We start from the raw sequence: 72,089 nt of genomic DNA on the forward strand, positions 1-72,089 counted from the left end.
TTGTTACAGGTGTGTTCACACAGTGGTATGAGCCATGGAAAGGATGTGAAAAAGTCTCACCAGTGCCTGCAATGATGTACTACAGGGTGGAGATTTATTTGAAAGAAGTCAGAATGGTTAAAAATGGAAGGATCCTGGAAATCTGATAATCACTTGAGCGATTCTGTGAGATGAGTTTGTCTGTCATGATGTGGGGAGATGGACCGAGTGTCACGGAGCCAGACTCGGTGTTCTAGGTGTGTCACTTGCTGGCTATAGGGTGCGTTAGCTCTCTGGGCCTCAGATTCTTCATCAGTAAAATGGGAAGGAAATAGAGCCCACCACACTGGGTTATTATTCTATTAAGTGAGTCAGCAGTTAATCATCTGCCTGTGCCTGGAACATGGTGCTATCTAAGTGTCTACTGAATATATTAAAATTCAGAAATGGAATGCCCAGTCGATCATAAACCTTAAGTGGTCTGTGTTTAAGACACAAAACAAGCAAACAAAAGAATCATCTTACCTGGGAAAAAAGTATAATCAGAACTGCCAGGTTATTAGAATGTCGGATTGAATAAATGTCATAAACCACTTGACCTCCTTGCAGAGAAGCCTGGAGTGAAGATGAAGGTGGGGATGAGGAGAGCCCCAGAGACAGCAACTACTCATCGCGCTGGTCTCTGACACTGGGGAGAGTCAAGGGTTACGTATTGACTGACAGTGGTTGGGGCTACACATTAGCCCAGAGGCTCCCCCACCTCCTGGAGTAAATTACAAAACTTGAATCTGGTTGCGAGCATTTGGCATGTCATAGGAAATAGGACTGTTCCAATGTAGCAGTAACTGCCTGGGTTCTGGTAAAATAAAATAGGTTAGCTACAAACTCAGGACCCGGGAGCACTGGAATAACTTCAGGCAAAAAAAAAAAGAAAGGTAGGAAAGAAGAAGAGAAAGAAAGACAAGGAAAGAAAAGAAGAAAAGACAAGACAAACAAAAGAGCAAAGGGAAAAAAAAGGAGAAAACAACCAAATACAAATCACTCAGGGAGGAAAAGGTTATTGTTTTATTAGTTGGTTCATCAGAGTCTATTAGGAAAATCACATTCAGAAAGGCTATTTTTGTCTTTAAAAATCATTTTTCCGGGCATGGAGGCAAAGGGCTTCACATGGCTTTCCTGGGCTGAGATGTTTCTTATTTCCAGTTGCTGTGAAGAGTTAACTCTGAAAAGAGGCAGAAGGGACAAGTGGGGACAACTGAGTGTGGGTTTTGTTTCTGACATGCAGAGTTAAGAGGGAAGCCAGACAGGTAGGGGCGGTGGCTTAGCCTCTGGTACAATTTTGAGGCCATAGAACCATAAAATGTGATTGTTCCCAGAAACAGAATCTGCAGTTTCTAACCAGCAAACAAACTATAAACAAGACCTGGGAAAGCAAAGACGCCAACCCTGGAGGCCGTCTTGGTGGCCGTGTCTACACCAGAATGAGGAAGTGATTGCGTCTGCGCTGAAAAGGAGATTGGATGAGATGATCATCCTCGGTTCTTCTGAAAAGGAGTAATTTATAAATAAAAGTATTAGAACCAGTTATTGGAATTGTAGGCTGTCGTTGCCTTTAAAAAGTTTTGAGCGTGTTTATGTAGCTAAAGATCTTTTCAAGAATTTTGGAAATTAGCATATACTGTTAACATATCATCTCTGGATACCTTTGTCTTTGTCTTGTTTTACAAAGAAGCTGTATGGAGGCATCATATAATATATTTTTTAAGGTTTGGAGATAAAATATCAGAGGCCCAGTTAAACTAGGGTTTCTGATGAACAACAAATAATTTTTTAGACTGAGTATGTCCAAATATTGTATGAGATACACTAAAACATTATCCATTATTGATCTGTAATTTAAATGTAGCTGCCTGCCCTGTATTTTTATTTGCTAAATCTGGCAAACCTGTTCTGGAAAAGTCAAGTAGGATATTAGTTATTTAGTCCTTTGGAGATTACTTTGTTTTAATTTTCTGTGCTCCCACCTCTTCCATTAACCCTGTTTTTGCAAGTTAACCAATAATAATAACTTCCTTTAGCCTCCTAACCATCCCTGCCTGAGCAGCTCACTTGCATATGAAACTGCTTCTCAGATATTTTGATGTGCCTGCAAATCACTCAGGTATCTTGTTAAAACCCAAATTCCAGTTCAGCAGGTCTGGGGTGGGGCCTGAGTTTCTGCATTTTAACAACTCCCAGGTAAAGCTGGGGCTGATCTTTGATCAGACTTTGAGTACAAAGTGTCCAGACCTGAGTCCTCATTTTCAATTAAACATAAGTCAAATTATCATTAAAATGTTTTCCTTACATGTATTTCTTCCATTTTTGTGGATTCCTTATTCTGTTGTATTTTTTTTAAGCCAGAAAATGCTCAATGTTATGCATTTTGTTAATGGAAGAAAACTGTATTAGGCTGTGAGAAAGTTCTGGAAATGCACATGTTCCGGGAATTGGTCATTAGTTGTTCATCCGTTCATATTTCTGGAAGGATCAGAAGTGTCATTAGAAAATCACATGATTGTACTTGGTTAACAGGTCATTCCAGGAGCCAAGTCCCAAAACATATCTGTTACTAAGCATGAAAACCCTGCTCGAAGGAATGTTTTTTATAACACTGAACTCTGTTAGGGAAAAACATGTTGAAATGATTTCAACATCTGCATATAAAGGCTCAAACATCCTTTTAAAATGAAAACCCAGATTAACAGCTGAAGATTTTTGTTGCCAGGTATTTTGAGCCTTAGAATGGCACAACCCAGATTCAGGAGGGATGATGTTTGTCAATCAGGAAGCATTTATTAGCAGTGCTCATGCCCACTTCCCACCTGGCCTTTGAGCAGGGGGCTTTGTGCCTTGGCTAGATGCAAAGGGTGCGGGATTAAGTCACCACAGTGTGCGACAGGTCTTGTCTGCTCCTGACCCCTGCAACCACTGTGTGGAGAGTCAGGCAGCAAAAAATGTGTTGACAGGCTGTGTGTCTGCTTCTTCTCTCTGTGTCTGATGTGGCTTCTGTGTCAGACACTGGGCAGACAGGGAGCAGGAGGAAGTTGGCTGGGTGGGAGGGGTAGGGGACGAGAAAAACTTCTAGAAAAACTTTTCTGGCAGGAGCTTAACTGTTTAAACTTTTGCTGTCAGAGGGAATTTTAAAAAATGGAGTTGGCTAAAGAATTAGTTGAGAATGTTTCCTTTGAGAGAGGTGAATGTTATCTCATTAGACTCTTTAGACTATAGGCTTAATTTAATTCTCTCTTTTAAGAATTCCCCAAAAACTTAAGAATGAGGGTTTTGTATCCTTCTGAATGCACAGAGACCCATAGAATAGGTGGAAATGTGCAAAAGGAGAAGTTAAATGTCATCTCCAAAGTTAGATAACAGTATTGCATCAGTGATCGGCTTCTGATTTTGACGATTGTACTCATGTTGTGTAAGAGAATATCTTTCTTCTCAGGAAAGACACACTGAGGTATTTGATAAAGACGTATCTTGTCTGCAATTTACTCTCCAATGATTCATGAGACAGAAAATGACAAAGCAGAAATGATAAAAATGTTAATAGTTGGGAAATCTGGTTACAGTAGAAAGGCATCTTTATACTACTTTTGTAATTTTCTCTGTATGTTTGAAATTATTTCAAAATAAAAACTTATAATAAGAAAAGTAATGATCTTTAGTAAGATCGTTCATAACAAAAGTAACTTAGGCTGGTGTTCACTGGCCCCTATCTCTGTTCTTTGCCCTGTGTCCTCCCTTGAATCCTGCAGATCTTGTGCTTCTTGTCTTCACAGTTAATGCTGAGGCTGGTTGTCTGGTAGGGACATCCCTAGGGGTTTTGTCATTGTTCCCTTGCTGGCTTCTAAGACCCACGGTTAGGGGCTTTCTCTTGGAGTCTCAGAACTGGACACAAAGAAAGCAGTCAATAAACATCCATTGCTTGAATGATGTTCACCAACGTTTTTTATAGTTGTGATTTGTTTATAGAAAAGGGAAACCTCTAGGCAGCATACTGCTCATGGAATTACATAAATTCACGCAAGCATGTGCGCTGCAGGCCAGCATCCTCCATTGTAGAGTAGGGTTAATCTGCGTAACTGAGGGGGGGCTCACTGCTAGAACGTACACAATCTTCCTGCACTGAGAATCCAGCATTTCAAAGCAGTTGAAATACAAACCACAGAGGAGACAGCGACTTGTTGATTTGAAGCATAAGGGAGCAGAAAAGGAATTAGCATTCAATTTTTACCAGTTTGATGCCTTTTTGTGAGTCTAAGCAAGATACTTCAAATCTCCTTCTCTCAGTATAAGAAAATTCTAAAAAATTATTGGTTTCAGCATACCAGAGAGCATATTAATTTTTTTCCTTTAAATGCTAAGAAGAAACTTAAAGTTTTTAAAATCTGTAATATTAATTACTAAAGATAGTCTTTGAAGGGATTTTAGTGCCAGAAAATACAATCCAAGCCCATGCACTTGGATACCCTAAGCAATAAAGAAAGTCTTCCCTTCTCATCAAAATTGAGTTGAAAGAAATCAGTCATTTTTGGGAATCTTTAGCCTCCAAGATCTCTAAAAGCATGTAAACTCTCTGAAATTAATGGCCATCCATTAATCAAAAAAAATGAAAATTTTAATTCATTTTAGAAGTGATTATTTATTTATTTATTTTAGCTGGAGAATCTGCTCAGAGATTTCACTTTTTTTCTTTAAAACTTTTTTCCTTAAGAATAGTGGCTCATACTTCTGGTTTAGAGCTTAATAACTTTCTGCCACTCCTATCTGTATTGAATTATTGTGGGCCGATAGTTTTTTCAGGTTATTTGCCTCCACGTCCAGAGATTTGCCACAAAGTCTTGGTCCATCTTGTTTCCCATTAGGAAAGAGCCATTTGTTGCTCAGAGCCCCATCTGCAGTTCCACATCCCCATTTGGGAGATGGGAGGGTAGGGATGCTTTTTACTGCTGCCTGCTGCCGAGCCTTCCTATTAGAAGGCAAGATGGACACTGGAAGGCAGGGGAGGGGCGGCGCAGAGGATCTGGGAGCACTAAATAGCTCTCTAAGTGAGAACAATTAGTGACGTAAGTGTATTCTTGAAAATGAACTGCTTTGGGGCAAGATTACTTACAAGCGCCATCATCTCAGCTAAAATCTCCATAAAGAGTTCTGCAGTTCTGAGAAGTCATCTTCGGAGACAGTGCTTATTGGAATTCATAGATAGTGTTTCATTTCATGCTCTCTGAAATTAGCTAATGTTCTGGTCACTCCAGAGCCTTTAAAAATGGCCCCAGTCCCCAGGGCTTTAGACAGAGGGGAAGTCTGGCCATGCATGGGCTACGAGTGTGTGGCTACCTGCCGTTATTTCTTTATTTTAAGTCAGCATCCCCATCAGACTCTTTCCTTTTCTTTCCATGCCAAACATAACATTTGCCTTCCTTTCATTGTTAAGAAATAGCAATACTTTCAACATACCAAAAGTACTCACATAGACAACACAATTGTTTAGTCCTGACTTTAAAATACATAATTTATATCTTTTACAAAAGCATTTTTCTCCCCATCTGATTTATTGAATTCATCAAATTTCATTGAATGAGCGTGTGAGGGTAGAAAGAGACAGGTGTTTTGTAATTGCATATTGACACAGCAGTCACCCCGGCCGGTATCAATATTACTTTTACTTATCAATATTACTTTTACTTGCTTACATTCAGAATATGTACCAGATAGTCCAAGGACAAGAAATTGAGAGGGACAGATTCTGGGGTTTTGAAAAAAAAATTGCAGAAATACTGACACCTGTAGCTTTAATGTAGTTTTGACATTTTATTTTAATTATATTTAAATTAGGTATTTTATAAAATAAAATGAAGCTTGACACATTGTTCAAAATAATATGATCTAGAAAGTGCTTCCAGGGATTTCAGTAATTAGAGGTGCATGACTGTTGATTCTATCTACTCACTTTTCAGTGCCCTTTCAAAAGAGCTGAAGTAGCTCTATGATTCATGCGGTGCTTCAGTAAATATACTGGATCTCCAATCTGTATAAATCAGTTTATAAGGTTCTACATTCAAAGCATTTGTAAAATTCTGTTTTAAACCCTTCCAAGTCACCGATACAATATTTTTGAATATCACTATATTCATTTCATTTTTAATATCATTACATTAATTCATATTTATGGGTAATTCAATACTTCATTATAAACTGACTGGCAGATGAAGAGGGCATTTGAATGCCCTGAACAGCATTGCATCTTCCAAAAAAAGTTTTGGCTCCATATAGACAAAACTAGGCCAGTTCTTAAACCCGTCATTGTGTCCTAAGGCACGGAATACCCTGCCAGGCTGCTGTCAGGGGCCGGCGTGAGGGCCAGGTTGAGTGGGGTGAGTCTCAGCCAACGTGCTCTGTCTGGGAGTGGGGAAGAGACGGCTTCTAAAGGAAAATAGGTGCATTATAACAGCCACAGGGAAATGGATGCTCCTATGGAGTGAAAGTTTGTGTCTCTCTAAAATTCATATGGTGCAGCCCTAATCCCCAGTGTGATGGCATTAGGAGGTGGGGCCCTTGGGAGATGCCAGGTCATGAGGGTGGAGCTCTTATAAATGCGCATAGTAGTGTCTTACGGAAGAAACATGAGGGAGATGAGCTCTCTCTCCCTCCACCACGTGAGGATACCGCAAGAAAACGGCCATCTGCGAAGCAGGAAGAGGCCTCCCACCAGACACTGGATCTGCCTGCAGTTTGATGTACTTCTCAGCCTCCAGAACAGTGAACAATAAATGTTGTGAAGGCCCCCAGCCTAGGGGATTTGTTATGGCAGCCTGAGCAGACTAAGCAAGCGCTGAGTAGGCAAAGCCACCTGACCACTCGGTCAGGAAACGTTTTGTCATGATTTACCTAACATTTGCTGACCACCAAATAAATGCACTTGTTTTAAAGATTTTTTTGTGCATTTCTCATGAGGGCACTTTGGAATATCAATGGCATTTTCTCTTTGCTGAACTAGAAACCCAACATGGAAAGGAGTTGTCTGAGGCAAACTGAATCTGCAGCCAAAACAAGACTAGTTGGGAAGGTCACTTTGGGGTCTCCGTCTCCAAGGATCGTACACTTCCTTTGAGCTCTTAGTCTTAGAAAATTCAACAGCTTGCCTTATTCAGCCATTATTGCTTCTTGCCTTAACATGTTGCCCTGCTTATCAAGAAACACGGAAACCACATATTGAGTTTCTTTATCCCCCACTACACATTGCTTGGTGTACAAAAGACACCAAATAAATTCTTGGTTACATAATTTTTGAAAATTGCAATAACATTCTTTAATATACTATGAAAGCTACACTGCAAGAGATGGGACTGTACAATTTTCTCACGTATCTAAAAGGAGCCCAAACCAATGTTGTCAGGCCGGCAAGTGTTCCAGTGACAAGTTTAAAACTTTTCATTTTTTAATTTGTATAAGACATTTTAAATATCTTGTGTCTGCTTACAAATACTATACTGGTCTCTGGATATAAATTTTATGAATGAGTTTGGAAGATGGATAAGGAGACAAGAGCAACTTCCAGTGGAAGATGTCAGGGCTCCACCTACCTTCCACAGTGAAATGCCGATGATTGAAGAAATGGCTTATTTCTATCATCACTGTGATTACTCTCATCATCTCATCACCATCCTTAATAATACATCATTTTGAGTGCCTACCATGTACTGAGTTTATAAAGAGGTGTAAATCTGTGATTGAGAAGCTGGCGATCTAAGGGAGAAAAGGGACAGGCCAAGGGGCACTGGTTGTGTCCAAAGTTTGAAGAATGAGAATTTCTTCCTTGGTTGTGAAAAATGTGAGTCCCCAGGGGAAAGAACCAGTTTAACAGGAAAATCCCAGGTCTTCAAAATTGGATTATATTACTGCTCATAGAAGTAGCCTTCTTGCTTTGGTGAAACAGAAAACTGTTATTCCTATTCCTGGCAGGATACTCAGCTGACTACTTGTTATTTGTATTGTGATCAGTCTCGGGAGATGAGATTAGGATCTTGGATTTCCAAGGTAGACTTAGAACTGCAGATGCTGGTTGATTCAGGCCGCATCAGCCTGTGTGTACCCATGATGCTGTGTCATAGTTGTGTGAGTTTCCTGGCACTGCTGTAACGAAATCCCAGAAACTGCGCAGCTTAAAGAAACAAAATTTACTGAGGCCAGAAGCCCAAGATCAAGATGTTGGTAGAGCTGATTCCTACTGCGGCTGTGAGGAAGACTGCTCCAGGCCCCTCCCCTAACGTCTGGTGTTTGATGGCAGTCTCTGATGTTCCTAACTTTGTAGAAGTGTCACTTCAGTCTCTTACACATTCTCCCCATATGTATGTTTGTGTCTGAATTTCCCCCTTTTATAATGACACCAGTCATATTGGATCGGGGCTCCCCTTACTCTAATGACCTCATCTTAGCTGATTACATCTGCAATGACTCTATTTCTAAATAAGGTCACATTCTGAAGTCCTGGGGGTTAGGACTTCAACATATGGAATTTGGGGGACACAGTTCAACTCATAACAATGGCAGAACCCCTTATTTTGCCATCACCAAACCCCACCATAGGTGAGATTTTCTGGTGCCCTTGTCTCTGGGCACCTGCTAAAACACCTCCAAGTACTTCCAAGTGGATGGTGGTGTTCTCAGATACACCTGTCAAGATGCTTATTCTCTGCTGTCATCATCCACATGTCTCCCAATTGCCCTGGGCACAGCTGACTCTCTGGGCACCAGCACCTGTACCGCGCCTCCCTCAGTCCACACTGCTTGGCACGTGGAACACTACAGCAGCACGGGTCTCACGATGGTGAGGCTGCTGTGAGTTTTCTGGAACCCTCTCCACCCACAGAGCCTTCAGAAGTGCAGACAAGCTCCTCTCCCCTTGGTCATTACATTTGCTTGGTGTACAAAAGACACTAAATGAACTCTTGGTTACATTATTTTTTAAAATGTCAGTAACATTCTTTAATACACTATAGAGGTTACACTGCAAAAGATGGGACTGTACAGTTTACATGCCATAAGAGGGCCACTGAAGCAGACAGAGAGCACGCCCATTAGCTCACAAAGCCTTTAGGGAAAATAGATACCATGCTACATGCTGTGGCTGCTGACTGAGGCTCTGGGTCAAGCCAGCCTTGTCTGCTTGATTTGGTGTCCCCTGCACATGTCCCCAGGTCCTGCATGCAGATCCACTTTAGGCAGCCCCCCTAGCCCACCGTGGTGCTAGAATCCTCAGACAAGTCTGCACACTGCAGAAAGTGGTAAGATTTGTCTTTGCAGCTTCCTCTGCTGCTCCATTTGTCTCTCAGCAGCCTCCCGCCTGTGCTCACCAAGCACCTTTAGGTGCCTTCTTCTTGACAAAACTGACAGCTGAGCTTGAATCTCATCATCTTTTTCTTAGAAACCGGATAAACTTATCATCGCTTTACCCCGACAAGGTGGGGTACTTGTGTTTTAAAAGAAGAAAAAGCAACACTGACCAGAACTGAATCTCTAAGGGAGGGCTCGGGATGGCCTGGCAGTCGGTGTGGGGAGAATGTGTGTGCCCATGTGCACGTGTGGGTGCAAGTGTGTACAGCACACTCACAGTGTTTTCTTGGCGCTTTTCCTCAAATTCCTTGTCTGATGGTGTTACTTCTGGCCTCACATAATATAGTAGTTTTCATATATTTTTGGCCATTGAATTCTTTCTTCGGATGAAATCTTCTTCCACTGTGAGTGGACAGCTGAAGACGAGCTCTGGGGCAAACCATCGAGGTTTCAATTCTGCCTTCTCCATTTATCAGCTGTGTGAACACGTTCAATCTGTCTATACCTCAGCTTCCTCATCTCTAAAATGGGGGAAACATATGACCTCACCGTGTTGTTGTAAGGGCTAGTAGGTTAGTGCATGTGGGGTGTCTTGGACAATGACTGTCACATGGAGCTTCTGGCTGGCGGGTTGGTGACTGATCACTTCCCAGCTCTTCAGACAGGTTCCCTTCCTCCTTCAGAGATGCCCAAGCTTCTACTTCTAGAAACCCCACAGGCTCAGCAAAGTTCAGTCCGGAATCTACCAAGAAGTGAGTAATTCCATGCCTACTTCCAGCTAAACAAAAAATGTAGCAAATATTCTCCATATTCATCTATTTCAAAAATAGGAACAATGATAATATATTTGGCTTCAATCAGATAATTAAATGCACTGTTTGGACTTCAGGAAGCTTTGAAAGTTGTGCAAACCCTGTTCCTATTTGATTTCATACTGATCAAAGGATTCCTGAAGCAAATATCAACCTTCCAGTCCCTAGTAGGGGGACGATGATGTACTGTAGCCAGGAGTTCTCACTTTGTGGGCGTCCGAATTCCTTGGGGGTTTGTTAAAGCACAGATTGCTGTTCCTGTGTCTGCAGGTCTGAGGTGGAGCCTGAGAACTTGATTTCTAACAATTCTCAGGGGATGAAGATGCTGTTGGTCCAGGGGGCTCACTTGGGGGATGACTGTCGTGTGCCTTTCGGAGATCATTTTGTCCTTTAGAATATCCCCCGGATCTTGGGCGGATGAGTGGCTGGGTGTTCAGCCATGAACCACGGGCGTTTTGAATTTTTCTTGATTCTGAGGTACTTGGAGATGGCAGGTGAGAGTGAAGTTTTCTGTTTTAAACCAGGTATTTAGATAAGAAATGTATGTATGAATCAAGAAATAAGTTCCCTTTAGGTTTATATTCTTCTAGGCCAGCTTGTTGACCTTTCTGTTATTAGTATTAGCTGAAAACTTCAGCATTACCAAGACAAAATATTCAGTACCCATGGGACCAAGCATCAAGACACAAGTGGCCTTCCATGCAACTCTGCGTAGTGCCATTTGAGTGGCTGCTTTAATAATTATTTGGATTACTAAGTACTAAATTTAGAGATACTGACATTCAAATATCATGAGTGCCTATGATTTAAACAATTCATGAAGACTTCAAATAAAGAATAAGATCAGATATTCTCTTCTTTGAAGAATGGTTAGAACTCCTTGGTCAGAAGGAAAAGCATGTCCACATTATTTCTATAATATCATGCAGGCCCAGGAGGCAGTTAGAGGTAAGGTTTCAAGGTTAGGTAACTTTCCTGCTTTCGAAACCATCTTTACCTCAACCTTGAAGATGTTTCAGATAGGTGTGATGAGATGGACACATCGCTAAGACGAAACCAAGGTAATCTCTCTCTTCAATGCAGAAATATGGTTTGATAAAAAAGAAGGAACAAACAGGAAAGGTGACCTGGGGCACTCAGAGTCACAGAGATGTCTATGAGGACAACAAGAGCTTCTGGTGGGGTTGGTTTATTTACTCGTGAAGCACTGAAGTTAGGATCATAGCTCAGATTTGATTCCAGGAGAGTTAGGAGCCGAGGTGGAATGGACATGATGTGTGTGGTAATCTGGAAGACAGTTGCAGCAGGAGGGCTGGGGTAGAGATGCTAATAATAAGGTGTCCTGGACTCGCATCCTACCTGGCCACGTTGGATGTGCTGTGGATATGCCGTTGGCAGCCCCTGGCAGAGGGATGGTCTTTAGGAAGGAACAGGCAGAGCATGAATGTGAGGGACTGACTCCATTGAGTTACTATTTCACGAACACAAACACATGGATACAATTTTTAAGAAAATGTTGCTCATAAATGCACACATGCATGGAGGCTTCTTTTTTCAGTATTTGAAAAACAGAGATTCCTTGGCTCATGTCAGACCTTCTAGTTAAGACTTTTTGGGGGTGGATCCTTGGAATTTGCAATATTTACAAGCATCCCAGGGAATTCTGATGCAGCCCATTAGAAGGCAGCGTTTGGATATCAAAGCTCTGATGGAACTAAAATGTGTCCTGAAACATCAGAAATAATATATTAATATACAAGTTTTTATTAATAAGGGTTTTCAGCAACTTGCTGGGCTGTTTCATTATAGCTGTTTACAGATACACTCAAACTACACAAGAATTATTTTCAAACTTTTTTGAAAATCATTTCAATCTTGAAGACAAGTTGCAGAAATGAAAACAATACAAAAAGACCATACAGCATACTGCACAAATTTTCACCATTTGCTTTATGATTTGCATTTCTTTGTCTTTCTCCACACACATACACATGCACACACATGCATGCATGTGGTCACATACACTCAAACATTTTTTCTGAACTATCTGAGGGTAAGTTGCATGCATCATGACTTCACTGAACTTCTGCACCATGTATATCTTAACAATAAGAATATTCTCTTATATAACCATCCCACAGTCACTAACTTCAGTAATTTAAACATTGATAAAAGGGTTTATCTAATCTATCATTTATGTTCCATTTTGTCAGTTGACCCAATAATGTCCTTAAGAGCACTTCCCCTCCAGCAAGCGCCCCTCTAGAGTCAGGTACTGCCCTTAGCTGACTTGTCTCTTTAGCCTCCTGATTGAGTCTGGAATATTTCTGAAGGCTTTTGTGTGTGTTTTAGGACATTAACATTTTAAAGAATATGATCTCCCTGTACCCACACTTCTTTTAATAGAATGTTTCTTATGTGGGGCTTCTCCTGGATTTTCTTGTGATAAGAATTCATGTCATTCATTCCATGTGGAAATACTGCTTGGGGACGTTGTGTCCTTCTTGGATTACCATATCTGGGGACACTCAATGGCCATCTAGCTTCATTGGTGATATTAATTTTGCTTACCTGGTTAAAGTGTGGTTTGATATCTTCACAATTCAATTACTATCTTTTTCTCCCTCCAACTAATAAGCAGTCATAGTATGATGTTTGAAGACTACACAAATTATCATGTTCAGTGCCAAAAATTCTCCCAAATTTAGCATCCACTGATGACTCTAGCTGTATTCAATCTTTACTATGATGGTTGCCAAATGCTGATTTCTCATCTCCTGTATTTCCTTTGCACCCACCAGTCAATCTACTGGGAGCAATGCCCATCCATTCTCCCCATTTTTTATTATCTATTTACGATTAGCATGCATCATGAATTCCTAATTTATCAACAGTGCATTACTCTACACCATTATTTTGGTGTCCAAACTGTCCCAGATTTGGCCAGTAGGAACCCCTATAGATGACTCTTATGTCCTTGTGAGATGCCCCCCACCATGCTTTTTTGAGTGCTTTCTTACTTTCTAGCTCATCTTGAACCTTTCCTGCTCCAGCACTGGAATTAGCTGTTTTTTTGAGGACTCTTGGCTCATTTTAGGAAATTAATCTAGGAAACGGTATTAGAAATCAAGATCTGAGTACTAGATGTGCTCATTGCTATGGAGGTGTCATGGTTTCTTAGCATTTTCAGTGGGCAGAGATAGGAAATAAATGCATGTATGCACACCTGTACGGACTCATGCAAGCAAATATACATATAAATACACCTGTATAAGTCCATATTTCTAGAAATCATGAGTTTATGCCAATCCTGCTGATCCTAATCTATTCCCGCAGAGTTTTCTCTTGCCTTATCCCACTACATATTATAAATTCCTTTCTACATACAGAGAATCCTGGCTCCCATCAACATGTGTACATCTACACACTTGCTTAATCCTCTAATTCACCTAAAATAACCACAGGATTTCAGAGTAGTGTTACAAGAAACTAACCTGCTAAAAATTGTCCCCATCCCACCTTAAGCAAAACTGATGTTCTGTAATCAAATATCGTGCTCCTAAGTTACTTGGACTCCCTCCCTCCCTCCCTCCCTCCTTCCTTCCTTCCCTCCCTCCTCCTCCTCCTCCTCCTCCTCCTCCTCCTCCTCCTCCTCCTCCTTCCTTCCTTCCTTCCTTCCTTCCTTCCTTCCTTCCTTCCTTCCTTCCTTTCCTTCCTTCCTTCCTTCCTTCCTTCCTTCCTTCCTTCCTTCCTTCCTTCCTTCCTTCCTTCCTTCCTTCCTTCCTTCCTTCCTTCCTTCCTTCCTTCCCTCCTTCCTTCCCTCCTTCCTTCCTTCCCACTTTCTTAGCTTCTTTCTTCTTTGTCCCTCTTCATCACAGTATGGTATCATTTGAAACTGTCTTCACTTTTTTCATTTTGTTTTTGATATTATTTTTCTCCCTCTTACCCTTACCAATTCTGTTTTATTTTTTGAATATGCAGATCATTTGCAGGTCTTCAAAAGTAAAATATATACCTGGAAATTACTCATAAAAGATCACCTCCTCCTGGACACCTCCTTCCTCTCACCTCTCCCTCCTTGGAAGAAATCCACTTTTAACATTTTCTGGTTTCTGCTTCCCATGTTTCTTTCATAAAAATAAGCCGATATACATGTTTGCTTATTTGACTTTCATCCTACACAATAGGCAGACTAATTAGGCTCCTTTGCACTTTGCTGGAGTTCATGTGGCTTGTATTTTAGCCAATGTTTCTTCTCAAATGCCCCGTGTGACCTACACCAAGGATTTCATTTCTCAGAACTCGGTTTCTTCATCTGCTGAATGTGAACATTTTAAAAATCCTGTATTTCTCTTATCTCTTACCACAAAAAGCTTGCTACAAAATAAATTTTGCTTTTCTCTTCTTAGCCATTTTAAATTCAGAAATGTGTATTCAGTGAGTCAAAAAGAAAAAGAAGCCCCAAGCAGATGCTTTGGGAAAGAGGACGGAGCTGAGCCGGGCTGAGGGACGCCCTTCCGCAGCACAGGACGAAGCCTTTCCAGCACCTCCCATGCCTGCAACACCCGCCTCAGCTGCGACCACTCTTTTGTCATTTCAAAGATGTTCCTTCTAGAACGGAGGCTGTGCCCAGCCGTGTCCCCGCTGTCTTCTGCCCTCTCACGGAGGCTGCAAGGCACTCCTGAGCTGCGTCTTCATCCGGTTTGTAATTTTGTCCTGAATCTGGTAAACGCAAGATTCTGCCACAGTGTCCAGCCCTCCCCCCAAACCCCCGTCATGCGTGGAGGAAACACCCCGGCATGGGTGGGCTTACATACATGTGACCGGAGGGTGATCTCCGCCCTCCATGAGGTTTAGGGGCCTGAGAATTCCTCCTGAAGTTAATTCACAACTGACAAGTGGGAAAACCTCATGGGAATGTACGGTAAAAGCAGATTAGCCATTGAAAGGCCCCAAAACTTGCTGCCCACCATAAAACAATAAAGCTTCTGCATCATATATACAGTATATTAAATACAATATTAATGACATTTTACCCATGCTAAGTTAGTTCATCTTCATTCATGATTCCTTGTTCTAATGAACCTTTTCACGTCTGCTTTTTTCTGATGTTTCAGTGAGATGACTGCAAATAAGCTTTCCTTGTTGCCTGGAGGATGACCCCTCAGGGCAGTTAGCATCCCAGGTCAGGCTTCCCAACCCACTGCGGTCACTGCCTTCTGTCTTTATGAGCCAGAGCTGGTCACTGCTGGTTCAACCGTGGATGCAAACAGCTAGTGTAGCTTGGATTTACCTTTAAAATAAAGAAGGGAAATGAGATGAGAAAGACATCTTGTTACCCACATGGGGTAGCTGATAGGTATTTCTTAAGCACCCGCAACCCCAGAACTGCTGTTGCCCCATCGCCCCCTCCAGCATCTCCTTCCGCTCAGTGGCCACGCCCCCTGATGGATGACGCTGGATGCACGTCTCGCCCTCCGCAGCCTCACCCCTCTGCTTCCTTTCTTTTCCCTAAAGCTCCCTGATTCTACATTCCCTCTGGCCCTGACTTCCATACCACTTCTCTTTCTGTTCCCATCATTCCTTCTTTTCCTCGTAATTCCCAGCAGTAGGTGCTTAGAACTCACTGGCACTGGAAACCAAAAGCTCAAGATCAGCAAATGGCCAATGATGCCAATCTGTTTGCTGTAATCTTGACCCGGTTGGGGTGCAAAAACCCTTCCTCCCTTTTTGTTGTTTTTATCGGTATAAAGCCCAAGTGAGGCACCTCAGCCACCATCCTGTGTATTAGATGCAAGAGGAGGACGTTAGGCATCAAGTGGAAAAAACAGATCTTGGGGTGGACAAAGGTAACCAGTAGGGAGCTGTGGAGAGAGCCTGCATGATGGTCTTAACTTCTTGGCCTCGGATTCCTCAACTGTAAGATGATAAAAGCAGTAACCGCCTTCATGGGGTAGTTATGAAATTCAGTAACTTAAATACGGCGCAAGGTAAGGAATGAGCAAGATACAGCTGGTCGAATCCCCACTCTGTCCCTTACTCTCTGACCTCCAGGTCCCTCTCCTCAGTCAACCTGGGATTCTCTCTATACAATGGAGAGAAAAATGTGTCTTCCAGGGTTACACAAGATCAGACATGAGAACTCCAGCAACGTGCCTGCTGCAGAGCATGACCTCTTTTCATTGCAAACATCGGGGTTCGTGCGGTTTCTCTGCACAGAGACCTAAACAATACACAAATTTTTGGCTTTCTTTCTCCACCCCACACTAGCTCTAAGGTTTATTTTGCATTTACCAGGCATGATTTCCATCCCATCCTGCAGCAATGTATGATAGAATTGGCAACAGAAACAAGTTCTGTGAATACAAAAGAGTGAAGCAGGCAGCAGAGGCTGACGCAAATGTAGCAGCAATGGGAGTGTCAAGTGTCCAGAATAACAGCGGCGCTAATGGTGCTGGTGACCATCCATAGACCCCAGGACCCAGCATTAAATAAAGTAAATAACATTCAACAGCAGCTGACATTTTTGAGCACCAGCCCTGTGCCCAGCCCTGGGCTGAGCGCTCTGTATGCACAGTCGCCTTTAATTCCACCAGGAATATTTTGGGGGTGGGCACAGTGGATTAATTCACATACTGCAGCTGAGGATATGGAGCTTGGGAGGATTTACTCACCTGGACATGTGGTGTTGGACTCTATTGACATGGAATTAGGTGATTCTTCAGGGAGACCTTGGGTGGGGTGCAGTCATCTCCCATCCAGGAAGCCTGATTAGGGGGTTGGGGTCCCTATGAGGTTGATTCCTGGGGAATTCTGCCTAGAGGTTTTCAGTTTAACAGAGATGTACTCCAGGTATTTGTGACATTCACAGGCTCTCAGTGAGATTTAGGGGTGTTTGGTGCTTTAAAATATTTACAATGTTTTAAAATAGTTACAGGTATTGGGATAGGCCACAATTCCCTTTGTATTTTCTGTGTATGTGTGAATTTTTGCAGTTATTTATAGAGTCAACTCTAAAAGTTTATCTTTTCTTTTTATTAAATGTTTGCATTTTTAGAAACAAGATTGGGAAGATTGAACCATACATTTTAAAGATCACTGCCTTGTATATATATATATTTTAAATATATATATTTTATATATATAAAATATATATATATAAATATATATATAAATAAATATATAAATATATATATAAAATATATATATTTTAAATCACAGACTCCATTGCTAAACTCAAGTTTCTAATGAATTCTTAAATTCAGCATTTAGATAGGGAACTTTGAGGTTTATCCAGAGGAATGAAAGAATCTAGACATCCAAAGAAGGAAGAGAGGAAGAGAGAAAAGGAAGGGGGAAGAGGAGGAGAAAGGAAGGAAGGGAGGGAGGGAGAGAAGGAGGGAGGGAGGAAGGACCGAAGGAAGAAAGGACAAAGTCTTCTCCCTACCCAGGGCCCTCTGTCTGTTAATGGCAAAGTGTGCTTCACACCTGCGTGTGTGATCTGCTGTCAGTAAGGGACTGACTCCCACAAACCCTCACAGGCTACATTGATAAAACTACGAATTCAAGTTCCTGGGGGGTGACAAGGAGCCTTCAGTGATGGATGGTGGGTGACCTATGCAAAAGCTGGTTAAACTGTCTCAGGGGATCCCTTCAGAGCCTCATGAGTTGGAAGCAAGCATTTGGTTGTGGCTGCCTTTATGATTACTTTAGGATCAACTGTTTTTTTCCTTTTCTTTTTGGTTTCTGATGAGGTATCCAGAATGTATAGGACTAGTGAATAGATTATTTTTGATAAAAGATGAATAAGCCTCAGTTACATGCCTTTGTGGGGAATGTAGCTGATGTGTATGCATATGGCAACTTTATTCCACTGGTTCTGAGCTGGAGCAATTTTCCTCCCAGAAGACATTCAGAAAAAATAAAAAACAAACCTGTTTTTGGAGGGAAGGAGGCTACTGCTATACTGCTGGAGCCAAGTGGGTAGAGGCCAGGGAGGCTGCCAAAGCCCGGATAATGCACAGGCCAGCTCCCACAGCACAGAAGGAACTGGCCTAAAAAGCCCACAGTGCTGGCTTGCGAAAGATTGCTGTATGCTAACACCTTCCTGATGTCTGTCTTGTTTAATCAGAACAGACATTCATGATGTTTAGAAGTAAACTCCTCGAGAGCTGAGATGAGTACTGTGTCCCAAACCCTGAGTCACAGCACAGCAAAGAAAAGGTCCCAGCCTGCAAGTAACTGTGGCCTGATCCCAAGCAAACGTGCTAAAGTCTTATGGGTGCACAAAGGGAGGGATAGCAACTGAATCTTAATTTTAGTCCAGAAAAAATAGATGTAAATTAGGAAACAAGCATAGACAATGCACATTGATTTGTGCCAGTTGCCCCCACCTCCCTCCTTGGAGGATTTATTTACTTATGTATAAAAATTGTGTATATTTAAGGTGTGCAACATGATGATTTGATATACGCATACATTGTGAAATGATGACTGCGATGCATCTCTAGATAAATACTTGCTGGGTTGGGAGAATACAAGGTTTTTGTTTTCATTTATGTCAGCTTTTCAACACGTTGGTGTAGCCCTGTCCACTTCTTGCCAGCGACTGCTGGAGGCAGCATTTGATTGGATGCTTCTGTCTTTTCCTCTAGGATCTGAGCATTGCTACAGCTGCTCCTAGCAATTAGAATGTGTTGTGTGCAAAGACAGGAGTGTTGACCGAACCAATTAAAAGATCAATTAGCACAGTGCAAGTGCTTAGAGAAGTAGTTTTCAATGACATGGAGCAGATTTTCCATCAGTGCACAGAGCTACAAGTGAGACAGCATACAGGAATATGTGATCTTTGTTCTTCACAATTTTTCTTTTAAAATGTTCTGTATATCGTTAAACATTCAATGGAGACTTTTGGCCAATGGGCCAATGTGATGAAATGGCTTCTCTTGCCATAGTATTTTCATTTCTGGTAATTGAATCAATCAAGAGTAATTCATAGAATGCAATTAAATGATCCTAATTAAGTAAAAATAGTAAAATGACATGGAATTTATGCAAATGCTTTATTTTATTTTTGGATCTGATGCAGTTCATTCAGAAAACTTGTTTCCCCATCAGTTATTTATATATGGTTTGGAGTCTTTTCATTACTTTTATAATAACAATAACATGCTGGAATCTCAGCATGTATAACACTAAGTATATGCAAAACTTTGACTGTAACAGACATAGTCTGTATCTTGTGACATAGTCCCAGGATGGAGTGAAATTAGAATACATTGAACTCCCAGATTTCAAAAGTGCAGAACTCCAGGAGGGGTCTTACCAGCAGGTGAGAAATAAAAACTGACTCCAAGAGAATTATTCAAGGTGTAAAGTCTTGCATGCTTTTTATTCAGTAAGTATTTAGACAACTAGTGGATAACAGAAGGTGATACGACTGAAGCCCAGGACATATTTCCTGCCCTTTGGGGGTTTATACTTCAGTTGGAGAGGTAAGGGTCAGTTATGTTAGTTATGACTGTGACCAGGAGCAGAATCTTCAAAGCCTTCACCCACTTCTCTGCTTCTTACAGTCTTTTGAGGTCCCCAGAGATAGAGGCAAGGAGAAGAGATGCGGGGAAATCGCTGGTGTGTTATGCCCAGGGCTTTGCGGGTATGCCTCTCTAAGGAAGGGCTATCCTTGGTGAATTAACTGGACTGCAGGTGACATGGGAGAGTTCTCCCATCTAGACAGAGGCAGGTCATAGGGCTTCCCTTAGGTAGCCTCTCACCTGGGTTCCAATTTGTCTCTTTCTCTGAAAACTGCTACAACTGGAAGGCATCTCTATGTCCTTCTCATTCCCTGGCCACATAGGTTGCCAAGGGAGATAATTCAGGAGGGAATCCAAAAAATAAACTAATAATCAGACTCCTGGGAGAGAATTCCAGGTGGCTGTCCAGGTGGTATTGACTCTTTCCTTCACCAAAATCTCTGCCTTAGCCACCATGGCCCCCTAGTATCCTTGGCATTGGAAGATACTGGTGTTCCTCCTTGAGGACATGGAGGCAGCTGGCACTACAAACATCTCCTGGGGCTGGAGTGTCTGACCAACAGACTCGCATGAATGAGTCATGCTGGAAGGTGGTATCGGATGGAGCATCAAAATGAGGCGACATTGTAGCACATGGCCCAGAGTTCTTGGTTAGGGACAACAGAATTTAGTCCAGCTGATTTTAGCTACATACGCTACATGATACTGTGTAGTTTGTGGAAATTTTAAGAGGTTCAGAGAACCCTGTGCCTCCACATGCCAGAAGAAGCCCACCCCCACCCCAGGACTGTTCTAGCAGAAAGCTCACCACTGACACCACTACTGTTCCAGCTGACCAAGAAGATCCACGTCCCCACATGCGGGTGCTCCTGCGTGCTCACTTCTGAGTCCTCCGGGTGCATCTGCTGGGCAGGGCATACCTCACCAACAGAGAGAACCCGAGCTGCGGGCAAGTCTGGGGAATGCAAATTGTAGCTTTGCAGGTAAGAAATATGCTGGAAGGGAGTGGGTCCATTTGTATCTGCAAATATGTACCAGGACTTGGTTGAAGGGGGACAAAAATGGCAACTGGAGTCACTGGGTGAGACCTTGTGAGGAAGTAGACCTCAAGTTGAACAGAGGAGGGACAGGGACAGTCCAGTCAAAGGAAAGCAAACACTCGACATTGAGAATGAGTGTGACTTTTTCTATGGGGACACTCTAACGATGCTGTGGCAGGCATGCACTGAGCATTCACATTCAGAAGTCATAATGGGTGAAGCCAAACAGAGAAGACTGGGCAAGATTTGAATAACCAGGAGGAGATTCGGGACTCTATCCTGTGTGTGGTGAGCAGTGACTGGAGGTTCATAACAGAGAGCGGACATGATAGGATCAGGGTTTCAGAAGAAGTCTTGAGTTCTAGTGCGTAGGTGAATGCTTACAGCCCAGGCAGAGAGAAGCCAGCTAGGAGTCGAATCGTCTGCATGGCCGGTAGACACAGCTTAGTCTAGGGAGGCAGCAGTGAACAACACATACAAAGAACGGACATCAGAATCTTTCCAAACGAAGCAGCCATGTGGGGAAGGGGACCCAAGTTCAAGTGAGGGAATTTGCCACTCACTAACAGTATGACCTCCACCAGGCTCTCAGTATCAGTCAGTTGGCTTTTACAGCTGTAAAATAAAGATAATCCTCCTTCACCAGCCCACTGCCCTGGGTTGCTAGGAAGCTGTAATAATGAAGGCTTAGGAGAGTGCTTGTAACTGAGGAGGCATAGAGTAACATGAGCCATTTTTCTTATGAGAGGAACAATCAGTGTGATTTGGAGTCATTTGGAAAATGACTGTTGGCTTTCTCCTGGGAGCAGGACAGGTAAGCTCCAGCTGATGAGGGACTGGAGGAAATCTGGGGAGGTGTAAACCTGGATTTGAACGTGGTGAAGACGGGCAGCAGAACGTTGCAGAATCAGGGCTGAAGGTTTAGCAAGGTCCAGGGGGATAAAATGAGAAAGAACATCATTGTTGCTCCTTGTTTTCTTTCAAGAAAAGCTGTAAGAAGAAATGACTAGTTAATTTTCTGTATAGTTCATTTTTGTTTGTTTGTTTTAGTGATATTAGGGATACTACCATTTTAAATTCTGCTGTAGCTACAAGCCAAAACTATTTTATATTTTGGAATATATTATTGTTATGTTATGCTATATAATAAATTGTATAGTGAATTGTACACTATATGTAGTATATATAGTAATAAATACTACATATTATGCTATGTGATTCTATGTATTAAATTATATAGTAAATTATAAAGTAAATTAGCAGTAGGAAACTGGCCAGGTTTGCCTGGGACTGGAGCATTTTCCAGGACATGGGGTTTTCAGTGCTACAACTGGGACAGTCCCGTACAGGCAAGAGGAGAGAGAGGGGGCCCCCTAATAGCCTGAGCAAAAGCAGGAGGCAGATGGTGACCCCCAGGTGATCAGGGGGTCACCGAGAGAGATTCAGGTGCCGGGATACAGCTGGAATAGAGTTTAGTTTGGTAGAGGAAACTCCAGAGGGCTACAGTCATGCTGTCTTCAGGAAAGAGCCAGAAAAGTCTCTCCAAGGAAGAAAGGCTGGTATCCTCTGAACTGCAGACATGGTGGGGTTTATCTTGCCAAGCGAAGGAGGAAGCCTGTGAGAAAGACGTGGAGATGACTGAAGTTCTGCTGACCAATAAGGTGACGTGCACACTTGAGGAGTTTCACGTGTTTTTAAAGTTACTCCAAAGAAGTATTTTTTCCCTGTGTGTTGAATATGAGTTTACATCCACCCGCCTCAAGGCAGAGCCATCTTTTTTATTTTGAACAAAGACCTGGAAATGAAAAAAGACACTGATGCGGGCAAGAGAGGCTCAGGGCGTCTCCTTCTTGTCTCTCGGAGGAAAAGCACTGGCTGGCCTCCTGGCTATGGAGGTGGCCTCACCAAGAGACAGCTGAGCTGCACCGGAGGAGCAGGTGCATGTGGTACCATGGCCCTGGGTCCCATACTGGCTGGTTGAAGCAGCTCTGAGACGCTGAAACTTCTGCCACTGCAGACGTCCTTGCATGGCCCTGAGCTTTGACCCAGACGTCAGAGGCTTCCGAGACCTCAGGGAGGCAAGAGTCACAAGGAAGCCACCAGTTGAAACTGGTTATTCCCAATTTTTCAAAAAGTAGGCGTACCCTTAAAAATAGCCACCTGATTGTTACAAGTTGAATTGTGTCCTCCCTAAATTTTTATCTTAAGTTCTAACCCCCAGTGCCTCAGGATGTGACCTTGTTTGGGGCCATTGCAAGCATATTTAGTTAAATGAAGTTATTAGAGCAGGCTCCTAATGAAATATGACAGGTGTTATGATAAAAAGGGAGAAATCTGGACACAGACCTGAAAACATGGAGAATGTCATGTGAAGCTGAAGACAGAGGCTGAAGATGTGTCTCTACAAGGCAAGGGACACCAAAGATTGCCCAAGCCACCAGCGCCCGGGACACCCTCCCATGCAGCCCTCAGGAGGAAGGAACACTGCCAAAACCTTGGTCCTTGGATTCCAGCCTCCAGGACTCTGAGACAATCAGTTGCTGTTTTAAGCCAGCCAGTCTGTGGTACTTAGTAACAGCAGGCCCAGGACACTAACAATATGATAAAATTTTATTTGTACATTTCTCAACTGAAAAAATGAAATGCCACCTTACCACTGTTTGTTTACCATTAGGTTAAGTAAGATAAGCAATGGTTTTGAGAGATGACTTCTAAACAAACTGAAAACCATCATACAAACTAAAAGGCACTGGAAATGTTTTTATTCAATTGCATTAAGCAGCAGTTTTCAAACATCATGATTGACAACAGCTCACTTGTTTACATAGGATTTTCCACCCTCTAGCACTCACCATTTATGAAACAAAATATTAGTTGAGGGCTTCAGAAGGTTGCCAATAAAACTGCTAGAAGATTCTTTTGATCTCTAGGCAGCACTGAGGACAGATACGACTTCATTCCTTCTGGAAAATGCTTTGTTCTTTTGACTCCACTTAAAGAGGCAATAGAAAAAGCATATAATACATCAGGCTTTCCTTTTTTGTAGAACAAAGTTAATCCAGGTCCTTATCATATGAAACTGCACAGGGATATAATCTTTGAGAAGACATAAATAATTCCCCATAATACATTTGGAAATACTTTGATCTTTCTATATACTTCTCTGTGGCAAGATGGCTCTGCAAACTTCAGTTCACATGTTTAGAGGTTAGTGAAATAAGGTTAGGGTAGTAATATTAGAGCTTTAAAATTGTGTTTTAAATACAAGCTACCCAAAAGATAAAGATAATTTTACTAGGTCTGGAGAAGTTCTAAAGTACGTGCCACACTGCCCCCTCCCATTCCAATGTCAACACCACAGATTTACTTCCCATGTATTAATTTTTCTCCTGCTGTATTAACTCTGGTAAGAGACTCTAAAAGATTCTTTAAAATCCCGTCATCCCTTGAGAATTTTAATATTCAAGTGAAAGGTGCTGTCTTTGAGCATTCCTATTCTACCAGTTCTAATGGTTCTGATCTTCCCTGCAGCCCACTCCCACTGTGGATTGGGCTGAGTATGGATTGGTGGGAAAGGATGATGTAGAGGAAGGTAATATTTTAGAAGGACCCATATTCACTCCAGGTTAAAGATCTGAGGTTCCTTTGATACAGATTGGGGAGCTGCTGGAGAATTTGAAAAAAGGGGATGATAGGGTCAGGTCTGTGTCTGCAAAAACCACTCTGGAGCCTCACAGGGAATGGGTGGGTGTCCTTGGAGTGGGGCTATGAGGCTGGAATCAGAGAGACTTGGTTGAGAGGCCATTGAAGTAGTCAGACAAGAAGCACTGTGGGTAGGGAGGGGATGTAGGAGGTAAACAGACCCACTAAGTCTTTGTCAAGGGTCCAGTGCTACGTTAGTCACTTCACTGCTAAAAACATGTAATGTTGATTATGTGACCCATCTTTCTGCAGGAAAATGAAATTTAGTAGCTAGTGCTGAGTAGTACGTGACAAAAGACAATCAAGAGTCATCATATGGCCTTAGATAGTTCCATCCCAACTACATTAGCCTCATTCTAAGGAATTCAGAGTGTTCCAGGTCAAGAACCTTGGCTGCACTGAGCTCTCACACGTTTGCAGAATTCCCTGTGCTAGGCCAAGTGGCCAGCTAAATTACTCTATTTCTGGGATGTATTAGTCCTCCAAACAACTGGGGTGGCATCCCTTTCTGATGTGCTCAGTACAAGGATGGAGAGCAAGAGATGAAGTCAGCCTGCATTCCCAGCCGTGCCAAGGTGAGGCCTGCAAGCATTTAATGACAGCCAATGGCTCCTGTGTCCCTTTTATAGTCATTGAGGGAAATGGTCCCCCTGCTATGGGACTGGAGGGGGCCCTGCCCTTTGCCTCAGGGAGTACCCTGTCTTGGTCAGAAGCCCAGACAGAAATAGGCAGGACTGCTTACAGTCTGTTGGGGTTAATACCTTCTCCAGGTCCAGGGGGCAGGTAAAGCCTCGCTCGCAGGTGTCATCAAATCTATTTCACGCGGAAGGCCAATAGGTGGCAGAGCAATCTTTCCTACGTGCTGTGCTGGAGTGAAAACATATAGAGAAATCACCACAATCAGAGCTCTTTACCAAGCTTCAGTAGTTAGGTACTCGGACAATTCAGTATGCGATAACTGTAGAATTTTTACGTGTTTTACATGTTACATGTGCTGATGCTGAATGTTGTACAAAATGTTTCCAATTAATTAAGATTCAAGCTCTGGAACAATTAGCTCAAGTATTTATAGGCACAATTTATTTACTTAAACCTTCTCTTCTGGTGGCTAAAAATTTTTTTTCTCATTTTATGGGATATTTCCCCTTTTCTGGTGTGTAGGAACAAAGGTGCAAGTAGTGCTGACTTTAGGCCATTTAAACCAATTACTCTTTGTTGATTAGAAAGCAGACTATAGAGCGAGGGTTTGTCTGTGATTTTGGTAAGTCAAGCACCTAATAAGAGATTCACAGACATACTACTATTTTGGAATCTGAGAAATAAAAAAGCTGCCTTTTTGAAGAATTAAACCTTCGCTTTTGAAATAGAGGTTGAGTTACTGCCTTGGAAATCCTGCCCAATGTAATTCTAACTGTATGCGTTTTGCTGGTGGTTTTGTTTTGCTTTCCTGCATTGAAAAAAAATCAGTATGTGGAGCTAATTTAGGAACACCCAGATGAGAAGATTTTTGAAATAGGCACAAAATGTTCTGGTGGCCGTTTCATACTGGACATTACCTTGGCTCTAATATAAAGTGCTCTCCAGGGTTCTGTCTGCCTTGGACACACAAGCCTGGGGGCTTCCTCTCAGTCTCATCCTCTTTATCCCCTTGTTATAAGGTCAGAGCCAGGACTCAGGTGAAGTCAGTGTGACACTGGTCTGGGCCACATCATTTAAGAGGGCCCCAAAAAACTCACTCATCAAGATAAATAGAAACAAAATCTAACTAAATGTAGACAAATTCATGATGAGCAAAATATCTAAAGTGTAAATGAGGACAGGATCAGTTAACAGTGCTGTGTCAATTCCTATTCAACCCTGAGGCAAAAGGAACAATCAGGGATACTGACCCTGCCTTTGTTTAAGACGGTGCTTATTCATCATGAGTTTGGGCATTAATTTTGACTGTTCAAAATACTGCATTGAGGCATTATTTATCTTGTTTCCTGAGTTTTTTTTTTGGTGCTTCCTTAAATGTTATACCCTAGGCAAGTGTCTCCCTCTCCTTACTCTGATCCTGAGGTTTGCTCCCTCCCACAGTCAGCCTCCCTGCTTTCTGAGCCTGCTGTTTGTAAAACAGCCAGAGGCCCTTCTCATAAAGGATCATGGTCCCCCTACAGCCGGCCATTCGTAATCCACAAGAAAAACAACACTGAACTGAAAGTGTAAGTACGCATGCCCAGCAAATTGCTGATAATTCCTACAGTGCCTTTAGTCTCTGAAAAAAAGATTATATTTTCATAGTATATTATTATACAATATGTGTTATATTTTTAAACAATTTCTTTTGCTTCTTTTCTTTTTCCTTTGCTCTGCTCATAGCACATGCACACCTTCAGTCTGCGTGGTGGGTAACCAGCTCTGTTTCGGTAATGTGCTCAGGTATTTCTGAAAGTGTGTCCTTTCCAGAAGTCTTCAGAACCCAAACCACGCCACTGCTTCTTCAATAGGATCTCCACCTGAAGAAATGGCTATGAACTGCAACTTTCCATTTTCACCCTCTTGGGTATCTAAATAAGGGTCAGGTTGAATCCAAATCTCCATATAGATTACTCCAAATGCCCACCGCCCAGGGGTGTAGGGGAGCATCTGGCTTGCTGTTGGCACCTTTTTGCCTTTCTTCTAGGAGTTTCATTCTCCCTCTAGTTTCTACGCCCGATACCTGTAGAAACAACGCTGTCTTCTCCCAATAAAGCCAACCAAATGGGTCACTCTCTGCCCCACTGCCAAGCAGTTCTTAGTCTGTTCATAGACAGCTATGAACCACCTCAACACTTTTCTTTGGAATTTGCTTTTCAGCGTGCCACAGGAAACATTTTTGTAGCGATGGAGGTAAATATCTTTTAAAGAACAAAGTGGAATTAGTGGAATTACCCATTCTATACTATTTCTTCTTCCTCTCCATCTACCCATGGCAAGTATGGCATCTCCAATCCAGAAGAGCTGAAACTTGAGAGTGGGTCAGACATCAGTGAAACTCCAGAGAGTGTGACACAATGCCTGTGCACTAGAGGAGAAAGGTCATCTCTCCTTTCAGGTAAAGAAATACTTGACTTCCCAGTCTTGCTTTTGATTAGAAACAGAGAACAGGAAAGGAAAAGGCTGGGCATGAATACAGATTGGGAAAGTCCAAGTCCAGGGCCCAATGTCCTTAGAGAGATGTGACGGGAAGAGACAAATAAACATCAGTTAGAAAAAGCACGATCCTTTGAGAACCTTCTGTGAGTGAGTAATTTAAGTCTCATTTTGAGTCAGTAACATCTATGTGTATTTAGGATGTACATTTTGAAAGTCAGATTTTAGAAAGATTTAAATTAAAACATTTCAAAGAAAAAGATTAGAATCAGAGTTCTGTTCTTAAAAAATTTTAATTTTACACTGAAGCACTCTAAAGAAAATGGATTTTTTCTTTTTTTGCTCAGAATCAGGCTTTAGTTATTTAAACATTATCTTTTCTATAATAACTCCTTCTCTGAAAATTCCAGACATAGGAAATGTCATTCTTAATATGTCAGTTCCCAATTAGTTTATTATTTTTTAAGAAATAACCCAATGTTTTTACTTTTATAATTATTTCATAGTTTACATTTTTTTGGGTTCTATTTTCCCCATCATTAAGTAATTCTGGACAATAAGAGCAAAACAAAATTTCATATTTAGTAATTTAGTTGAATTATTTTTCTTCTTCCAAACATGTTTAAACTCATGTTGGAAGAAAAAAAGTTGGATGACTTACTTCTTAAGGATATAAATGTATATCCTGTCTTTTCCTGAATACACAAGAAAACTGGGTTAAGCCATTTTTTCTTTAAAATTATTCTTGGCAACTCTTTGGGAAAATCTGTTAGCTTGTCAAGATAAATTTTACAAGCAGTATCCCAGGTTATGAAAACCATTGCAAAATATCTGAGAGATAAAGGACCTTTGCAGAACTAGGGTTACAAATGTGTTTATATATTTTATATATATTTTGGTACTGTGAGTACTCAAAACATTTGGATGTTGTGTAAGCTAGAGACAGCTTTCATTATTTTGTTTTATTTTTAAAGTAAGAGATACTGTAGGGAAAGAAGATTTGAATTTTAAAGGGGTACCTGGTGAGAATGAGCGCTCTCAAATTCTTTGAGAAGCAATGCTCTGCTTTTTCCAGAATATTTACCGTGGGCCACTGTCTAGTGTGTTGTTTTTGTTCCCAAATGCTTATTGAGTGTTATCAGTGAGGACAAGAACTCACACCAACCAAGCGAGCTGGGCACTGAGATTTTGAATTTGTCTATCATGTTGGCCATAAGGCCTTTGATCTTTTGCTTTGTCTGAATATGGATATGAATGTATATGCTTTTTTTCAAATTTCTGTGGGCCGTCAAGTGCCCACCTCAGGTTATTCCTCTGACACACAGATGCCTGCTTTCCCTCTAACCCTGACAGAAGGCAAGGTTTTCAGCCTTTCGGAAAGAAAGGCCATATAAGGAGACTGTGGTCCACCCACTGTGACATTCATGTCCTAAGATTGCAGCTATTAGAGAGTTGTTGGGATTTCCTAAATTGAGAGCAAGAACCAGTCAGACAAGCCTGAGTTCAAGCCCCACAATCTACTCATTGGCTACAGACACGTTAACAACCTCTCTCAGATCTTTCCTCTTCTGTCTCACTAAGCTGCTGTGAGAAATAAATAGGACAATGTGCGCAAAGTGCCAAGTGTGGCATCGGCACAGCAGGGATGGTTAATAAAGGACATTGGTTTTTATTGTTACCATTATTATTATCGTCGTTATTTTTATTATCACCAATATCGATTACAGGGTTCCACATAGAGCCAAGGGGGTACATCAGATGGGAGAAGAAAGCAAGAAACAGAGTAGGTTGGGGGAAGGGGGTAATGAGGATAGGAGGTTACAAAAGGAAGCAAGAACAACAGGTGGAGTTGGTCAGGACTCTGTCGGGACTACAGTGTGAGTTTTATTTATGTGCCTTCTGAGAGCAACTCCAGTTCTTCCTCCATCCCACTGGCCTGTGCTGAGATGACCCAGTTGGCAGGAGCAGGTGAAGGAGAGATGCCGTGTTTACCACACTCTACAATGCCTGGAGGAACCAGGTTATAAAGTTTGACTCTTAAACATACTCTCTCACTGAAAAGGCACAACTGAGAGGCTGCTTCTAGCTCAGTCCTGAGCCTGCCAGCCCTCTGGAGCCCAGCTTAGCTCTATTCCCAAGGCTCTGTCCACTGGCTTCAACAGGGCCAACCATAGGGCCTTCCTCTGGGTCGGCCCTGGGTTATTAGCCTTGAACAAAATCTTTCTCACCTTCTCTTGGCTTTTCCCTCTTCCTGCCCTTGGTTGAGCTGGTGTTTTCTGCCTCCTATCTAGGTCCTGCCTCCCACCCCCATGGTGGTCGGTTTGTCCTGTTGGGGTTTGCCCCAAGAGCCATGGGGCTTAGGGAAAATGCTGGAGGGTCTCGGGCTTACCTTATGAGCACCGCTCGTTTGACCTGACCCACTCCTATCTTCGGTGCATGTAACTCTCTTCTTATCTTACCTTTCAAAGCTCAAGATGATTAATAGAATTTGGGCTATTTTTTTTGTCCTTACTAATTTATACTGATTAATCTCCACGAATCAGCAAGACTCTGTACTTATTTGACAGAGAATTTATTTTAGCATGTTTTAAAATATTTTGAAATAAAAGAGAATTTACTTTTGAATTGGAGGATAGTTTGAATTATTTTGGATTAATTAGAATTAATTTTTAATAGAGCTGAGCTTAAGCATCTGCAAAGAATGTCCTAAAGAAGCAGAGTGATCCAATATTCTTTTTAATTTATGTATTCATCTTCTTCCCCCTTTTAAAAATTGTGATACAATGCATATGACATACTATTTATCATTTTAACCATTAGGAATTGTACTACTCAGTGGCATGAAATACACTCACAATGCTGTGTAGCCATCAGCACTATCCACACCCAAAATGTTTTAATCATACCCAACAAAAGGTCTGTACCATTAAATGGTGACTCCCTTCCCCGTTGTCACTCCCCCAGCCTCTGGCAACTTTTATTTATGCATCTTTTTAACAATTAACAACTGAACTCAGTTCGCTAACCATACATATTCATTTCTATTGTGGCACAGCAAATTATCACTGAGTGACTTAAAAAACACAAATTGATTATCCTTGTTTCTGTAGGAAAGCAGTCCAGGAGTGGTGTGCCTGGTTCTGTGCTCAGAGTTTCACAAGCTGCAGTGAAGTTGTTGAGAGAGTTCTATGGTCCTTTCTGTGGCTCATGGCTCTCTTCCAGGCTTGCTGTTAGCGGATCTCATTTCCTTGTGGTTGTCCGACTGAGGCCCTCATTTCCTTGCTACATGTTGGCCTATGGCCTCTCTCAGCTGCTAAAGACTGACTTTGTTCTTTGCTATGAGGCCCTATTGGTGATTCACAGCATGGCAGTTGCTTCTTTTAGGCCAGCAGGAACCTACCTCTGACTTCTTCCTCAGCCAAAGAAACACTCACTTTTAGAGACTTCACCTGATGAGGCCAGGCCCACCCCCAGATAAATATCCCCTTTGCTGTATAACAGAACATAATCCCAGGACTGATAATCTCATATTCACAGGTTCTGCCTCCATTCAGAAGAAGAGATGATAGAGGGCATATGCACACCAAAAGAGGAAACCTTGAGGACCATTTTAGAATTCTGCCACCAGACCTTAAAAGGGCCATGAACCTAAGTTGTCCATCATAGTCCTCCTGTTCTTGATTCCCACCAAACTGCTTCTGTTGCTGTACTTCAATTAAGGCTGTGCAGATTGCATATGGGGCAGGGAATGTAAGTCCCCGCCTCTAATTCATATGACTCTGATCAAGTTTTTTTCATTTCCTGGACATCTAATCCTCATCTGCACATCAGGGCCCTCAGAAAAAGGGCTATGGATCTGTGATGTGATGGACAATCATGTATTCAGTCAACAAACACTCCCTAGACATCTTCTATGTGCCAGGCCCTGGCAGGACTGTGACTGCTGCCCATTTTGGACATCTCTTTAGGAGATCCCCTTAGTCATTTGCCAAAGCAAAAGTGTTCATTGAATGCCTACTGTATACTAGATATTGTTCCAGGCACTGAGGATACATCAACAATCAAAGCAGCTAAGTCTGCCTTCCTGGAGCTGACATTATGCTTAAGCAAAACAGAAAGTAAGCACTATACACATATAAAGTATATAATATGCCAGAGTATGATAAACACTACAGATAAAAAATGTCCTGGGTAAGGCTGCACAGAAATGCTGGGTGGTGAGATAGGGAAAGAGTGGGAGTTTCAAGGTGGTCTTTAATAATACGAAACGTTTTAGGAAGACCAGCCAGATGGTATTCTGAAGTCACCTCTTGAAATACTCCTTGATGGAAAGAGGCCTTTATAAAACATCTGGCTGCCTGAGATGATGGCTGGGTGAACTGTTGAAAGAGAATTTCCTTGTATGAACCTCCCCACCCAAGTAAGGAGTGAACAGTTTCAGTCTCCTGCACAGCCACAGGCTACAACTGAATAAGCAAATGAAGCCAATAGACAATGCGATGTTTGCATCCTAGACACGGCGAAAGCCAGCCCCCTGCAAACTTCCAAAAGCACTTGGAGTATGTTTTGGAAACGTCCCACTCCTGATGGGGCCTCATCAGATTTAGCAGGCTCACTGCAGTGGGTGCAGAGCCAGGTGAATAGGAGAGGTAGAGAGACTTAGAGATGGTTTGTAGCTGGATTCATCTGCTAGGGTTGCTGTAATGAAATCCCACACACTGAGTAGCTGTAAACAACAGAAATTTATTGTCTGGAGGCTAAAAGTCCAAGATCAAGGTGTCAGTAAGGTTGGTTCCTTCTAAGGGCTGTGAGGAACAATCTGATCCATGCCTTTTCCCTGGTTTCTGGTGGTTTGCTGAAAAGTTTTGACATTCCTTGGCCCAGCTCTCAGCTTTCCTCTTCACATTATGATCTCCTAATGTGCAAGTCTGTATCCAAATTTTCCCTCTGTATAAAGAAACCAGTCATATTGGATTAGGGGCCACCCTCACACCTAATCTTAACTAATTACATCTTTAATGGCCCTCTTTCCAAATAAAGTCACATTCTGAGTTCCTGGGGGCTAGGACTTCAATGTAAGAATTTTGGAGGGGACACAGTTCAACCCTTAACAGATGCTATAGCCCCAGAACACAGCATAGAAGAGGCACTTCATAAAATGTGATAGATAAATAAAAGAGTGGGCCTTGTCCCCCTAGTTTCTACATTCCATGATTAGCCCCCTTGATGATTTACATTTCCAATCTCTTAGCACCTCTTGGGCCACTGTCCATTAGCTATGCGATTTAGTCTGGGGATATGTACCAATGAGAAAGATCTAGATTCCCAGAGGTAGTACCCAAAGAAGACAGTGATTGGTGGACATTCTGACCATAGGGATGACAGGAAGAAAAGCCTGCCGTCAGGGGGATGTTTTCGAGGTGGCCTCTGAGATGACACAAAATAAGGCCAAGAGTGATTCCATCTTCATAAATTCCAAACTCCAGTTTGCTTGTGGAGTGTCTTGGCCAGATTCTTCCATGCACATTTTTTTTAGTTAAATTTCACCATAAATATTTCATAGCTGCAGAAACAGAAGGAGATTCCAGGAAGTCTATTTCAAGGCTCAGCACTAATCCTACTTCTTCCATGAAGCATTCCAGGATTTTTTAATCAGGAAGGATATCTCTCTCCTCTGAATGCCTGAAGCATCTACCATCTCACATCATGCATAAGTGTCTTGTCCCAGAAGTTATTATAACTTACAGTCTTGTGTTAGCAGGGTAAGTTTTCAAATTCAGGGATGCTGGGGAATTCCTCTCCTATCTTAACTCTTTTGACTTTGATACCAGAAGTTTCCTTTAATGGAGGAAGAAGATGTTCATCAAAATTACTAAATAAGACATTTACTTCAGTTTATACTAAGATGTGAGTGACTGATATAACATCCTGGGTTTTGATAGAAGAAAGGAAGCATGGAAATTCAGAGGTTTATTGAAGGGAGGTGAGAGGAGGTAGTAGGGAAAGTGAACCTAAGTATGAGAAGGGCATAGAAGGAGACAGGAGCCACTGGAGATCAATTTTACTCACTCTGTAATTATTTTTTGTAGCCATGTTTGAAGGAGAAAAGATGTGTAAGCCTTTTAGTTCCTCGATTTCCAAGAGAAACTTTTTATTCTCCACCTATCAGGCTGCTGTCTTTCCTCTTGAATGTGAAGATTTTTGTTACAAAGAAATGTGAATAAGTAGATGTGTAAGAATATGCTGCAAACTGATCTACTTTATCCTTGAACTTGATCTAATGCTACAATTCACAGCATGCTTACAGATATCCACCTAATATGAGAAAATCATAACCTAAACATTAGTATTTTTGTGAAATAACCATGAAAAAAGTAAGTTAGTTTACTGGAACCTTTCTAGAAAGCTGTGAGTTTAGTAAGTTTTGTGTTACTTAGGAATCAGATAGAGATCCTCAGGACAGCTCTCTGATAGATGGAGGCCCCTTGTCTTGTGTAATTTAAAATACGTCCCATCAGGCCGATAAACGTGCTAGCAAGAGCTGAAGCTCCACTGAACATTCGTGGGAGAGACAAGTTTGTTATATCCGACCAACTGATAGTTAGGTCCTGATGAAAGATGTGTCTCAAATTATGTCTAAGTATTCTTTGTAAAGCATGCCAGAAAGTTTGAAGGGAAAGCTCAGCCATAGACAAGCCAAAGATCTGTCTTGCATCTATAAGGCAGAACTTAAGCCCAATTATTGGAACATGCACACATTCATAGTATTTTAAAAAAAGGTCAGCCATAGCGACCGCCAGGAAGAAACGCCAGACACTCTGCTGGCTTGGCTCTACCCTGACGTATGTTCATTCACGGGCATGGAGCCTAGACGGGGCTGTTCTCAGCCCAGGCCAGACTTAATGCCTCATTACCTTGCCCACCTCAACACAGGATATAATGTTGAACATTGAGCAGTAATAGCCGGCAATAGAAATCAACATAAATTACTGAATGTTTAAGTACTTGGATGTTTTTCCATCTTACTCTCACAGTCTGTATTCTGAAAATAATTTGCTAGAGTACTTAACAAGCCATAGATCTTTGATCTTAAGTGAATTAAATCTAGTAAATATTTTCTTATTGTGAAGGTCAATTTCTGTACAGCAGGCAAAATACAAGTAAAACAAAGCTGTAATTTTCCTTATTGAGCATATGTCTTTTCCAGGAACTGGGTTTTAAAACTAAAGAGCAAAAGGCCAATTTTATATGCATTTATTAAGTATTTATTTTATGTTTGGTGTTCCCTGTATTAGGTGATAAGTAAGATCATTGTACATATGCTTGTACACTTTGAATCTTACAATTATTAAAAATATCATGTAATTGAAAAATGCTGCTAAGATCCTTTCTTTTTTAAACCCCTTTATTGAAGAATGCTTGACACACAAAAAACTGCACATATTTAATATATGTGATTTGACATGTTTGGTGATAAGTATGAGACTGTGAAACTGTCACCATATTCTATGCCATAAACATCTCTATCACTTCTGAAAGTTTCCTGCCATTCTCTTTACTTGTTATTATTTCTTCAAATATGAACACATATGATATATCACTTAGCAAAGTTTTAAGTATACAACACAATATTAATTCTTGGCTTTATGCTGTACTGTTGATCTCAGAGATTTATTCCTCTTGCATATCTCAAACTTTGTACTCTTTAGCTAATATAAATTGATACTTTCAAATTTCAAAAGTGAATCTGTCCATACCACAAAGCTAATCCATCCAGAAAGGAAGGAAGAAATCTGCATGTTGTGTGGAAGGAATAGGAATTTTTGAGCAAATACTTTAAAGCTTAGAAGGTAATAAGCTTTGACTGATCAAAGCTGAACTCTTCTGCAACCTGTTGCATGACATTTTGCCTTTTTCCGTCTGTTCATGATACCTTTAGAAAGTGTTAACAAATTTTGACAAAAATCACACACTATTAAATAATTGAATCTGTTTTAACTTTGATCTACTTTCTTGACATCAAATAAAATGTGCCAAATGAGATATCTCGCTGGATTTCAATGAAATTCGATTTGAGGTTACAGAACTATGTGATCACACTGAATGGAAATCTGTGTTTCACAGTCTATTATGCCAAATAGTTTCTGTGGGTAAATTTGCCTATGTGAAATTCATTCAATGAGTGCTTTCAAAGGTTGTGAGGGATTTTAAGATAATTTGTAAACTCTTAAAGTATCAATACAGTCTTACTATTTGTTGGTTTTTCTGACATTTTGTGATAAAAGAGTGGTTAAAAAGATTTCTAAAAAATATATTAAATTTATATACCTTTAATTATTGTGCTGAGTCTTCATACTTACACAGTTATAACTAAAAAGTCAACACAGTTTTGAATGTTAGAATTTAAGGAATCTTAAAGAACATCTTGGCCAATCCCTTCAATGCAAAAAAATGGATCTGAAGCCCAAAATGGTCTGGTGTGTTGCTAGAGTCTTATCATTAGTCATCTTCTAGAACTCTGTGTCTAGTCCATGTCCATGTCGAGGGCACCATCTTTTCTGATGTTAGTATGGGCTCATAGAACTAAAATATACCACAGTATTCCAGGAAACCCAGAATCTGTCTGAGAAGTGATGTCCTCCATGTCTGTTCTCACTTCCACTCAGTGGCTAATACTCCTGGTCTGTGATACGGATGAAGGGAGACATTTTTCCTGGGCCTCTCTCATTCATAGCGTGGCTCCACAATGGAACTTTGACAATGTCTTTCTAATTGATGGGATTCATTTGTATGCATATAATAAAACATTAATTCATTTAACATAAAAATTTTAAATATGCCACAATTCTATAACCAATTTTGCTATTTCATTTTTGCAACACAATATTGAAATACTTAAGAATAGAAATGACTGAGATATTTCAACACTAAAGAGTCCTGTTACTACTTGTGACTCAAAGAATGCATGAACTCCCTCTTTCTTTTAGAATTGTTGGAGGAAATATCTGTTTTCTTCTAGCCAAAAAAAATGTGATGAAATCCTGGCTGTATCTCAACCTGTTCAAATTCCACAGTTTGGAAATTTAAGAAAATGTTCCTTAATTTCCTGAGATAAGAGTCACCATTGTCTTTTCAACTCCCACACCATTAAAACTTTGTGTTTATTTGTTTTGGGTCTTACCCACCTGATACACGGTAAGGCCCTTAATGGCAGGGCTAAGGTCTCACTCATCTTTGCATTCTCTGCCCAGAGGAGTGACATGGTAGTAAAGTGTCTACCCTATTTGGTGAATGGTGAGGTGTCTAATCTAATCTCATGTGTATGGTCTGAATGTTTATGACCTTCCAAAATGCATATCTAAAATCCTAATCCTCATGGTGATGGTATTAGGAGGGTCAGGTCTTTGGGAGGCAATTAAATCATGAGGGTAGAGTCGTCATAAACAGGATTAGTACCCTTGTGAGAAGAAACTTAAGAGAGCTTGCTATCTTTTCTCTCTGCCATGTGAGGCTATGATGAGAAGATGGCCATCTGCAAACCAGAAAGCAGGCTTTCCTGAGACACCAGATCTGCTCGTACCTTCTTGATATTGGACATCCCAGCCTCCAGAGCTGTGAGAAATAAATTCTTATTATCTAAGCCTCTCAGTATGTGGTAATTTGTCATAAAAGCCCAATCTGACTCAGACACCATGATAGGCATATAGAGAAGAGTAGGGAGAGGCTAGTGAATGGAGGTTGGGACTTGCTTTTGTATGGCTAAAGAGGTCTGATGCTTTATTCTTAAGATAATGGGGATCATCAAGAAATGCTTGTCTAGGAGGAATGTCAAGAGTAGAATATACCTCTGAAAACTTATCTGATCAATTCACATGTGGAAGATTGGAGGGTGGTCTTTGTAACATTTCAGACACCTGGGAATATTGGTTCAATCTTGTTGGTTATAGAAAGAAGGGTAAAATCTGGAGTTATGGTGGAAGTAGAATTGATTTGAAATTGGCTAGGAATTGATTGAATCACAGAACTACATTAAAAATGATCTTGTAGAGCAGATTGCCCAGCCATGTCTTGCCACTGAATCTCCTGGGAAAACAGGTGACAGGCAGGCAGTTAACCAGGATCTGATACCCTAACAGCAATCTCACCATCTTTTAATGTATCGGTTGCCATCTTTGGACAATATAAATCTTTTTCCTTAGAGTAAATAAAATTGTTGCTCATCACTTCCATCTATGGGTCCTGGTTCTGCCCTCTGGGAGAGCACTGAATAAAGCTACATGGTGGGTCTCTATTAGTTGAAGATAGCTGTCCTGTGCCTTTCCGGTAAACCTTCTCATCATACACCCCTGTACCAGCTTTTCATCATTGACACAACTTCAAGTTTTGTTGCCGTCCTTGTTGTTTTCCCTTGGATGACCTCTAGTTTGTTTGTGTTCCACATGAAGAGCAGCATATTTAGCAGACATTCTTGAGCCAGGGCTTCAGCTGCCAACTCAAGGGGAAAAGAAGGAAGTCACACAGCCATCTGTCAATAAAGAGAGAGAAAGGCACTGAGCCAGGGACATTGGAGTAGGCAGCTTCTAAAATGGTTCTCAATGATCCCCGCCTCCTGTTATTCATGTCCTTTCGTAACCACCTCTCTAAGTGTAGATTGGACCTGGTGATTTGCTTCTAATAAATAGGATATGGCAAAAGTGATGGGATGCCACTTCTGAGATTATGTTATCACAGGAAGACTTGGCTTGTATGTTCTCTGGTTCTTCTCATTTGCCCAGTCTGACGAAGCAAACTTCCGTGGTGTGAGCTGCCCATTGGAGAGGCCAGTGGACAGAGAGCTGAGGACGGTCTTTGTTTAACAGTCTGAAAGAAGCTGAAACCCTCAGTCCAGGAGCCCAGGAGGACTGAATCCTGCCAACGGTCATGTAGGTGAACATAGAAGTTGATCATTCACTAAGCGAGTCTTGACCTATAAGCTGTACAACAAACATAATTATTATTTTAAGCCACTGAGTTTTGGGGAAATTTGTTATGCATCAGTAGATAATTAACTCAAATAACTTTTGCTGCACCGAACCCACACTAACAGAGGTAGAGACGAGGGAATGTTTTCCAGCTCAGTATGGTGATTTTTGAAGCAGCGTCTGGGGCTGTGGCACTGTGGATGGCTGAGGATTTCAGACAGCCACAGAAATCCCACAAAACCAAGGAGTAACAAGGAGGGCATTGCCTCAGGGAAGGAGGAAAGTCTTGGTGGCCCACGAACTCTCATGAGATTCCCTAGAAACCTCTAAACTAAAAGCATGGACTGGAAGAGATGTTGTGGGTTCTGGTGGTTCTGCCATTCCAAGTGATTTAGACTGTATTTGTATTGCTTTTACTGGCCTCTTTATGTCTCTAGCCTGGGGGACTCCATGTGTTTTGGCCTTTCATCTTTATCTCAACTTCTACCAAGAGAAACAGAACAGAAATGGATTAAACTAAGGAGAGAGCAAACCTCAAAATGCTGATTAAGTTGGCTATTAATGAAAGGTGGAAAGCTTTTAGAAATAATAAACCAAATTTACATTTACTTTCATTCATTTACTTACTCTGTAACTATTTGATAAACATTTGTTCTATTGTCTTCTGAAGAACAAATATCAAATCCTCCACAATTCAAGGAATGGTGAAATAGAATACACACAGATGCAATATACTGTTTTCATCTCAATGGGTGAATAAAAAACACTTGGCGAATGAGAATAGAACAAAATTTCTCAGACTGATAAAGGGCATCTACAAAAATCTATAACTGACATAACAGTAATGAAAGAATGAATGCTTTTAAGACTGAAAATAAGGAAATGGTGTCCACTCTCACTATTTCAATAAACTTTGTACCGGAAGTCCTAGTGTATGCCATAAAACTAGAAAAGAAGACACCAGGCTGTCTGTATTTCATAGATAATATGACTGTGAATTCAAAAAGCCTAAGAAATCTACAAGCCACATTCTAGAGACAAAAAAGTGAATTTAGCAAGGCTGTGGGATACAAAGTCAATGTATTAAAAAGAAATCCATTGCATTTCTATATAGTAACAACAAGTGGAAAATGAAATTTGACCTGTATCATTTATAATAGCATAAAAAATTACATGAAAGATCTCCATAGTGAATATTCAAGATGTTGCTGAGGGAAATTAAGGAAGACCTAAGTGAAATAAAGAGATATATTATGTTCATAGGTGTATGGCTTGATATTGTTACAACATTTATTCTCCCCAAAGTGATCTATATATTCAATGCAGTCTCCATTCAAACCTCACACAGCCTTTTTATAGAACGTGCAAGAGGCTTTAAAAATTTATGTGGAAATGAAAAGGATCTAGAATACTCAACTCTGCAAAAATAAAAAACTGGAGAACATACACTTCCTGATTGTAAGATTATCTATGAAGCAGTAATCAGGAAAGAGTGGGTTGGGGATAAGATCGACAAATGCAGCAAAATAGAGAGCCCAGAAATTGACCCATACTTATGCCAGTGACAAATAAATCATGGTTTATGCTTATAATGGAATACAAAATGGAACTTAAAATAAATTAATGAGAATAGTAATTTCTAGCCCTTATCATTTCATGGAACACTGAAGTATTTTGAGAAGCCTATTCATGGAACCTTCCCTGGGGCTTTAACCATCCCACATTGTTCCCTTTGTACCTGGGAATCTAATTTTTGGCATTTCTCTAGCTCATTTATAGCAACTGAATGAGAAACAATGAACTAGAGTATCTGTATCAACATGGATAAATATCAAAAACAGAAAATACAAGTTAAAGAATATATACTATCTCACATTTATATACAAGTTATAAGTTGGAAAACAGTTTCAAATATTTGTCGATGTATTACCATACATCTCTATGAGTGATACATACTTAATCCATGATAGGGGTCATCTTTGGAGAGTTATTAGTTTGCTAGGACTGCCTTAACAAAATACTACAAGCTAGAAAGTTTAAGCATTAGAATTTTATTGCCTCACAGTTCTAGAAGCTAGAAGTCCCTACTCCAGTATGCCATCATCTTAACTAATGAAATCTGCAGTGACCCTATTTCCAAATAAGGTAACAATCTAAGGTCCTGGTAATTAAGACTTCCACATAATGAATTTTGGGAGACACAATTCAACCTATAACGGGGAAGGAGAGAAGTAAATACCAATGGGGAACAATAAATAGGTTCTCACGTGTCTGTAATGATTTTTAAAAAGAGAACTGAAACAAATATGATAGAATATTGTGAAATGACAAAGTTGAGTGGCAGAGCAAGTATTCTGTAATCTGTTCAAATGATGGAACAATTTCACACTCTAAAAAGGTGTGATTTGAGGGTGGCATAATGAAATGGTTAATTCCTTGGCTTTCAGAGTCCATAGTGTACAGATCTTGCTAAACCCTTCCATAGCTGAGTGTCACTCTTCAGTAGTATCCGGTAGAGTGTCAGTTCCCTCATCTATAAACCTAACTTTCTAACTCAGAGAATGGCTATGAGGATATAAGAACTCATATGGCCCACAGGAAGCACCCAATGAATATCAACTACCCCCATCTCTAGCTCAGCCATCAGCTTTATTATAGCACAAAGTCTTCCCAGGCCAAAGCAGATTCTTTGCAGAAGAGATAGAGGTCAAACAGGAACTGAGGTAGTTCTAATTTCTTTCCATTTTGTGACATACATTGATTTCTTTCTCAGGACAGTGCAATACTACAATATACCTCTTCCTTTTTGTCATTGGGAATTTTTTAAAGACTTCAGCTTTTGGACTTCAGAATTTACAGTAATCTCTATGATGCTGGTGCTACTAGATATGAGTCCTCCTTTTATTCTGCGGTCCATGTCTCAGAGTAGCCAGAGCTCACTGGGTGACCTCCTCAACAGGCCTTCTCATCTATTGCTTTTTGGTTATCTTCCCAAGAATATTCCAAGCTTATCATCAGAATTTCATTTTTGCAAGATTTCCTTCTTTCTTGGAGTAATATCTTTTCCTTTGTTGTATAGGAGGAAAAAAAAAAACACCCAGTACAGTTTTTGGAATATGGTAGGTATCAAATGAAACTTTTGTTTTCCTTAATTCTTTTGTGGCCATTACAACCTCTAAAAACATATTCTTCCAAAATTAGTCCTTTCTTCTTATTTCAACTATCTATTTGGATTCAGAGTAACAATTCTCAGTATGTTGTTGAGAGATGAAATTAACTTTGAGAGTAAATGAGGAGTTGGAGATGGCTGTTAGTTTCATAACCTGGGGCCTGGGAATTGGTAATGGTTTTCACAGAAATAAGCAAGAGTGGAATAGTCTTTATGGGGAAGAGAGGGAAAATATGTTTGGTTTTTAATATGTTTAGTGTACAGGTGGAATATGCTGGTGTATTAGATCTGTTCAGCAGATTGTGCATGGGAGAGACTGACCCTAACACTCCACGTTTGGGAGAGACCTACAAACAACACAGGGTGATATGAGTCTGGGTCATGGGGAAATTACAAGGGAGAATAGCTTTGTTGGGGGTTGGTATCAGCTAACAACAAGCTCCTAAAGACCATCTACATCCCGGTGGGAGAGGACTGGGATCCACTGAAGACAGAAAAGAAACCATCAGAGATAAGAGCAGACTTAGATGAGTATTTTACCATGGGAGAGAAGTGAAGAGAACATTGAAACAATTAAAGCCATTTTGAAACAGATGGTGCAATCAAGTTAAAGAAGATGAAAGCCAAAAGGATTTGGCCACTCACCATGATAATAACAAAAACAGCACACAACATCCAGCACTACTGATCGCTCAGGGTGGGACCACTACGGTGTGAAGAGCAGTCACAATCATTACAACATCTCTACCAGACACTGGTATTTCTTATAACCCTACTTTAAGATGATGAAAAAGAAATTATGTAGATTGGCTAAAAAGACTCAACAGCATTAGCCCTTGGAAGAATTGGGGTTCCAATTCTTGGTATCTGATTCCAAAGCAGGAGTTCCTTAACATTAACTTTCGACAGAAAACTTTTCTCTAGTGTAGGACTTAGATTATAAAAGGCAAGGAAAGTCTGAGAGATGAGGAAGTAATGGCCGGGGGTGTCAACTACTTTTTCAAGGAATTTAGCAAGGATGAGAAACAGAGAGAGAACAAGAGTGTGGTTGAGAAAGTTTAGAGTTTTACTCTTTTATCCTGAGTATTTGTCCTGATGGGAAAGATAGGATATAGGGAAAAGAGATGGAGAAATGGACATTAAAAAGGAAGGAAGGGTTTTACAACTTAGCCATAAGCTTATGGTAAAATGACAATTACTAAGGTAGGTGCAAAATAGGCCAAGAAGGTAAAAACAAACAAACTCCAAGTTATTAGCAAGGGAGGTCAGGGAAAGGTGTCTTGGGGCACAGTGGAGGATGGAGGGGAGGAGAGACGAGACTTGTTCCAAAAGAGAAGGGAATGCTGAGAGGGCACGGAGAGTGATTGAGAGAGGCTACTCCAGTTAAGGGAGGCTGAACAGAGGTGTGGTTCTCCTGTTGGGAAAATTCTGCACAAAATATGTCATCAGGTATTACATTTTATTTTGCCGTTCTATAATATAATCAACTCCGGGGAGTGGGAGCTGGAACTGGTATCTTTCCAAAACAGGTTCACCTCAGAGGTATTCCAAGATTGGTTCCAGGCCATCACAATAAAGCAAATATCGCAATAAAGCGAGTCCAGGGAAATTTTTGGTTTCGCAGGGCATGTAAAAGTTATATTTACACTATACTGTAATCTATTAAGAGTGACATAATAGTGTTGTTTTTTTTTAAATGTACATATCTTAATTAAAAAATATTTTATTGTTAAAAAATGCAAACCCTTATCTGAGTGTTTGGTACATCATAATCATGCATCATAAATCACCACAGCAAGCACAATAATAATGAAAGATTTGAAATATTGGGAGAAGTCCCAAAGTGTGACACAGAGACACAAAGTACACAAATGCTGTTGGAAAAATGGTGCCATAGATTTGTTCAATGTGGGGTTGCTACAAACCTTCAGTTTGTTAAAAAATGCAACATCTTCAGTGCATAATAAAGTGAAGTGCAACAAAATGAGCTATGCTTGTCTATTTATTGGGCTATTGGACATTTTGTCAACTTTAAGGTGCCTGATTTGAGTTTTTACTTGGTGTTATTATATGGAATGTGCAGGTCAAACCAATTTCAATTTCAGATATTACCATAACTAGAAGTTCCTGGTGTCTTAATTAGAGGTCATCAACTCCCTTGTAAAGTGGTCCCTGACAGGACTGCCTGTGGGTAATTTGGGGAGTTCAGTGAAGCTTAAAATGAAGGATTTGAGTGTCAGGGTTTCTTTTTTTAAGTCATATTGTTTTATTCCTCAGCAAATAATGGGTAGCCCAGGCTCCAATTAAAGCAGTATTCATATAATTTTAGATTTGCATATTTGAATTGGCCGTCTTTGGGAAGGAGAGGCCAGACCATGCAGTTCTCCAATTACTTAGAGCAATTAGAGGAGATGATCAGACACTTCTGAGGTCTCATTAGCAGGCATGTTGCCTACTCAGACATCTATGAAGATCACAGCGGCGACTGGGCCTGGACGCCCACATTCCCTTTTGGGAGAGTTGTGCAGACAGTGACTCACTTTGAGTTAAACAAACGTAGCTATTTTCACAGCCTAATTTTACTTTCCCTCTGAAAAGTCACTCATTGCTGCCATTTCTCTAAAATATACATTGTAAATACCAGTGTCTTTTTCTACTTAAAAGCTTTCTAATTTTTGTTTTAGATCTAAACCCATCATCATCTTGGCACTTAATACCAGGCCACAGTAATTTCTCAGCAATAAAACTTGGTGCTTAGAAAACTAACTTTTGGGAAATCAAGTATCCAGCATCCTAAATTTTGGTGCATTCAACTCTCATCATCTTTTGACTGATGATGAGCCCCTTCAGAACAGAGCAGAGTTTGGGTAGTAAGATCAGTTGGCGGAAGCATGATCTTAGCTCTCTGTTTATTACTGCACTGGGTATCACACTTTCCAAATTAGGGATTTCCTCTGTAATGATGCCCAAGCCTCGTACTTTGGCATATCCTCCAAGCCACCCTCAAACCACTTAGTAAAGTTGGGGGATGATTTCCCTTTCTTTGCACCCTGCTTCACCAAGCAGAGGCCTGCCTCTATCTTCTGGTAATCCCAGGTTTAAGGATGCCTGCATTCCAATGTCCAGATTTTAAATTACAGAAAAATAATAGTTCTCAGCATTTTCTAGGTTCCATTTTAACTTCTGCATTAAGCACAGGTAGGGTGGAGAGAGAACTGGATTGAATTAGAGGACGTGGTATTTACTAATGTACCAATTTTGGGTGATGATGCATCTCCTCTCTATCCTTAATCTCTTCATCTGCAAAAGTGGCAATTTAATGCTTTAATACTAGTCCTTTCACCTGCGTTAGTTACCCTAAGATCCAATTGAGATAATGGTAGCAAAATAGTCTTGGAAATGATGAATGTAGGTATATCTTGTTTTATTGTGCTTTGTAGACATTGTGTTTTTTACTAATTGAAGGCATGTGGTGCCCCTGAATGAAACAAATCTATTAACAACATGTTCTTACTTCGTGGCTCTGTGTCACATTTTGGTATTTATCAGAATATTTCAAACTTTTCCATTATTATTATATTCATTATGGTGATCTGTGGTCAATGATCATCGATGTTACTATTGCAATTGTTTTGGGGTGCCACAAACTGCACCCAGATGAGACGGTGAACTTAACTGATAAATGTGTGTGTTCTGACTGCTCCACTGACTGTTCCCCTGTCTTTCACACCCTCCTCAGGCCTTCCTATTCCCTGAGACACAATATTGAAATTTGGCCAATTAATAACCCTACAGTGGCCTCTAGGTGTTCAAGTAAAAGGAAGAGTTGAATGTCTCTCACTTTAAATTAAAAGCTAAAGAAGAGGAAGCTTAGTGAGGAAGGCATGTTGAAAATCAAGGCAGACTGAAGGCCAGGCCTTCTGTGCCAGTCAAGTTGTGAAGGCAAAGGGAAAGCTCTTGAAGGAAATTAAAAGTGCTCCTCCTGTGAACATATGGGTGATAAGAAAGCAAAATAGCTTTGTTGCTGAAGAGAAAGTGTTAGTGGTCTGGATAGAAGATCAAACCAGCCACAACATGCTCTTAAATCAAAACCTAATCCACAGTAAGATCCTAACTCTCTTCAAATCTGTGAAAGCTGAGAGAAGTGAGGAGCTGCAGAAGAAAAGCTGGAAACTAGCACAGATTAGTTCATGAGGTTGAAGGAAAGAAGCCGTCTCCAAAACATAAAAGTGAAGGTTGAGCAGCAAGTGCTGATATAAAAGCTGCAGCAAGTTATCCAGAAGATCTAGCTAATATCATTAATGAAGGTGGCTACACTAAACAAGATTTTCAAAGTGGACAAAACAGATTTCTATTGGAAGAAGATACCACCTTGGACTTTCATAGCTAGAGAGGAGAAATCAATGGACAGGCTGATTCTCTTGTTAGGAACTAATGCAGCTGGTGACTTTAAGTGAAGCCAATGCTATTTACCATTCTGAAAATTTTAGGGCTCTTAAAAATTTACACTAAATCTACTCTACCTGGGCTTTATAAAGGGAACAATCAAGCCTGGATAACAGCACATCTGTTTACAACATTGTTTACTGAATATTTTTAGTCCACTGTTGAGACCTACTGCTCAGAAAAAAGGTGCCTTTCAAAATATGACTGCTCATTGACAATGCTCCTAGTCACCCAAGAACTCTGATGGAGATATACATGGAGTTTAGTGTCATTTACAGGTCAGCTAACACAATCCATTCTGCAGTCCATGGACAAGGAGTCATTTCAACTTTTGAGTCTTATTCTTTAAGAAATACCTGTTATAAGGCTCTAGCTGCCATAGGCAGTGATTCTTCTGATGGATCTGGACAAAGTAAATCGAAAACCTTCTGGAAGAGAGTCCCCATTCTAGATGCCATTAAGAACATTTGTGACTCATGGGAAAAGGTCAAAACATCAACATTGACAGAAGTTTGAAGAAATTGACTCCAACCCTCATATATGACTTTAAGGAGTTTAGGACTCCAGGACAGGAAGTGACTGCTGTTGTGGTGATAATGGCCAATGTGGTCGAATCAGGAGTGGAGCCTGAAGATGTGACTGCATTGCTGGAATCTCATGATCAAACATGAATGAATGAGGAGCTGCTTCTTATGGAAGAGCAAAGAAAGTGTTTTCATGAAATGGAATTTACTCCTGGTAAAGATGCTGTGAAAGGTGCTGAAATGACAATAAAGGATTTAGAATATTACATAAACTTAGTTGATAAAGCAGTGGCAGGGTTTGAGATTATTGACTCCAATTTTGAAAGAAGTCCTACTGTGGGCAAAATGCTACAGCATCACATGCTATAGAGAAACCATTTATGAAAGGAAGAGTCCAATGTGGCAAACTTCATAACAAATTGCCACAGCCACCCCAATCACCATACTGATCAGTCAGCAGACATCAATGTTGAGGCAAGACTTTTCACCAGCAAAAAGATTATGACTCAGTGAAATCTCAGATGATGGTTAGCATTTTTTTAGTAATAACGTATCTTTTAATTAAAGTGTGTACATTGTCTTTTTAGACATAATGTTATTGCACACTTTAAACTATAGTATAGTGTAAATATAACTGGGAAACCAAAAAATTCATTCAACTTGATATATTGCAATATTTGTCTTATTGGGATGGTCTGAAACTGAGTATGCAGTATTGCTGAGGATGCCTGGGTATTATGTGCTTTTTCACATGTGCAGAGAATTCTTAGTCTGTTTCCAAAAATTCTACAAGAGGTATAATTCAAGGTGGCGTTGCTTAGTAATTTAGAGCATGGGTTCCTGGATCAAATCAGCCTGCCTGGGTTTGAATTCTTACTTTTCCACTTACTAGCTGTGTGACCTTGGAATGTTATTTAATCCCTCTACCCCAATAATAATAACAGGATCTGTATCATGAAGTTTTTATTTTGTGCATTATAATTTTTTTAACTAAAAGATTAATTGACATGCAATATTACATTAGTTTCAGGTGTACAACATAGTGATTTGACAATTATGTACATTACAAAATGTTCACCATGATAACTATAGTTACTATCACCAAAGTTATTGTAATATTGATTGTATTCCCAGTGCTATGCTTTTCATCCTCATGACTTATTTATTTTATAATTGTAAGTTTGTATCTCTTTATCCCCTCCACCTATCTCATCCATTGCCAAAAAGTCTCTGGTCACCACTAGTTTTTTCTCTGTATCTGAGTCTATTTCTGTTTTGTTTGTTTGTTCACTTGTGTTATTACCTTTTAGATTCCACATATAAGTGAAATCATATGGTGTTTGCCTTTCTTTGTCTAGCTTGTTTCATTCAACATAATACCCTCTAGGACCATTTATGTTTCTGTGAATGGCAAGATTTCACTCTTTTTTATGGATGAGTAATATTTCATTGTAGATATGTGTGTGTGTGTATATACATACCTCACATTTTTATCTATTCATCTGTGAACACTTGGGTGCTTCCTAGGTGGCTTCCATGTCTTGGCTATTGTAAATAAAGCTGCAATAAACATAGGGGTGTGTATAACTTTTCAGATTAGGGTTGTTTTCTTCATGTAAATACCCAGAAGTGGAATTACTATGTTGTATGGTATTTCTAGTTTTAACTTTTTGAGGAAACTTCATATTATTTTCCATAGTGGCTGCATCATTTTACATTCCCACTAACTGTACACAAGGGATCTCTTTTCTCCACTTCCTCTCTAACATTTGTTATTTCTCATCTTTTTGTAATAAGAATCCTAACTGGCATGAGGTACTATCTCATTGTGGTTTTGATTTGCATTTCCCTAATGATTAGTCACGTTGTTGGACATTGGCTTTAGCAACTGTTTTCCTGGATGTGTCTCCCCAGGCAAGGGAAACAGGAAAAAACGAAACAAGTGGGACCACATCAAACTAAAAAGGTTCTGCACAGTGAAGGGAACCATCCACAAAATGAAAAGGCAGCCCACTAAATAGGAGAAGATGTTTGCAAGTGATATGTTGGTTAAGGGGTCAATATACAAAATAAAGAAAGAACTCATACAAGCTACCTTAGAAATGTCTCAGGGCTTTCCTGAAGCTTGGCTTAATCCAGATTATATAATTCTTTGGGCACAACCAAGTAATGCCTGAGAAGAGAAGAGCTTCACCAAGATTGTAATCCCCAAATTAATCATCTTTGTATTTTAGATAAATGGCAAATAATGCTTTTTGTACAGCTGTATCTCAAATACTGCATGGCACATACTTACACTAAAAAAATTAATTGTTTTCCTGAAATTCAAATTTAACTGGGAATCTCATATTTTACTTTGCTAAATCTAATAACCCTTGATAATAGTATTTGCCTCAGAGGCTCTCATGCTTGAAGTTACATGGATAGAATGTCCAGCAAATTCTTAAAATGTAATATGTATTTAGTCAATAGAGGTATATCTTAAAGTAAATGGAAAACAATTCTCTAGTTCCTTAACAACTGTTAGATGGTAACCATTCTTGATTTTTACATACTAAAAATAATTAAATATTCAGCCATTTATAATGGGTCTTTATAATTAGAGCTTATCTGGTCTTTTGGTCCCTTAAGAATACTTCCAATTTCATTTCTGCACCTTGTTGTGGATGTTTAGTAACTTTTTAAAAAGGCCTGTGTTAAGCTTTGGAGAAACAATCATGCAGTTCAAAAATGTTACCCTCTTTTTGTACTGAAATCTTGGCTTATCAAATTATTGAGAGATTTCTCTTTTCTAATCAGTAGCTTCTATCTCTCAGCTCCTTCCAGAATGACATGATTCAGCTTCTCATACCACCAGGTGCACTATAAGCAATGACCTTGATTCCAGATAACCAGGAACACAATCATGCAGTGAATGCAAGATGGTGGTCATGGCCTGGCTCTGCTCCGGAGGCAAAATAGTTATGACTTGGGTTTTCACTGGGGAAGATCTTTTCATCGAAAGACCGAAGCCTAAGTGAAAAGAATCAGCAGGTTCTCTATGCCTCTTCGTGAGGACTGAGAAGCTCATGGAAATGACCAGGGGCTGCTGTATCAAACAGCCAACCCCATCCTAGGAGAAAGTATGTGTAAGATCCTGATCTACTGTGTGACTCCATCCTGTGCTCAGGGTCTTTGTAAAGAAAAATAAACAAGGTCAAGAGCAATAAATGTGGCTGCTATGTCTTGCCCTGGTCCTCTGCCTCCATTATGAGTTCTTTCTTGCCCACTCACCACCATCCTTTCTCACCTGTGTGCTCTCTAATGTTCTCCTTCTTATTCTCTCCCCTCTTTATCCCCCATGCAAAATGTCCAAAAAGTGACAGTGTTTTCTGTGAAAGGAACTCACTTGAGGGCAAATTTCAGGACCTTAGGAAATAATCTCTGCCATATAATACAGTTGCTAATATTAGACAAGCAACTCCTACAATATCACTTTAACTAAGCTGGCTCTCAATACATCAACTGCAAATTTCAGAAGTTTCATGGCGATTTAACTATTCCTGCACTGCTTCCTGCTGCCAAAGACTTTCTTATGATTTTACTCATTTATTCTTTAACCAGAGAAAAGGCGATTTTATAACAAAAAAATATTTAATTTTAAGTTAATGTGGTCTTTTGGGATAAGTTCAAAGGCTTTTTAGAATATAATAAAACATAATAAAAATCTTTAAAGTTTTGAAGCCATAAGGATTCTGGCTTTTTACTGTTTTTTTTCCTTGCCTGCCTCCTGTAATTCCACTTCTCCGCCACAGTTCTCTTCCAAGAAGGACTTCCCAAAGCCATGCTTAGCAACCCAGCCCCAGACACCATCCAAATTTGTGGATCTGAGTGAGAACACAGCTTTTCAAGTCATAAGTAAGTACATTAGTTCCAGCAACCTATGGGGAAAAATGTGTAAAAAAAAGTCTTGCAAACTGATCACCTTTTCCTATTTATGGTAGTTGGCAATGAATGGAAATTAATGATTAGAGTACAGTTCTTCCAGTTTCATTTGTATGGGTCCTCAGGCAAGACCTCTGTTTTATGCTGAGTACTTCTCTTAAATGTTTGCGTGAGACAAGACCAATAAACAAAATGTTTATTTCTGATCCCAACCTGATGGTTCTGTACAGGATAAAAATGTGAGAGATTCATTGTCAAAGGTTATATATTTTTATTTATTGGCATCAGTTGTTGGAGCAGTAATGATTTTAAGCATCCATGTCACAGGAAACACCTTGGGATGTGAGAAAGATGCGAGAGGAGGCGTAGAGAGCATTCAGGCTGCGCACCGCATCTCGAGGGAACTGAGGGCCGGACTGGCAGCGAAGGTAGCACAGCAAGCTGCGGCAGGAGGAGCGCAGAGCCAGGCCTGGGCTTCTGTTCTCCTGGACCCAGGCTGTCCCTGCTTGGCTCTGCAAAAATTGTGTGTTCTGTTTCCACCGAGTTGTGTGTCTCAATGAGCTCTATCTCATTTGTAAACAATGCCCAAACAAATGTTTACGTCATTTTTTAAATACCCAGAAACAGGAAATAAAGATGTGTGTTGCAGAGAGGGAGACCCTTATAAGAAAATATTTATCAAGCAGCCTCTCAAGAAGCTCTTTAAGGAATTAATGAGTGAGTTTCATATGAATCAAACTATCACAAATGATAGAATTATATTTTAAATTTAATATCTTTGCAACCCAATCATAATTTAAGCCACCGACTGTAATCATAAGTTTGTGTTCCTTCTGACATTGGCCTCAATATGCTGACTTAGATGTATTTGTTGTACTGTGCAATATTGTGATTTTATTAAAGAATGAATCTTCTGGTTAAAATAAATGTTCCAATCCTCACGTATAAAATGAAAATCTATTTATTATTTAATGATAGTAAAACTAAAACAGTAAGATAAATAAACATTGAAAGACTGAGATTCCCAAACTTGACTTTCATGTTGTTCTAGCTGGTTAGGAAAGCAATTGTTTATAAAATGTGGCCTCTAAATAACCCTTCCTGCTACTACTCTGAAGTCTGATGTTACCTTTCAGAGTTCAGTTGTAAGCCTTCCCTCTGAAGTCATTGCTGGCAGTTACAGAGTAATTTCCATTCTATCCACCAGCAAGTCAAGAAATATTTATTTTTAAAAAGAATATTTATTTACAAAATTGTCAGAAAATACAGAAATTGAGTGACATTGGGAGCAGGAGGGCAGGTGGACCTGCTAAGTGAAATAAACCAATCACAGAAGGACAGACATTGCACGATTCCCTGTCTAAAATAGTCAGACCCGCTGAAGCAGTGGGATGATGGTTGCCAGGGATTTGGGGGAAGAAATGGGGAGATGTTGTGCATTGGGTATAAAGTTTCAGTTATACAAGAGGAACAAGTTCTAGAGGTCTGCTGTACAACAGAGTGTCTATGGTGAACAGTGCTGTGTTGTGTATTTCGAAACTTGTTAGGTGGGTAAATCTCATGTTGTGTTCTTACCACAATAAAATATTTAAAAAAAGAAGAAAGAGAAGGAGAGTCATGAAGGGCTCAACATACATAGGACACTGATCACGTATGAGTCATTGGAGATCCCAAGAATACTTCCCTGATATATGTCTTTTACAATAAGGAAGGTGAACTCCAGAAATGTTAAGTACTTTGCTCCAAATCACAAAACTAGAAGCATTAAACTTCACCATAATGTGAGCTCATGTTGAGGTCACCTGTGGAGTTGAACGGTAAGAGGACAGTTAATCATTTGCATTTTCTACCCAGTCTCTCAAAGCCAGAGGCCACAGGTTAGTGGTCCCCAGCCAAAGCCTGCCCCAGTGAAAAAAGAAGGTTCTTGGATCCATCCATACTGGGTTAAGTAACTTCAGATACATAATGCAGCTCTTACCTGGGAAAGTAGGCAGAGGGAACAGCCTGAGGCCAGAAGGCATGCAGGAAGAGACAGTCCTGTCCGACCCGAAGGTGAGCTATCCCTTATGTGAATATGGATCAGATTCCACAAAATTTAGCTTGTCCAGCAAACCAGGCATCTGTTGATCAGAAGGGAAGTCTTTCTCTAATCCTAAAATAATTAGCAGTTTCTATCATGAGTTCTGAGGTCCGTTAAAGTGTTCCTGTCATCTGTCCAATCTACAGGAATCAGGAGCATAGCCCTGAGTAGAAGAAGCCTGTGTAGACAGTGTAGAGCCCTCTCCCATACTTCGTATAAACTGGCCTAAACCCTAGAGCTTCCATATATGACATGAGACTTATTTTTTCCAATGTGCCAAGGGAAGATCATAATGTTAATTGCCTCTTCAAAAAAAAAGTTCTGACTTTGAAACTTGATAAACTTCACAAATAATGATTTGCGTATGTTTACCTAATTCTTATTCATCAGTGAGTGTCTAAAAGAAATCATTATTAAACCTAGCTCCCTGATTGCTTTCACTAAGTGTTAAATAATAAATAATGCATTTCTACTTCAATTAATCTACTTAGACATCTCACAGGCCAAACGCTTTGGTGGAAATGTTCTAATCTACAGAATCAATCCGCACTATGACTCTGTCTCTTGACATTTTGAGCTCCCTAACAATGAGCTTTTAATTCCAGTTACAAGGTAAATGGGCAATTTAGATGACCATGTTCTGCTGTTGTGCTCAGACTAATGAGTAAGATGAGGTACTGTAATGCCAACTCACAAGTCTCCTCAAGACAGAATGAATGTACCCTCCACCCAAAATTGAGAATTTTTCCCTCAATTTGATATGCTTATATATTTTTGTATCTTGATATGAGGGTCTGCAAGTACCCAGGATTTTTTTTAAGTGCTATGTATATCATCCCATTACTGTGTGGTTTATGAAATAATCCAACTTCAACCTTTTTATTTGCATTCTTAAAAAAATTATGAGCAGAAAGTCTGAAGATCAAAATAACCAAAAACCCTTCACATAATATTAGCTATTATATTTGTGTGTTCTCTTCTCATTCTTCTCTACATACACAAAAATATTTTATGTGGTTGAAATCATAGTGTAAATGCCATTTTCTAACCGTTTATAGGAGTCCTTATATTGAAAATGTTTCTATGTGGCAAGAGGATTCATAATTATAAATTTTGATGTTAATTGCAATGCTAAAACCCATCTAAAGAATAAAGCATGATATAACTCTCCCATTAACCTTGGAAATTCAGTTTGCTGCAATATTTTGATTATTATAATTAATGCTAAGTGAGCATCTTTGTTCATAGAGGTTTATCTCACCTTTCTTTTGGGGTCAAGGGCCTAAAGATATAAAGACCAATTTCCTGCCACATGTGAGCATATAGGTTCACCAGAGATCCCCCCAGTTTAACTCTTTGTAAAATGTATGATAATATAGTAAAAAGAAAGTTACTATTACTTACGCGTACTTTTAATTACTAATGAGATTGAGATGTTCCTGTGTCCATGTTCCTTAACTGAATTTCATCTGTATTTCTGCCTATCATTTGGCTATCGGAAAATTGTTCTATCATTTTTAGGAGATTCCTCCAGTGTTTTGCAGGATCTGTAACCAAATCAACCAGAGTAGTAGAGGATTAAAGGTAATAAATTGAAAAATAGCAGATTACCAAAATAAATTAAAGGTAATCAGTATATACTTCAGATGCTGTCCTTTCCAAAGAACTAAAAACATAACGCTTTTGAAGTAAGAGCCAGAAAGTTCCCTGGAGGCAGCACCTCCCTTCATTTGGTTCACCCTGTGCCCTGTGCTCTTCCTGGGGACTCCCCCATAAGCTGTCATGAATTTGACGTAAAAAGTATCTTGTCCACGTTACCTCTGCTGTCTCTGGCATGCTTCTTAACCAAATTTTGTGTTCTTTGTCATCCTGGAGAACTTTCTGTATCACTTGTCCTAGGTTGGGTTTGCAGGCCCTCGTCTCTGCTGCCTTCCTTTCCGCACAGACCTCTGCTGGGACTCCCATCAGGCTGGGGTTGCTATTTACCCCTCAGTCTGCCCCGGGGACTGTGAGCCCCTGTGAAAGGACAGGGCTGGCTGTGCATTTTTAACTCTGCACCCTTAGCATATTGAATGGTGCCAGGAAGAGTTTGGGTGTCTAATAAATGCTTTCGGATTCTTCACAAGTGTTTGTAGGACTCAACAAATGCTTGAAAGTGCCCAATGAGGTCTGAAGTGATTCAATTTCAAATCTGTATTATTTCTATGGAATTAGAAGCCCATCACAGCATCTTCTTTACAGGGTCTAACCAGCAATGTAGTTATAATGGGCCTGAAGCCAGGCTCTTCCCCAGGCTTCTGGCTGTTTCCAGGGGATGCCCACAGAACTCCCTGCTCCCCGTCTGTGTGGGGTGAGTCCAGGCTCCACATCTCCTTCCAGGCCCTCAGCCTGTGGCCCACTCCACCTAAGCATGATAGAGTGACTGATGGTGCCAAAATGTGAACTCTTTTGATGTAAACAAAGTGGCTTCTGCTATACTTTTTCTCTCTGAGGTTTTGTCACACAAGATTTTTTATAAAATCTGGCTTACCCTATATACCACTGTTAGTCTTATAAAGTCATGTCACTGTGCTGTGTAACACTTGGAAATATTTATGTACATTGTACATAACAGTCCAGCTTTGGAAAGAAAAGATATATACACCCCTGTCTCTGTGGAAGAACGAAGTTAGAGATGCAAACATACTCATTCTTTGCCCCCAATACAAACATCTATCAGACCCAAATAGGCACTAGAGAGAATCAAGTCCAGGCCATTGGTACAAAGGCTGAGATGCTCTCATAAGGTTCTTAGAGACTGAGCTTTTCCATTCAGTTGTGTAGAGAAAACTAGACTGAATGCTTTGAAGGAATTTAAGATGTTCTTGTTTAAATTTTTCTTTGATATCATAAGTGATGAAAGACAATGGCTTTAGACAGGATTTTTTAATAGGCATATAAAATGACTCTATTGAGCATTTACTGAAATGATGATGGAGATTTGAAGAGCAAAAGCAGTCTATCACTTATTTTTAAAAATTACATAACAGTAGCACTTAGATGTATCATGCTGGGAAATGCTTATAATCAACACCTGATGATGTGACTGTGAACTCGACAGTGAGGTAAATAACAAAAGTTAACATTGCCCCGGCCAAGTAATCAGTAGAAGTAAGCCATTTTGTCTTTCTATCTACGAGCCTTGCCCTGTATTCTGATCAGTAAGCAGTGATGTCAAGTCTTATCCCAACTTACCTCCCACGGCTATTAGGATACAAGCATTTGAAAACTGAAGATGCAGGATAAACACAGTGAATTTCCCCATATCTTTTAACATCTTCATGGAAGTGGCTAGAATTTCCAGCTGGCTTCTCACAAACACTTCTCACCAAGTAAGGGGGGAATGGTTACTTGAATATGAGGACGTTGACTTTGCTCCAAATACAGTATATGCTTGAGCTACAGATTCTTACTAATACATGGTAGTTCATTAAATGTGTGACTTTTACAGCAGGAGAGCTACAGTTTCTCTGAGGAAACCACAAGTAGATTGAATGTACTAACACGACTATTTGGTACATTCTGTAATTGCATACCAAGAGGCCATCCCTGACAGATGAAAATGCTACTGCTTGTGGTGGCAGTGGGTAGCCACATTGGAATTTAAAAAAAAAATTCTTTTTGCAAAGTAAGCACTTCTATTTTAAAAAAGAGGACTTAGATTTAGACTCATGCTTGCTAGAATCAAATGTATGTGTCAACAACAGAAGAAATTTGCCTTTTGTTTTTCTTAATTTTTCTTGTTACCCAGATGGGCAAAAAATAAATTCTGGGTCATCAATTGACATTTCCAAGTATCCCCCATGAAGCAGGGCTTCTGAACTGCGGCACTAGTGACCTGTTGGTCCGGATCGTTCTTTGTTGTGGGACTAAACACACCGTCAGCTGCTTGGCAGGATGCCTGGGCTCCACCCACTAGGCACAGTGCACTCCTTTCCCCAGGTCAAGACAATCAAAAATGCCCCCTGACTTTTCCCACTGTTCTCTGGGGGACCCAAATGGCCCGTCGCTGAGAATCACTACCCCAAACCAAAACAAAACAAACTAAGTAAAAACTGGACAAGACATCTTGGAACCTGCCATTAGCTCTGTTGCTAATTGTTGCTTCTTCATGGCAAGTCCCTAAACCTTTTACTGTCCCCTCCAGAGCTGTGACAATGGCACAATGCCATTTGCTTCATTCACCCCAAGAAGTATAGCAGAATCATTGAAGTGGCCCCTGGAGCATTAGAGGTACTCAGTCAATATTTGTGGACTGGATGGCGAGTGAACAAGTGGATGAAGGGAATGGAAGTGCACAATTAGCAGATCCCTAAGGGAAAGGGTGTCCTCCTCTCCTGGGCTCGCCCTGCAACTTCCAGTGGTGGTTTGTGTCTGTGTTCCCACGGTGTGGATGGAAGTGGGAACCTTGCCCAAGTCCTGTGTGTCTGCTTTCCTTAAGTCCTAGATCCATATTGCACAATTTGACAGCTCTAACCCTTACCAGAGTAATCCCAGTAGTGTGCGCATGGGTTTTTGTTGGTGTTGGTTTATTTGTTTTTGTTTTCAATTGTCAAAAATGTCAAATGTCAAACTAGACCCAAACTATGGGGCAAAACTCATGCAAAAACATCAGAATACAATTCTATTGCTCAGTTTTACCATACCCTTCTTTAAAAGTTTGCATCATTTTCTCTGGATTCTAGTGGCATTCACCCTGTTTTCTACTTTAAAGCTTCCTCCTATCTCTCCCTATTCTCCACCCCAACCAAGGCTTAATGTATATATAAACATATGTGCACATATAAAACAAAAAGCCCTCCTTAGACTGTTTAGTTTATTGTAAGTGACTAAGTTAAACCACAAAATAAACTATTGTAAAAAAAATAGAATAAATACTAATAGCTTTACATGCATGTCTTCTGTAGTATAAGAAAACAGTCATTACTAGTAAATAATAAAACTAGCTCACATTGGATTCACAACTAGCCTTAAGAAATTATTGACGTTTTCTGCACACTTTCCAAAAATATCTTTGAATTATAGAAATTCCTTCTTACTTCTCCAAACTCTTTCTATAAAGTCTTTATAAACATATTTATTTTTAATATGAAATGGGAAAGCTATTGTGGCCTAGAGTCATTAATGTACTAGGTGAACATCATCATAATAAATGATGCAACTATGGAGGTGACAAAAATTAGGGCCCTTATAAGTTTTTCAGGCTTTCCAAACAGTTTATTTTTGCAGGTTAGCTTTATTTTGTGATTTTGAAAAATCTGACATGCAGCTATTTAAAGACAGTAGTTGGTATAAATAAGTAAACACCGTCTTCCTTGATAATTTCTTTGATAATTGATAGATGAACTTGCCACACATTTCAGTTATATATATCCTCACACAGCTAAGGATGCAGAATCATATTCTTGAAATCAAAAGGAAATACTGCTGGCAATAGCAGCAGTGATATGAGGGGCACTGAAAAGTTGAGGAATTGATAATAACAACATGAAATCTGATTTCTAACTTCAAAATGTCATTTAGCATATTGAATATTGACTACATTTAGTGAAAGAAGCAAAGTTCGTGAACTCCAAACACAGACATCTTAAGAAGTTAAGATTCTGGGCCCAGTAGTAATTCAATTCTTCAGGCACTGAAGAGTAATTCCCTCCTGGCCCCTCCAATCCACTCTCCATCTGACAGTCCAAGTGACTTTTTTCAAACTACAATGTGACCACATCACCACCTCTTCACCTCTCAAAAAGGAAAACACCTACAATGACTCCTATTGTTCCTGAGATGAAGACAAAATTTCTAAACATAACCTAATAGGCCCTCCTGGTCTGCCTTTTTGTACTTTCTAATTCTTCTGGTTCCTTCTCTGGAATATCTTCCGCCCCGTCCCCAGACCTAGCTTACTTCTTGTCCAGCTTTGCTTCTCAAGTGTTTCTTTCTCAGGGAGGCTCCTGAGAACTCCAGACTAGGTCAGGCCCACATCCACACACCATCCTGCCACAGGGCTTACTGGACTGTGGCTTCCCATTTATGAGGGTGGTGGCCCCAGCCATATCTGCCACCCCCCACACTCCGAGATCCATGATGGCCGAAGCCATGCCTGTCTGTTCTCACCATTGCATCTTCAGCATCTTGCAGAGTGCCCATGCAGAGTAAGTGCTTAGGAAACATGTTTGGAATTAATGAATATGTAGTCATTACACCCACACCTTTTCTTCCTTTCTATTCCCACCCAGGCAGCCCCATTGGATATCATGACCTTGGCTTTGTCCCTGGGAACTGACATGTCCCCGAGCTGGTTTCCTCATCCTGGCTCCAGCTCCAGCTCTTCAGGATGGTACCTCATGGCCCTCTACACACTTGACAGCTGTCATGCTTCTTGGAGTTCTGTTTACCTTATTTTTCATTTCCTTCGGTCATTCCTCATACAGTTCTTCATGTAATTCCTGCAAGAACATTACCAGCTGTCCTATCAACCTGTTCAGGGTTGTCTATCTCTCTTAAGGGAAAATGATGAAGATTGGAACTGGGCAGCCCTCTGATAAGTTTCCTCCTCTATTCCTGTTTCCATCTTGGTGCAAGGGGCACTATTCGTCATCATATAGACGCCAGCAGGATAGGCATATTAATGGCAGGCTGGTACAAGTAAGATTTCTTTAATATTGTAGCAGGGTCTGTGACAGTTATGGCCTGTCAAAATTGATGATGACATATAATAATTTATAAACTATCATTCCATTTGAAATTCTACTGCCAACGCTAGATTTTTTAGAAAGAGCTTGCCATTCTGCCTTTTTTCCTCAAATATGGGGAGAAATCTCTACTGCCTTTAATTGAGAAATAAAGCATATAAATTTCAGCCAATATGTTTAGACTGTACAAGCCCTAAACCTCTCAGCTCCATAAATATGTCAGGAAAACTAAGACTTAAGAGAGAGACTCGCTGGAAGCGTGGTCTGCACTCTGCCAACCTCCCTCCCCTGCAGAGGCCCTCCTGCCCAGGGCATCTGGGTGCGCACAGTGTGAGATCAGTTCCGCAAGCAGGACGAAAGCCATTCCAGCGCAATGATGAACGGGATGTTGAGTCGGATTCCCCCTGGAAGTAGGTAATTCAGGCCCAGGCTGTCAAGGAGCCTGGAGATAATTTAATACATATCTTTTTAGGTCCACTGATGAAAAGTGCTACATAAGTGCAACATTGGAATCATGACTGTTATTTATTATTGTTCCTGAAAGTGCGGTTGGTCGTCTTGATAGTGAGACCTCTTGTTAGATGTGTATTGACGAGCCATCATCTGATTTAATAATCTTTCTGGCCATTTTTATTTAAAAATGAATCTTCTGTCAACATCAAATTCTCATTAGCATCATTAACATTCTACACTCTCCTTGGTAGGATCATGTAAAATTGATGGGTTCAAATTTCTATTAAATGCAGCGCACGCTGCAGGGTTGTTATTTATACTGAGCATTCTGGAAGCCTGGGATCGTACTATCTTGTAAATAAACATTACATTCAGTGATATCACCTTTCATTTTAAAAGGGTCTTTAGAAAGCTTTTAAAATGGTGCAGGGATGGAGCACTCATTATTAAGACTGGAAGGAATGGAGCAATCATTTTATGTGTATGGAATTTCTGAGTAATAAGTGCAAATTAACATTACAGAGAAATTAATGTGAACAGAGTACATCTAAATTGAGATAGGATCCTCAGATCAAGAGCAAAAAAAATTTTTCTTGTATTTGCCTGCCCAGAGGTTTTCTAATCATTATAAAAACCAGCGTTTTCCACTTTGGCCCTCAGTTATAACGGGACATAACACTGGATACTGAACACTGGTCAAATGATGAAGCATTTTTTCAAAGACCAAGGAACAGCTGCTGCTTATTGAGTTAGCAACGCCACTTCCTGAAGAATGTGATTTTGTTTCAAAGATAGCCAAGTCCTGACCAGGCTGTCTCAGCTTAGCTTGAGCTATGATAACGTGGCATGTTGTTGTCATATTATTAGGTACATTTCATAAAGTGATTCCAGATCTTTCTCCTCTTTACTTGGGGAGGGGAAGCTTTATTGATTTGGGAGACTGTAAATTGAAATGGCACTTTTATGATTGAGAGATATACAATAGTTAGAGGGTTTGTATGATGTTTCAGGAACATTAGAAAATTTCAGAAAGTCAGAAGGAAGAAAGATTCATGGGGTAGAATCTGGATTGCAAAATGCATGGAAGCTTACTGGAATCTGTGAACTTCTTAGGGTTACAAGAAAGATGCTCACTTGCTTGCCAAGCCTCCCTCCCCATGGGATTAAGTTTAAGGCCGACTTTCAAAGTATTTCTTGTGCTGCAAGATTTTGGAATGTCTTTTCAGTGAGACAGCTAAAATACTGTTGGCACTTTTAACTCCTTCAACTTGTCTCCAGTCTAAATTTTCAAGCTATTTTTCTGCTAAACAAAGTAAATAGAGAGAATTCTTGTACTTAAGATGCAACATCTTCACCATAATCCTCTTTATAGGTAAAAATAAGCATTTTGTCATCAGAAAGACTCTTAATCTGCAATGAAGTAATCTTTCAAACTGTATTGTGAAAATTAGAAAAGAATAAAAAATAATCTGTACAAGTCCAGACAAGAGGACCATTATGGTCAGTCAGTAAATATTTGTTATTATCTTCAAAGTTTAGAAAAATATATGGAATATTTAAAGCAAAATAATTTCAGAATGTAATTTTACTTGAAAAACCCCGCCTTCAAGGATTCATTCTAAAGGAATAAATAAGGATATAAAAAATTGGGGTAAAATGACATTCTTCATGGAATATTTATAATAATAAAAATTGTTCATATAGTAAAATATTAATAGATACTAGTCATTCTTTTGGAGGAGTACAGTAATACATAATATTACAGTATTTCTGTTCCTTATTGACTTAGTACAGAGGTATTCCACAAGGCTATATCATCATTTTTCAGGAAAATGTTCTTTAATTACTTTCTACTCACATGCTATTGATTAAAGGGGGGGATTTAGAGTAACTTTTGATATGAAGGCTATACTTAATAAAAATAATAAACAACAACATTCAAAACAACTTTCAGATCAAGTGTGGTTTTCCAAGGGACTTGATGAAGCCCAAATTTTGACTCTTAGGAAAGTACTTTGTCAGTATGCTGAACAGTCACGGTTTACTTTTGGTGTATTTGTTCAGTTAAACAGATATTTCACAGGACACTTTGAAAGTGATGTTATCTGGAGGCCTTTGGCTCCTTAGTCAAGGAAGACTTAAAAGCTGTTCCCAAGAGAACAGTACCTGGTATGTAGACATCCATGGATGGATGTTGAGTAAATGGATGGATGAGCGCATTTATGTAAAGGTAACCCTGAAGAGATTTAACCATTTTCTTATCATTTGTTCATTTAAGAACATTAATTGAGCACCAACTATACATGAAGTGATGGGGATACAAGTATGAGAAAACACTGTCCCAAAGGAGTTTGTCATCTAGCATGGGTCTGATCAGATCACATCATTCTAATTTAAATCAGATCATCCTAATACAAGTATAGGAAGAAGTATTATAGAAAAATGCACATGGGAATTATGGAGACACTGAGAAAGGTAGAGTGACCAACTTAAGTATGGGACCCCCTTCAGTCCCAAACAGAGATGGATGGTCATCTTAGAAAAGGCATCTAATGCAGCTAAGTCCTGATGGAGGAGGGGACCTAGACTTCTGGGCTAGGTCCATGAGTCAAGAAGCGTGGGGAGGATAGGTGGCACGTGGAAGGACAGAGTGAGGGAAAGGGGCAGATTCTGGGAGAGGAGGCCGTGGGAGCAGTGGGGCAGCACCATGTGTGTGAAGGCCATGAGACAGTCCTGATGCTGGTTCAGCATTAGTCAGAATGGATCTGGGGAAGGAGGAGCCGCAGGTGACCACAGCCTGATCGCAGAAAACAGTGGACGGGCTTAGGTGACTGTATCAGTCAGTTAGGGCTGCTGTAACAAAGAACCACAGCCTGGGCTGTTTAAACAACAGACATTTATTGTCTCATGGTTTTGGAGGCCGGAAGTCTGAGATCAGTGTGTGAGCAGGGCTGGTTCCCCCTGAGGCCGTGAGGGAAAATCTGCTCAAGGCCGACTTCCCAGCTGCTGATGGTTGCTGGCAGTTTGTAGTGCTCCTTGGCTTGTGGACGCATCACGCTGATCTCTGCCCCATGGTGTTCACCCGATGTATGAGTGCATGAGTGTGTGTGTGTGTGTGTGTGTGTGTGTGTGTGTGTGTGTTCAAATTTCCCCTTTTTTATAAATTGTAATGGATTTGGGCCCAACCTAAAGACCTTATTTTTTTGCACAATAATAATAATAATTTTTAATCTTAAGTCATTCATTTTCAAGGTGGTTTGTTACACAACAATATTTAATAATGGGAGCAGCAGGCAATTAAGCAAAGATATGGACAGAAAGGTGACCCCTTTTCCAATTTTTAAAAATTGAGATATAATTGACATATAATATTTGTTTCAGGTATACAACATAATGGCTCAATATTTGTATTTATTGCAAAATGGTTTCCCATAGTAAACATAGTTAACATCTATTACCATACATAGTTACACGATTTTTTTGTGTGATGAAAACTTTTATGATTTACCCTCTTAGTAATTTTCAAATACGCAATACAGTATTGTTAACTATATTCACTATGCTGTATGTTATATTCCTCTGACTTTTATTTTATAACTGCAAGTTTGTACCTTTTCACCTCCTTCACCTATTTCACCCACCCTCCCCAAGTCCCCACCTCTGGCAACTAAGATCTGTTCTCCATATTTATGGGGTCGTTTTTTAGATTCCACATATAAGTGAGTTTATATGGTATTTGTCTCTCTCTGATTAATTTCATTTCGCATAATGCTTTCATATTCCACCATGTTTATGCAAATGCTATTTTATGGCTGAATAATATCCCATTGTATTCTTTATCCATTCATTGATTGATAGACACTTATGTTGTTTCCTTGTCTTGGCTATTTTAAATAAAGCTATATGGGGTGCATGTATCTTTTCAAGTTAGTGTTTTCATTTTCTTTGAATAAATACCAAAAAGTAGAATTGCTGGATCATACTATTTTCCATAGTGGCTTCACCAATTTACATTTCCTCCAACAGTGCATGAGGGTTTCCTTTTCTCCACATCCTCACCAACATTTGTTATTTCTTGTCTTTGATAATAGCCACCCTAATGATATTATCTTATTTTAACTAATTACATCTGCAATGACCCTATTTCCAAATAAGGTCACATTCTAAGACACCTGAGGGTTAGAACTTCAACACATGACTTCCTGGTGGATGCAGTTCAACCTATTACAGTGGGGATGGGGTGAAAGAGATTTAATGAGAGGCCTAAGAGGCCTGGGGGCCTTGAGGCCTGGGGAGTCTATAGTCCTCATTGGTTCATGTTGGTAGAGACCCAGCAGTGTAGAAGAAGATCCCACTAAATACAACAGATGAGCAATAAGGGAACACAGCTGAGCACTGGGAAAGGGGCTTGAAGTTCTCCAGTTGTCTGGCTATGGATCTGAGAGGGGGCTGACCACCCCCACGTGCACAGTGAGAGGAACAAGGGGTGAGAGCCACCCCCTCTGGTCAGCAAACACTAGGTCTGTTGAGATCTCTCTTCAGTTAGGAATAAATTGGATAAAATAGAACCTATTAAAAACTATGCTAGGTTCAGAAAGAGGAGACATTATTCCAAGGAATGTATTCAGAGGAAACCTTCTAAATAATATTTACCAATGTAACCAGAAGAACGTAACTTGGTAATTAGGATATAAAAATATATGGTGTCTCTGAAACAGCAGCTGAAAGCTGTGGAGAGATGACAGTGACAGAAATAGACAGAAATGAAATAGGAACAATTACAAAGAAAGCAAACAGGAAGTAGGACCAAAACATCATTGCACTTTGGTAACAGCAGAATTGACACTGCAGAATATCGTGTAGAGTGTTCACTCAAGAACACAGAAGTAGAGGACACAAGGATGAGAAGAATGGAGGCAAAAATGAAGGGTAAAGGGCCAAAAGGCAGATTTCACATGTAGTTATGGACATTTATGAAAAAGGAGCCAGACTCATTGGAAAAGAAAGAAAACGCTCTTGATATGAAAAAAAAATATATAGATATATATAACTCTAAATATATTAGGCATGTGTTTTTGTATATTATGGTTTTTACAAATAATGCTGCATCATATATTTTTGCTTATAAATTTCTCCTTATATCACACATTATTTCTGGAGGATCATTTCCTAGAATTTGAATTACTGGGTCAAAGGACATGTAAACCAGAGTTTCCCAGACTTTAGGATTCCACAGAACAAGAAATTAAAAAAATAAATAAAGGACCAAAATAGAATTGTCTGCTTTTTCTTTTGTCAAATAAGTACATTAAAGAAAAAGGTATACAGCATAGCATGATTATTCAGAACAAAAGCATATTTTACACCAAAAACTTGAGAGGAAGTACTCTCACCATAAAGGGTTATCTTCTATTTCAATTAAAACATTTTTATGAAGTATAGATGATGTACAATAGTATATTAGTTTCAGTTATATAACATAATGATTCAATAATTATATACATTACAAAATGCACACCATAATAATTGTAGTTACCATACAAAATTATTATAATATTATTGACTCCATTCCCTCTGCTGTAATTTTCATTCCAGTGACTTTTTTATTTTATAACTGGAAGTGTGTACCTTCTAATCCCCTTTACTTGTTTAGCTGAACAACTTAGTTTCATATAAAACTTAGTACATTATCTTTATTATTTATTATTTTGCTCTATACTGGTGATAATTTTGTCAGGAGTGGGCAGTGGCCCATTGCTGAGCGCTTGGGACCACTGAGACCACTCTATGTCTGCAAACTGGCAATGCGTTGTTCCCTATTTTGAATACATAACTTTAACTTTTCACTTTTGCATTGTTCCAGATAGGTGGATTCAAGTTGAACATGTCATTTTAAGTTCTTCTTCATAGTCCCGAAGGTTAACAATCACTTTGTCGGCAATCCTAACACAGACTGGCTCTCTCTCATTGCCAAAGAACATCCACGCCCTTGGAGTGAAGCGTGGGAGAGCACCATGAACTCCGGAGCTGGGGTGCAGTCTGTGTATCAGAGAGATCCGGAATCAAATCCTGCTTCTGGCCTCCCTTCTGTGGCTTGCGAGTCTGAGGGGGCACGACGTGGGCAAGCCTGACTTTCCTCATGTGCAAAATGGGGGCTGTTAGTACGAGCTACTTCACGAGGTGATTGTATTTTTAAAAAATCAGCCACACCTGGCACATTCTAAGTGCTTTAATAAATGTCATCTAGTCTTTCTGCAAATTACTACTTGCTTTCAGAAACTAGAAATCAAGGGGTAGGAAATATTTTCCCTGTAGGGTTATAGACAGTTCACTATTCAAGCTGTAGGCCCTATAGTTCTTGGTACAACTACTCGACTTGACCATTGTTAGCATGAAACCAACCACAGTCAACAGAAGCGAGTGAGTGCAGTTGTGTTCCAATAAAACCTTATTTATGGATGCTGAAATTTGAATTTCCTATAATTTTCATATTAATAAATATCCTTCTCCCCTCCCCCACCCCCTATTCATTTAAACACATAAAAGCTAGTCTTAGCTCAAGGGCTTTATAAAGACAGTTGGCCTTGGAAGCTGTAGTTTGCTAGCCCCTGCTATAAACCGTAAGGAAATGGCAGAAAAAATATATCTGGTCCTAATTTTGTGAATCATACATTTTTTTTGTATCCAAGATAAAAAGTACTTATTCTGAAAGGAAGATTGAAAAACATTGCCTTGCTATATGGCAAGGAAAATTGGGAGATTGTTATAGGTTAAAACACATTCTGAGTTCTACCTCTTTCTCCGTGGAGCAGGGAGCCAGGCAGGGCCCAGCAGGCTAAGTGAGCTCCTCAAGTTCGCCCTGGACAGAGAGGGGACTGATGTAGACTGTTTCTGACTCCCGCCTGGGGTTCTTTCCGTGGCACCGAATCCCATGATTTTCAAATGCATACTTCATAGTTAACTAGACAGTGAGATTTTTATTCATCAATGAAAAGCTTATTCAAAACTTTGTTCCCCTGAGAAGAAAAGATAAACAATAATTTCACGTGGTAATTTTCCAAATTTCTGTACCGTATCTACATATCCAAACACAGCTGTATGAAGGCATAAATTGGCTCCAGGCAAAGAATAAACCTGCTTACCCTTGTTTCCAAAGGCAATGTATGTGTAACGTGTTTAGTGAAATGTACTGCCTGGCCCCACCCCAGCTAAAGGAAAAACAAAAAACAAAAACAAGAATTAAAAAAATGACAGTTGTTAAGAATGTCCCTGGGGGCTCTCCGTTTGAATGGTAAGAAGGGCGAGAGAGGAAGAGGGAAAGATTTCACATTTCAAACAAAAAATGTACATTCGCTATTGGTTTTGTGAAGTCCTTTCATTCACAATAAGAATTTTAATGGCATGAAAACCTGGGTAGCATTTTCGACCTATGAGTCTTTGATAAAAATTTATTTATATTATACTTAGTCCTGGAGGCTCTGAACTATTCTTATATCTGGTACAAAAACATGAAAATAGGATTATAGATTATTTAAAATTTTCATCTTGTATTTCCTAATTTTTCTATAATGGGTATACTTCTATGTATGTAACTGTGTAACAATGTTTAAAAGAGAAGAAGATGAACAATGTATATTGTATCAGATATGAGCTTTATTTTAAAAATTGTTCTTGCTTCCCACCTCCTGTTTTTTTTTTTTAAAAGAAAGAGTCTTATACTTTATGGAACCATGCTGCTCAGTCTAGTGACCACTACCCATGTTGAAATTTGTCTGGTCCAAGTTAATGTTGTATGCGTGTACATCACACACTGGATTTCAGAGGCTTAGCAGGAAAAAAGAATGTACAATATTTCATTAATATTTCTATATTGTTTACAAGTTGAAACACATTCTTGCATATATTAATAAAAGAAAATATTAATATTATTTTTACCAGTTTGGTTTTACTTTTTAAAAATAGCTACTAGAAAATACTCAGTTGCCTCTACTGGTTGCATTCAGTTTCCACCGGACAGTGCTGTAGGAGCTACTGAGCTCTTGTAGAATATGTCTGGGGCAGTTCTTAGACACTGTTAAGAGTACTTAACTTAACTCTGAAGAAGAGACTGGAGGATGCTGGGAGGGCCACTCAACTTTCATAGTGTTTCTCCCTCTTATTCCTTTTATGTTTTTTCCACATGTATAAATTACCAATTGAGAGTTAAATAATTTTTAAAATAACAAAAATTACTATAAAATGGATTCTTAAGGAAACTCTACAATCAAATTGTTGGTCAGAATATTGGATGGTTTTACAGGATTTTTTTCCTTTGCTGTCTCAAAAAATAACTATCAAGGTGTTCTGTTTCTGTTTTGAGTGTGTGTGTGTGTGTGCGCATGTATATGTACATGGGGGTGTATGTGTATTTAACATTTTTTCTTATGGACAGAATTAGATTTGATTGTCTCAGGGCCCTACTCTTCTAGTTTAAAGAAAGTGAATTTCACTTGGAGAATGGAACAGTATTTTTTGTGGGGAAAATTAAAATACATTCCCATAATATCTTACAGTAAAAGGAAGACAGTAAATAGAGTTTAAAACCCTGGCTTGGGACCCATCTTCCACAGAGGATGTAATTTAATGATACTGTGGTCATTTAAAACAACAAATATTTTTTCCACTGACATAAAAATTCAATTGTTTCCTTTTAATATAAATTCAGTTTACTTTTGACTTAAAAAGGAAATCAATTGAAAGGAAATAATCTTTAAATTAGACACTTTATCTCAACATTTAATTTTCTTTTATGAGGAATTATTTCCTGAATTTAAGCCAAAGATCAAATTCTGTTAATTTCATAATTATCAGTTTTCTTACTAGTCATCCAGTTTATCACAGTCTTAAAAACAATTAAAATTCAAAAAGCTACTTAGGGACTAATGTGTATTCAGTTAATAGCTTATTTTTCTAACACTATAAAATATGATAAATCATATTAAAACTCATATGCTAAGACTACAGCAATATCACTATTTAGAATTAGACTAAACTGTATGTGTTATATTATGATTTATAATAAGAAATATATATTTGGTCCTCACCCCCTTTCCTGGCACCGAGCTCCTAAAACCTTTAAAATTTCCTAAGTGATGAGAACAATAAAATTGAAATGGATATCTTTTGTTATTCATAACAAGCCCCTTTCAATCACAACTGAATTTATGTTAATGAGATTTTTGGGAAACCTTTAGGTAACCTAGTGATGGGAGCTGGTGGCCCCAGGAACCAAATAGTGACTAGAGGATTAGAACTTTCAGCCCAAGCCCCTCTCCACCCAAACCTCCAGGAGGGGGCGGGCTTGGAGATTGAGTTCAGTGGTCAATGGCCAATGATTCAATCAATCATGCCTATGGAATGAAGGCTCCATAAAAATGCTTGAATACAGGGTTCAGAGAGCTTCCAGGTTTGTGAGCCACAACACATCCATATGTGGGGAGGGTTGATACACCCCAAACTCTACATGAACTGGGTTCAGGATCCTTGTAGACCTTTCCCTACATATCTCTTAATCTAGTTGTTGATTCATATTTTTTGATATCTTTTCTAATAAGCCACTAATATAGTAAGTGAACTTATTTCCTGAGTTTAGTGGGCTGTTGTAGCAAATTAGTTGAACCCAAGGAGGGAGTTATTGGATCCTCTGATTTGCAGCTGGTTGGTCACAAGCACAGGGGGCAACTTGGATTTGTGATTGGCAGCTGAAATGGGGGGCAGGTGCAGTCTTGGGGACTAAGCCCTTAACCTGTGGGATCTGATGTTATTTATCTCCAGGAGGATGGTGTCAGAATTGACCTGAACTTCTAGCTGGTGTCCCAGGTTGATGTGTAGAGAACCCACACATCTGGCTTCAAAAGTAAAGTGAAGGGTGGTAGCAGTTTGAGAGTCACAGAGACACACCAGAGGTGACTCTCTATGAAAATATGAAACTACCCTTATGAAATCGGCTTTGTCTAGCAAATTGGCATTTTTACCATGATCAGCTCAATACTTACTAGAGCATCACCACTTTCCCTTTACTGTCTTTTAGAAAATAGCCTGTGTTCTAAAGACATGGGTCATTGTTTCCTTATATATTTTAGTTTATTTAGCCACATTTCTCAAGCACCTGCTTTATAATTAAACAAAACTTGGCACTCTATTTTAGCAAGTTAATTCTTCCTATAAAGTATTACATAAGTTATATAAATCCAAGCTGTTAAACAATGGGCTCCTGCCTTCTGGCCCCCAGAAGAGTCACAGATACAGCTGTTGAAATATTTTAGTGACCTAGCAACTCTGCTTCTTAAATCCTCAGTCTAAAACTTAGTGTTAGCAGTTTCCAAATGATATTTTAAAAAACAGCCCCATGGTCGTAGTCTGCTTGGGCTACCATAACAAAATGCCATTGATTGAAAAAAAGACTTGAAAAAAGAAATATATTTCTCACAATTCTGGAGCCCAGATGCCCAAGATCAAGGGGCCAGCCAGTTCGGTTCCTGGTGAAGAGCTCTTTCCTGGCTTGTAGATGGCTGTTTTCTCCCTGTGTCCTCACATGGTAGTGGGAAGGAGGGTAAGAATAGAGAGCAAGCTCTCGGGTGTCCCTGCTTACCCCGTGCTTGTCCCATCATGAGGGTCCACACGCATGGCCTCACCTAAACCAAATGACCTCTCTAGGCCCCGCCATCAAATACCATCACACTAGGGGGTAGGGCTTCAACATATGGATTTAGGAAGGGGAGGGACACAGACATTTGATCCATAGCCCCTCTACCCCTCAAAATTAGCTACTTTTTTTATACTACTGAAAATTGCTTTCTAAATACTTCCAAGGTGGGGGTATGGCGGGGGAGAAAAATTTTTAAAGAAAGAATTCATTCATCTTCCATTTACTGAAGAAATACTTATGAAGCTGCGATCTGCCTCCTATCCACCTTCTCTGGAATGCATTGTCTTTCTCCTTACTCACTGCATCCTTAGCTCTAATCACAGGAGATTACATACTCTTCTTCGAGGAGTCCAAGCATTAAACATCTGGATGTTCCGTCAGGATGTGTGAAATGTTCTACATTCCCTCCCCCACCACTCGCCTTATATACTAACTGCCTTCTTGATGGTCTTTTAAAGCCTAAGTTCAAGGGCATCTCTTCTAGGATGTGCTTACCTCCTCCCTGGGGAACACCAGCTAGCTCCCTGTGGTTCACTCTGCACGTTGTTTCACTGTCTCTTCTATTGCTCTGTGGATGTATTGTCATTTCTTCTTCCTACCATACACTGTGTTGGGTAAAGGATTTTGTCCAGCACAGTGACATATACATAATTGGAGCTCAGTGAAGGCAATGGATGAGTGGTTATTATCATTATTGTTGCTACTGGGGACCATGGGCTCAGTCGTGTGGGTTGAGGGACTCATCAGAGAGAATGTAAATGTTTCTTAAATGTGCTGTGACTCTTGGGTAATGGCAGACTAAAGCCTTTTGGGATTTTGAGAGGACGCCATCCTAAGAATCTGTAGCTTTAGATAAGCTCACAGATTTCAGGGAGGAAGGCAGGCTCCAATATAAGGCCAGCCTATAGGCCATTGTTGAGTCTAGATTTAAGAAGACATAGAAATCGCTGCTCCAGACCAAGGGTCCTGATACCCAGAGGTAAACAGCTCACCTGTGCCTCGGCATTTATACATTTCCCTACCCAGACCCTTGCCACCTCTCCATTTGCCTTTTTCTTCTATTGGTCCAACACCTTCCAGAATTGCATTAGTCTTATAATTTAATGAAGTTTCCTGGAAAAGAATGTCTACTCAGAATGTAAAGATTTCTTTCTCTTCTACTTCACTACAGTTACATATACATAAAGTTATGATTTGGGGAATCGATTGATATTATTTGATATTATTTTTTTCAAAACTAGCCTTGTTTGGTTGCAATATTTATTATGTTATGGTTAAAAAAGAACATTCATGTTGAAAGGGAAATGAAGACTTCATGCTTAACACTGGAAAATTATCAAATACAGAAATAAAATGTACACGTCTGCCATGGGTAAAAAGGGAACATCTGATAGGAGGCAGAAGAAAAATGAATATTTACTAAAATGCAATGCCAATGGTAATTCAGGCCTGCTTACCAATTTGAGGTTGGGATGCTTTGAAGGGTATGATCTAGGGATAAAAAGATTGTGAACTCCCTCCTTTTGCTTTGTGGAAAAAAAATCTCATGATTCCTTTAT

Source organism: Manis javanica, chromosome 3 (genome assembly GCF_040802235.1).
Source record: "Manis javanica isolate MJ-LG chromosome 3, MJ_LKY, whole genome shotgun sequence".
Taxonomy (NCBI): Eukaryota; Metazoa; Chordata; class Mammalia; order Pholidota; family Manidae; genus Manis; species Manis javanica.